The sequence below is a fragment of the Rhinatrema bivittatum genome, chromosome 19 (assembly GCF_901001135.1).
Source record: "Rhinatrema bivittatum chromosome 19, aRhiBiv1.1, whole genome shotgun sequence".
NCBI classification, from domain to species: Eukaryota; Metazoa; Chordata; class Amphibia; order Gymnophiona; family Rhinatrematidae; genus Rhinatrema; species Rhinatrema bivittatum.
Window position 1 is genome coordinate 44505932 of NC_042633.1, and position 72089 is coordinate 44578020.

The following is a 72089-nucleotide window of genomic DNA, read 5'->3' on the forward strand; positions in this document are numbered from 1 at the left end:
CAGAAACATGGGGGTAACCTGAATGGAGAGGCAGTTACTACCCTTAACAGAAACATGGGGGTAACCTGCACAGAGCGGCAGTTACTACCCTTAACAGAAACATGGGGGTAACCAGCACAGAGCAGCAGTTACTACCCTTAACAGAAACATGGGGGTAACCTGAATGGAGAGGCAGTTACCGCCCTTAACAGAAACATGGGGGTAACCTGCACAGAGCGGCAGTTACTACCCTTAACAGAAACATGGGGGTAACCAGCACAGAGCAGCAGTTACTACCCTTAACAGAAACATGGGGGTAACCTGCACAGAGCAACAGTTACTGCCCTTAACAGAAACATGGGGGTAACCTGCACAGAGCAGCAGTTACGTCCCTTAACAGAAACATGGGGGTAACCTGCACGGAGCGGCAGTTACTTCCCTTAACAGAAACATGGGGGTAACCTGCACGGAGCGGCAGTTACTGCCCTTAACAGAAACATGGGGGTAACCTGCATGGAGCAGCAGTTACTACCCTTAACAGAAACATGGGGGTAACCTGCACAGAGCAACAGTTACTACCCTTAACAGAAACATGGGGGTAACCTGCACAGAGCAACAGTTACTGCCCTTAACAGAAACATGGGGGTAACCTGCACGGAGCGGCAGTTACTTCCCTTAACAGAAACATGGGGGTAACCTGCACGGAGCAGCAGTTACTTCCCTTAACAGAAACATGGGGGTAACCTGCATGGAGCAGCAGTTACTACCCTTAACAGAAACATGGGGGTAACCTGCACAGAGCAACAGTTACTGCCCTTAACAGAAACATGGGGGTAACCTGCACAGAGCAGCAGTTACTTCCCTTAACAGAAACATGGGGGTAACCTGCACGGAGCGGCAGTTACTTCCCTTAACAGAAACATGGGGGTAACCTGCACTGAGCAGCAGTTACTACCCTTAACAGAAACATGGGGGTAACCTGAATGGAGAGGCAGTCACTACCCTTAACAGAAACATGGGGGTAACCAGCACAGAGCAGCAGTTACTGCCCTTAACAGAAACATGGGGGTAACCTGCACAGAGCGGCAGTTACTGCCCTTAACAGAAACATGGGGGTAACCTGCACGGAGCGGCAGTTACTACCCTTAACAGAAACATGGGGGTAACCTGTACGGAGCGGCAGTTACTACCCTTAACAGAAACGTGGGGGTAACATGCACGGAGCGGCAGTTATTACCCTTAACAGAAACATGGGGGTTACATGCACGGAGCGGCAGTTATTACCCTTAACAGAAACATGGGGGTTACATGCACGGAGCAGCAGTTATTACCCTTAAGAGAAACATGGGGGTAACTTGCATGGAGCAGCAGTTACTACCCTTAAGAGAAACATGGGGGTAACCTGCATGGAGCAGCAGTTACTACCCTTAAGAAAAACATGGGGGTAACCTGCACGGAGCAGTAGTTACTGCCCTTAACAGAAACATGGGGGTAACTTGCATGGAGCAGCAGTTATTACCCTTAACAGAAGGCATGGGGTAACCTGCATGGAGTGGCAGTTACTACCCTTAACAGAAACATGGGGGTAACTTGCATGGAGCAGCAGTTATTACCCTTAACAGAAGGCATGGGGTAACCTGCACGGAGCAGCAGTTACTATCCTTAACAGAAGGCATGGGGTAACCTGCATGGAGCGGCAGTTGTTACCAGCGGTGGATTGCAGGGAGATTTTTTGAAATTGGCCCATGGGGTATCTGGCTCACTTGTGCACTTTCTCTGCATCAGATGCATCAACAACCAAGTCAACTCTGAAACCTGGCAGAATTACGTCCAATATCTCCAAAATAAATGTCACATTTTTCCTAAATAACTAAGACATAGAGCATACTCTAGACCAGCAGTGCGTAAACAGAGCTGTTGACCCCCATTCCATGCATGCAAGTCTGCTTACAGAACACACAGACAGACCCTCACCAAATACAAAATGAAGAGATAACAAAGTATAAACAGAAACATGCAGACAAAACCCCCAAAAGCCAGACTCTGTATGGAATGGGAAAGCAAACATCAAACAATAACATCAAGAAATATAAAGCATCAATCCTAATAGTAAAACCAAACTCATAAAACGAATAAATATTTTAAAGCAGCTGATGAAAAGAACATGCAGTGATTACCAACATGCAACATTGTTTGTTTAATTTCCCAAACATCGATAACATATTTCAAAATAGCAGACACAGCAAACACCGCCCAATAATTAAAATTAAAGCTAAAATAAATCCTGTGCCTGGGAACTTTAGATTCAAGTCACCCTGAGAGTTTCATGGATTGGTAAGGAGTGAGAGATATGTACACATCACACATGTTCTTTCTCACACAAACCCTCTTATAATTCCTCTCTTACATATGCTTACTAGATCATACGCTGTCTCTCGTACATGCTCACATGCTGTCTCTCACCGTCATACTCACTGTGCCATACACTCACACTCTTGTTCACACGCAGGCCCACTGGCTCAGTCGCTCTCTTTTATACTCACACGCAGGCCCACTGGCTCAGTCACTCTCTTTTATAATCACACGCAGGCCCACTGGCTCAGTCGCTCTCTTTTATACTCACACGCAGGCCCACTGGCTCAGTCGCTCTCTTTTATACTCACACGCAGGCCCACTGGCTCAGTCGCTCTCTTTTATACTCACACGCAGGCCCACTGGCTCAGTCGCTCTCTTTTATACTCACACGCAGACCCACTGGCTCAGTCGCTCTCTTTTATACTCACACGCAGGCCCACTGGCTCAGTCGCTCTCTTTTATAATCACACGCAGGCCCACTGGCTCAGTCGCTCTCTTTTATACTCACACGCAGGCCCACTGGCTCAGTCGCTCTCTTTTATACTCACACGCAGGCTCACTGGCTCAGTCGCTCTCTTTTATACTCACACGCAGGCCCACTGGCTCAGTCGCTCTCTTTTATACTCACACGCAGGCCCACTGGCTTAAATAGACCTCTTCCTCAAACATATGCTCATTGGCTCACTCGTTCTCTCTCTCACTCGCAAAACACATTCTGGTAACCACAACAAGCCCGACCGAAAAACAGAAACATAATCACTCCTCACAAAACATCAAGCAATAAAATCAAGAGATGCAAGGCATTCGTAATAATAAAACCATGAAAAGAATGAATCTGTTAAAATGGCTGACAAACTGAAGCAAGATGGCCGCAAGAACTGGGAAGCCGAAAATTGCTTCCCGTACCTTTTGTTGCCTTATTTGATTGCTTCAACTTCTGTGGCAGTGAAATGCAAAGGCAAGGTCGGGATCTACCCCCTGAGTCCCAGTACCTTGAACAGCAGAATCTGACCGCCTCCTTCGCCTCTCCCACTCCCGTTCGTTCGGGTGGGTTGGGTCCCCATTGGGAGTTCCTGGTGGAGGAGCGCCGGTCTGGTTTGTCTCAGCTCCCCCATGCTCAAGACTCTCCGCCGGTGCACAGATGCAACTTTTTCCCCGTCGATCGCAGTGGCACCGAGTGATGATGTGCTTGCCATGCGGGAAGGGGGTTTCGTCTGTGGTTTCAGCTTCGGAGGGCGGCGTAGTATCTCCCCCGATGCCTGCGCCTTCTCAGCAAGTGCCTATCCAGGATTTAGGAATAGGCATGATTTCTTCGGCTTCTGGGCCGAGGTTTCCTGTTTCATCGACGTCGGGAGGTTTTCCTAAACTCCCCCACAAAACCAGCCGAGGTAACATTGGGTCCTATTTGGGAATTGGTTTCAAGTTTTGGCCAAGATTTATCTACAGTTTCTGAACATCTTGATTCTTTTTCTGCTAAATTTCACCCTCTGGTCTCTCTGCATGATTTGAAAATCACTGAGCATGATAGTAAGATTGTTTCTCTTCGGGAAAAAATGGATACTCTGGCTGTAACTCAGGCGAACTTCATTCATGAACGAGGACCGCTTTCTAGAAGGGTGGAATATCTTGAAAATTCATCTAGACACATAAGAACATAAGAAAATGCCATACTGGGGCAGACCAAGGGTCCATCAAGCCCAGCATCCTGTTTCCAACAGAGGCCAATCCAGGCCATAAGAACCTGGCAAGTACCCAAACACTGAGATGATCCCGTGCTACTGATAAATTTACATTTTCTTAATTTTCCAAAAAATGGGTGAACTTCCCATAATGACTTTGAAGAGATATTTTCGGGACATTTTACAGCTGCCTTCTGAAGAAGTACCATCTATAAATGAGGCGATATCCTCGTTCTAGTCCCCTCTTCCTTCAAGGTGCGGTCTCACCATTGAACCTGCTGAGAAAGTACGCAACCTAGGAGTGATGATTGACACTGAATATGAAACAACATATATCTTTCAGAATAAGAGAAGGTTACAAGAAACCTATGACTCTTAGGAGAGTAAAACCCATGCTAACAACCAACAACTTCCGATCGGCGCTACAAGCATTAAACTTTGCAAGCACTGACCTATTGTAACGCCCTACTCCTGGGTCTAGCATACACAACAATTAGACCACTCCGGATACTGCAAAACACAGCGGCAAGAATTCTGACTGGAAAAAGCAGAAGGGACAATATCACTGACACCCTGATTGAACTACACCGGCTACCCATTGAACAGAGAATACAATACAAATCACTATGTACCATACACAAATTAATCCATGACGAAAAGACAGAACGGCTAAACACTGCACTGAAAGTGCCCAACAGGAGCCTGAGATCCGCAAACAAGGCATTACCAGTGATTCCCTCCGTTAAAACAGCAAGACTAACTCAAGTAAGGGATAGAGCCTTATCATTAGCAGGGCCTACATTATGGAACACCATGCCGTCAGAAATCAGACTGCAAAAAGACATCAAACTATTCAAAAAGAGCCGAAAACCATGGCTATTTAAACAAGCATACCACAAAGAGAAGGGAGAGTAGAATCCAGGGAATTGCAGAAAGCGATGAGTCTGTGCCCTGACACAACACCCCTATCGTAATGAGTGTTTCTTACTTTTAAGCAGTAACAGATAACATGTAGATTATTTAATAATTTTGAAGCGACCTGATAAACCTAAACACACAACCTCACCTAGCAGCTTATAGCTATTATGAAACTCTGTACCGTACCTTGCAGGCACCTGTCTAGATGTTAAAATGACAGTCAAACAACGTTATTTTAAGTGCCTTATCGTTAACCGTTGTGACGGTTTCTAGCTTAACGACGTTATAGAAAAGAGTTTAAATTAAATAAAATGACATTTTCCGTTCTATTCACCATTCCCTTCCTAATAATTCCCAACATTCTGTTTGCTTTTTTTTTTTTCTTCTGAACGTTAAACCTGCATTAGGGTCCAAACATTACATTATTATCTAACACCTAAAGGCATTCCCCTGAAGCAGATAACTTTTAAAATGTGGTGTCACATCAGGATAAAAATCTGTGCATTTTCAGTGAGGTGGAGGCAGTCGCACTGCTGAGCAAATAATCTGAGCCTGTTTAACCTCTGAGGTTCCTGTTCTGTCTGCTTTCAACAACCATGGCCTCCTGCAAACAGGAGACGGCCGGGCGTGTGAACACGAAAACAATTCACTCTGATAAAGCAGAGAAGGCTATAAGAGACTTAGTTTTTGGGTAATTGCCAGGTTCTTATGGCCTGGATTGGCCACTGTTGGAGACAGGATGCTGGGCTTGATGGACCCATGGTCTGACCCAGTATGGCAAGTTCTTATGTTCTTATGTTTTTATGTTCTTATGTTCTATAAAAAGAAAATAAATCTGTAAACACTGCCAGCTAGCAATTTCCACTGTCAAAACACTGTCAACAAGTAGAAGTTACTACAGCATCTCCTGCGGTTGCGGCAGGGAAGCTCAATTTTTGTTTCATCATTTCCAGAGAACTTTTGTTGCCAAACGTTTCCGGCTCCTCAGGCTTTTGTTTCGCTTAATTTTGCACGAGGACTTTTGTGAGGAGCTCGTAGGAAAGGTTTCCTGCTGACAGCTCCTCCCTGCAGATTCTTGCTCTGCGATCAGCGCTGCCCCCAGGTCATTTGAAAGCGATCAGTTAGGTCCTGTCTTCCATAAACCTTCTGACCACGTTTCAGGCAACCTCTGTCCTTCACGGGCTTTCAGATCCGGCCTCGACTGCAACAGGTTTCATGCAACTCCCAGTTCTTGACATTTGCATTCTCTAATCTGAGGGTTGCAGGGTGTGGGATTCGGAAGATGCTCTCATTGTACTTTAACATGAAACGTAAATGTGTGCATGGTAGGGAGGCTTTTATGTCTGCAAAGCACGCCTTGTGTGCCCTGAACGCTCCTTGCAACGGGGCGCATAAGGAATATCTGGAAATAATCTCGCAGACGAACAGGGTCCTCCCTGGAACTGAGGCTGCACCCGTGATTCTGAGTCCTCTTAGCCAGATGCTGAGTGAGGCCATTTCACTGCTATTCCTCTTGGCATTTTATTTTTTGGTTGTTGTGTATCAAGCACCCATCCTTTGGGCTGGAAGATATTGCACAGTAGACTTTGAGCTGGGTCAGGAGGAAGAACCCGGTTCTCTGTATCTGACAGGGGGAGCTGGGAGGAGGAAGCGGAGGGGAAAAGGAACAGAAAAAAAAAGAGATATCGCCGGGGGGAGTTTTTTTTTTTTGTTCATTTTTCTCTCGGTCGCTTGCTACCTCCAGATTCACTGAACATTTGCTGTACTTTTGCCTGGGAATCTCTGTTGGGAATTTCCTGTAGCTCATCATATTTCACTCCAGTTTCCTTACACATAAGCTGAAGTTTCACTCTGGTATAAGTCCGAGAGCAGAAATGCAACTTAACAGCATCACCGGGCACTTCCCCAGAGGGAAGGAGGATCTGCCGTTCATAATTCTTACCACAGCCAGAGGAGGCCGGGAGGCGAGGCACGGGCCCGACCCAGCTCCTGGAATCTCACACGCGCATGGAGTCTGCTCGTTCTCTGATCGGCGGAGCCGCGGACGGGGGGTCACCCCGGACCGTGAGAGGGAGGTTTCCACAGGGGGGGGTCCCCAGATGCCTGGAATGAGCAGGCCCTGCCGGGTGCACATCCGTTTAAAGAATCGCATCCCTGCTCTTCTGGGAGGAAGCTGGCACAAGCCCCTTAGGATGGAAGCAAAGCCCACCATGGCTTCACTTTGCCCAGTCCAGTAACGTCAGTGGTTTGTTTCCCACCAAGGGAGACTGAGAAAGATAAGGAAAGCAGGGGCCTGATTCAGTCCACAGAAAGAATACACTTTTAGTTTTCTTCGTCCTGCCACTTAAAATCAAGGCAATTTGCTCTGCTGCTGACTGGAGGGTAGGAAGGGGCAGGGAGCTCGGTTTCAGAGGGAAGGATTAAAATATTAAAGCCCCTCACGCTTCGAGTGCCAGTTCAGCAGGATTCACTCCCTCCTCGCCTCAGTTCTGCCCCCTTCTCCTCACGTTCATGCAGCAGTCATGTGCTGCCAGGTTTCCAGCTCAGAAATACAGAAACATGGCAGGAAAAGATCAGTGCGGCCTATCAAGGCTGCACATCCACACCAGCTACTCCGCTTTCTGATCCCCTGTGCTTCTCCCATGCTTTCCTGAATTCAGATTCACAGGAAGGCTCCACATGCATTCGCTGCCCTCTCAGCAGAAAAATATCTCCTAGATTACTCCTCAGATTCACCCTCATCCCATGACCCCTCCTCGTTCTAGTGCCTCCTTTCCATTGATAGAGGCTCAGCTCCTGTGCATGGAAACCTCTGAGATATCTGAATGTCTCTCTCCTATCTCCCCTCTCCTCCAGGGTGCATCATGTTTACATCTTTAACTCTATCCCCATGTGCTTTAGGATGAAGACCACTGACCATGTTAGCAGCCTCCTTTCCATTGATAGAGGCTCAGCTCCTGTGCATGGAAGCCTCTGAGATATCTGAATGTCTCTATCCTATCTCCCCTCTCCTCCAGAGTGCATCATGTTTAGATCTTTAACTCTATCCCCATGTGCTTTAGGATGAAGACCACTGACCATGTTAGCAGCCTCCTTTCCATTGATAGAGGCTCAGCTCCTGTGCATGGAAACCTCTGAGATATCTGAATGTCTCTATCCTATCTCCCCTCTCCTCCAGGGTGCATCATGTTTAGATCTTTAACTCTCTCCCCATGTGCTTTAGGATGAAGACCACTGACCATGTTAGCAGCCTCCCTCTGGAGCGACTCCATCCTGTTTCTATCCTTCTGAAGGTGGGGTCTCCAGGATTGTGCTCAGTATTCCCAGTGAGGTCTCGCCGGGGACCTATACAGGGGCAGCATCATCTCCCTTTTTCTGCTGACCCTTCCTCTCCCTGTGCACCCAAGCAGCTTTCTGGCTTTTACCATCGCTTTATCCACCTGTTTTCCACTGTAAGGCTTCGGATATGATCACCACCAGATCCACTCTTTCATGTTAGAAGAATCTCACCCTTTAAACTGTACCTCTCGCTTTGTTTGGTTTTTTTTTGCAGGCTAAACTCTTCTATTTTTCAGCCTTAAATCTTAACTGCCAGACTGCAGACCATTCCTTGAGCTCTGCCAGATCTCTTCTCAGGTCTCCACACCTTCCTGGCTTTCTACCCTGTTGCAAGATTTTGGTATCATCGGTAAAATTACAAACCTTTCCCGACAACCCTTCCGTTATGCTGCTCGCAAAAAATGTTGAAAAGATCCGGCCCAAGGACCGATCCCCGAGGCGCAGCGCTAGTAACACATCCCGCTCCCTCCTCAGGGACCACTCCATTTACCTCTCCCCTTTGTCACCTCCCACTTGGGCAGCTCCTAACCCAGTCACTCGCTCTAGGATCCGTAGCAAGGGCGCACAATGTTCTTATAAGTCTTCTGTGTCAAAGGCCTCGCTGAAATCCAAGTGCACTACGTCTAGCGCTCTCCCCTCATTCAATAGTCAGTCCCGCTCAGTGAAAGAAATGGATCGGATTTACCTCCGGTAAAACCCGCGCTGCCTCGGATCCTGCAAATCATTGGATTCCAGTAACTGCACTCTCCTCCGTTTTTAGCAGCGGTTCCATGACTTTGCTCCCCACTGAGGTCCCGGTACCCGGCCTGCAGTTCCCAGCCTTACAGAGGAAGCCGCAGGTTACGTTTCTGGAAAGTGCAGTGGATGTCCTTCTTGTCATTAATTTCCCTGGCTCCCTGGATCTCCTCTCCTCTCTCTCTCTTCACCCCTAGAAGCAGTGGAAGGGACGCGTTGCAGCTGCCATTCACTAATGAGCAGGACAGGAGGCCACACTCCGCTGAAGCATTTTAATAAAGGTGCAAACATCATCTCGCTGCAGATTCTCAGCTCAGGCTTGTCAGAGAGCGAGGCTGAGGTCGGTGGGGCCCGGTCTCCAGGTGATGGACGGGGGGGGGGGGGGGGGGGGGGACGGACCACGACAAGAGCTCCAAGCACCTCGGACGACCTCTGCCCTTCTGCGCGACGTCTGCCTCCTCACAGGAAGTGGAGCGCTCCAGGGTACCTGAGAGGAGATTCAGAACCGGGATGTATAGATGTATAGACGACAAGCTTGGCTCAGCAGAAGGGCGAAGCCTCAGGAGCAGTGAGGTGCCAGCACTGGGACAGTGAATCAGAGGGAAGTAATGGGCCCTTAGATTGGCAAGGCCTTATAACTCACGTACGTCCAGCAGCCCTGCTCCAAAAATACTTACAGACTGAGGGGCCGATGCAATAAAAGCACGCAGTGACCGCCCATTTCCCTAACACACACATCCACGGCCCCTGGGCGCCCGATGCAGTCTGTAAAACAGCAGCTGTGCTAAAAGGGACAAATTGTGCGTCCCTAGTGCTGAAAAGCATGGGGCACCCTGGAGACGTGGCTGTGTGGGGGTTAGGAACGTGGTCAGTCGGGTACAAGCGCCCGTTTTATCCCGCCACAGAAAACTCTCACACACAGTATACTTGTTCGCCTGCAGTGTGTACACTGTGCATGTATATTGTGTACTTGCAGCGTGTATACTGTGTATGTATATTGTGTGCTGTATACTGTGCATGTATATTGTGTACTTGCAGCGTGTATACTGTGTATGTATATTGTGTGCTGTATACTGTGCATGTATATTGTATGCCTATAGCGTGTATACTGTGCATGTATATTGTGTACTTGCAGCGTGTATACTGTGTATGTATATTGTGTGCTTGCAGCGTGTACACTGTGCATGTATATTGTGTGCTGTATACTGTGCATGTATATTGTATGCCTGCAGCGTGTATACTGTGCATGTATATTGTGTACGTGCAGCGTGTATACTGTGTATGTATATTGTGTGCTTGCAGCATGTATATTGTGTATATATATTGTGTGCCTGCAGCGTGTATACTGTGCATGTATATTGTGTGCTTGCAGTGTCGTGTATACTGTGTATGTATATTGTGTACTTGCAGCGTGTATACTGTGTATGTATATTGTGTGCTTGCAGCGTGTATACTGTGCATGTATATTGTGTGTCTGCAGTGTGTACACTGTGCATGTATATTGTGTGCCTGCAGCGTGTACACTGTGCATGTATATGTTGTGCCTGCAGCGTGTATACTGTGCATGTATATTGTGTACTTGCAGTGTGTATACTGTGCATGTATATTGTGTGCCCACACATTTTTGTTGTTGTTATCGAACCCTTCCTTTTTTTCGTAAATGTCAGTCCCCGCAAGCAGTGAATCTTAGTATCGGAATGATACCAAGGAGGAGGAACCACTGGCAGCAAGAGTTTTGGGTTTTTCTTAACCTCGGCTCGCGGTATGACTTAACGCTGGTTCCGGGACTAGTGTTAAGTTTGCCGTGTTAATGAGTGTGCATTGGGTGCCAGGGGTTTGTCAGCATCGGCATTTATGATATTTATATATATATAAAATAATATATATATATATAGTAAAAGAGATACCAGACAAACTTACTGGATGGATGTACTGCTAGGCTGATATGCAGTTATCTACATCCTTAAGGGAAAGAGCACCACAAAACAGTATTCCAAAATCGTAATTTTATCTTTATTAACAAAAATGTTTAATATCGCCTAACTAAAAAGCTATAACATCATTATAAACAGTCCTACTCTGTACTATACAAAATTGAAACTAAATACATGCAATCAAAAAGCTTCCTCATAAAATGTGCACACACGGCACATTCATACTTCAGTAATATAAGAGTGAATGTGCATCCATTAAACAGACGCATTGACATCAAACGAAGTTATAGTCATCCTTCATCACATTGCAATGGTTTTTATCACAGAACCCAGTGCTGAAATTAAAAAAAGAAGAAACCACCCGACACCTGATGGCTTCTTCAGGGGAATCTACACACGGACCAACGTGAAATTTTGTGCAATTTGAAAAGGTGCTGTGTGTCTTGAGAAACTATCCTGATAGGGAGGTGACTGAAGGTGTGATTAGTAGCAATCTGTTCTCAATAATGTGCAATATAGGTGCTTGGTGCCGAAAAGCTCTTATCTGCCACCTGCAGCATCAATAAGCACCTATGCAAACTGTGCACTGGTATGTGAAGGATCGCTAGCAGTGCTTAACACAGCGTGAGCCCAGCCACGAGTTAAGCTCAGGAATGGTTATCCCCAGCACCCAGCAAATAGCTCTCAAAGTTCAGCAATAAAGGCCGATACACAACTGACAATCGCTTCAGTGTCTGTCTCCATTCTCCAGGGGTGTGTGTGTGTGTGTGTGTGTGTCTTTCTCCTCCAGATGTCGTGTGTGTGAGTGTGCAGCCTATGGCTCCCAGTTTTCATATAAATATATATATATATATATATATATATATATATATATATATATATATATTTTTTTTTTATTTATTTATTTAACTTCTTTTACTATACCGATACTCAAGACCAGGTCTTATCGTACCGGTTTACAATAGAACAGGGGGAATATATTTTATTTTATTTTTTTAATGTGTGTGTGTGTCTGTCTGTCTGTCTCCATTCTCCAGATGTGTGTATGTGTCTTTCTCCTCCAGATGTGATGTGTGTGTGTGCAGCCTATGGCTCTCAGTGTTCCTATATAGATATATATATATATATATATATATATATATATATATATATATATATCTCAATACTCTGTTTATTGTTTAATGTAACGCCTTACCGGCGACAGTTGTGTTATATGGAAACCGACTTGATTCGATATATTTATCGAGAATGTCGGTATATAAAAACCCTAAATAAATATATATATATATATATATTTATGTGTGTGTGTGTGTGTGTCTTTCTGTCTGTCTCTCTCCATTCTCCAGATGTGTGTATGTGTCTTTCTCCTCCAGATGTGATGTGTGTGTGTGTGCAGCCTATGGCTCTCAGTGTTCCTATATGTATATATATGTGTCTGTCTGTCTGTCTCCATTCTCCAGGTGTGTGTGTCTCTTTCTCCAGATGTGATGTGTGTGTGTGCATCCTATGACTCTCAGTTTTCCTATATGTAAATATATATATATATATATATGTGTGTGTGTGTGTCTGTCTGTCTCCTTCTCCAGTTGAGTGTCTGTGTGTGTCTGTCTCCATTCTCCAGATGTGTGTGTGTGTCTTTCTCCTCCAGATGTGGTGTGTGTGTGTGTGTGTGTGTTTGTGCATCCTATGACTCTCAGTTTTCCTATATGTAAATATATATATATATATGTGTGTGTGTGTGTCTGTCTGTCTCCTTCTCCAGTTGAGTGTCTGTGTGTGTCTGTCTCCATTCTCCAGATGTGTGTGTGTGTCTTTCTCCTCCAGATGTGGTGTGTGTGTGTGTGTGTGCATCCTATGACTCTCAGTTTTCCTATATGTAAATATATATATATATATATATATATATATATATATATATATATATATGTGTGTGTGTGTGTCTGTCTGTCTCCATTCTCCAGGTGTGTGTCCCTCCGTGTGTCTGTCTCCATTCTCCAGGTGTCTGCGTTTGCCTGCCATGATGTTTGTGTCTCTCTCCCTCTATTTTCCTTTCCGTGCCGCTGTCTCTCTCTTTGGAACAAGGCTGCTGGGGTAGTTGGACGGAAAGTCGCTCGGGAAGTCCCTCTGCCGCATGACAGGACTTCCTGCCACTGCTTCATAAAGCGAGAGAGCAGCAGCCCTGCGGGCACAGACCCAGCCGACGGGGCAGCTGCAGGCGCCTTCCCTCCCTGAAAGCAGATTGCTTGCCCTTTAGCCTGTATCATGACCCTGTGCAGCCCCTCTGCTGTGCGGGATCCCGAGAGCCTGACCGACCCCCGGCACAGCTGCAGCAGACTCCACCTGGCCGTCTTCCTGCCCCTGGCCTTGCTGGCCCTGGCCGTGGCCGCCCTGGGGACTTTCGTGCTCCTCAACTGGCCCTGCGAGGGCAGAGAGGTGAGTGGCACTCGGCAGCCGATGGGGGGGAGGGGAGGGGAGGGGAGGGGACGAAGGTGGGGTCTAGGCTGCTTCCGAGCCGGTGCAGGGTCAAGCATCACACAGGGCATCCGGATCTGCACTGAAACCACTTTCAAGAACATTAGCAGAAAATAAAAGGAGAACCCTTGATAACTAGGTCTGTCCCCAAGATCCAGAAAGAGAGCCCCTGGGTGTTCCTCCTTCCCTACGTCTCTCTCTCCCCCCTCCCAGGACTGCAGGAAAGCTGCTGCCCAGGTAATACCGAGGTGAATCCGGAGCATCGGCAGTAAATCTGTATTATAGACGGGGCCAGGTTTAAGGGGCTCCAGGACCTTACTCTCACCCAGCCTGGCACTCCTTATGTCCTTATTTACAGGATGAGGGCTCCATGGACCTTACTCTCACCCAGCCTGGCACTCCTCATGTCCTTATTTACAGGATGAGGGCTCCATGGACCTTACTCTCACCCAGCCTGGCACTGCTCATGTCCTTATGTACAGGATGAGGGGCCCCATGGACCTTACTCTCACCCAGCCTGGCACTGCTCATGTCCTTATGTACAGGATGAGTGCTCCATGGACCTTACTCTCACCCAGCCTGGCACTCCTTATGTCCTTATGTACAGGATGAGGGGCTCCATGGACCTTACTCTCACCCAGCCTGGCACTGCTCATGTCCTTATGTACAGGATGAGGGCTCCATGGATCTTACTCTCACCCAGCCTGGCACTGCTCATGTCCTTATGTACAGGATGAGGGCTCCATGGACCTTACTCTCACCCAGCCTGGCACTCCTCATGTCCTTATGTACAGGGTGAGGGCTCCATGGACCTTACTCTCACCCAGCCTGGCACTCCTCATGTCCTTATGTACAGGATGAGTGCTCCATGGACCTTACTCTCACCCAGCCTGGCACTCCTTATGTCCTTATGTACAGGATGAGGGCTCCAGGACCTTACTCTCACCCAGCCTGGCACTCCTTATGTCCTTATTTACAGGATGAGGGCTCCATGGATCTTACTCTCACCCAGCCTGGCACTCCTTATGTCCTTATTTACAGGATGAGTGCTCCATGGACCTTACTCTCACCCAGCCTGGCACTCCTTATGTCCTTATGTACAGGATGAGGGCTCCATGGACCTTACTCTCACCCAGCCTGGCACTGCTCATGTCCTTATTTACAGGATGACTGCTCCATGGACCTTACTCTCACCCAGCCTGGCACTCCTTATGTCCTTATGTACAGGATGAGGGCTCCATGGACCTTACTCTCACCCAGCCTGGCACTCCTTATGTCCTTATGTACAGGATGAGTGCTCCATGGACCTTACTCTCACCCAGCCTGGCACTCCTTATGTCCTTATGTACAGGATGAGGGGCTCCATGGACCTTACTCTCACCCAGCCTGGCACTGCTCATGTCCTTATTTACAGGATGAGTGCTCCATGAACCTTACTCTCACCCAGCCTGGCACTCCTCATGTCCTTATTTACAGGGTGAGGGCTCCATGGATCTTACTCTCACCCAGCCTGGCACTCCTCATGTCCTTATGTACAGGATGAGTGCTCCATGGACCTTACTCTCACCCAGCCTGGCACTCCTTATGTCCTTATTTACAGGATGAGTGCTCCATGGACCTTACTCTCACCCAGCCTGGCACTCCTTATGTCCTTATGTACAGGATGAGGGCTCCATGGACCTTACTCTCACCCAGCCTGGCACTGCTCATGTCCTTATTTACAGGATGAGTGCTCCATGGACCTTACTCTCACCCAGCCTGGCACTCCTTATGTCCTTATGTACAGGATGAGGGCTCCATGGACCTTACTCTCACCCAGCCTGGCACTCCTTATGTCCTTATGTACAGGATGAGTGCTCCATGGACCTTACTCTCACCCAGCCTGGCACTCCTTATGTCCTTATGTACAGGATGAGGGGCTCCATGGACCTTACTCTCACCCAGCCTGGCACTGCTCATGTCCTTATTTACAGGATGAGTGCTCCATGAACCTTACTCTCACCCAGCCTGGCACTGCTCATGTCCTTATTTACAGGATGAGGGCTCCATGGACCTTACTCTCACCCAGCCTGGCACTCCTTATGTCCTTATGTACAGGATGAGTGCTCCATGGACCTTACTCTCACCCAGCCTGGCACTCCTTATGTCCTTATTTACAGGATGAGTGCTCCATGGACCTTACTCTCACCCAGCCTGGCACTCCTTATGTCCTTATGTACAGGATGAGGGCTCCATGGACCTTACTCTCACCCAGCCTGGCACTCCTTATGTCCTTATGTACAGGATGAGGGCTCCATGGACCTTACTCTCACCCAGCCTGGCACTCCTTATGTCCTTATGTACAGGATGAGGGGCTCCATGGACCTTACTCTCACCCAGCCTGGCACTGCTCATGTCCTTATTTACAGGATGAGTGCTCCATGGACCTTACTCTCACCCAGCCTGGCACTGCTCATGTCCTTATTTACAGGATGAGGGCTCCATGGACCTTACTCTCACCCAGCCTGGCACTCCTTATGTCCTTATGTACAGGATGAGTGCTCCATGGACCTTACTCTCACCCAGCCTGGCACTGCTCATGTCCTTATGTACAGGATGAGGGGCCCCATGGACCTTACTCTCACCCAGCCTGGCACTGCTCATGTCCTTATGTACAGGATGAGGGGCCCCATGGACCTTACTCTCACCCAGCCTGGCACTGCTCATGTCCTTATGTACAGGATGAAGGGCTCCATGGACCTTACTCTCACCCAGCCTGGCACTCCTCATGTCCTTATGTACAGGATGAGGGGCCCCATGGACCTTACTCTCACCCAGCCTGGCACTCCTTATGTCCTTATGTACAGGATGAGGGCTCCATGGACCTTACTCTCACCCAGCCTGGCACTCCTCATGTCCTTATGTACAGGATGAGGGGCTCCATGGACCTTACTCTCACCCAGCCTGGCACTCCTCATGTCCTTATGTACAGGATGAGGAGCTCCAGGACCTTACTCTCACCCAGCCTGGCACTCCTCATGTCCTTATGTACAGGATGAGGAGCTCCATGGACCTTACTCTCACCCAGCCTGGCACTCCTCATGTCCTTATGTACAGGGTGAGGGCTCCATGGATCTTACTCTCACCCAGCCTGGCACTCCTTATGTCCTTATGTACAGGATGAGGGCTCCATGGACCTTACTCTCACCCAGCCTGGCACTCCTTATGTCCTTATGTACAGGATGAGGGCTCCATGGACCTTACTCTCACCCAGCCTGGCACTCCTCATGTCCTTATGTACAGGATGAGGGCTCCATGGACCTTACTCTCACCCAGCCTGGCACTCCTCATGTCCTTATGTACAGGATGAGGGCTCCATGGACCTTACTCTCACCCAGCCTGGCACTCCTCATGTCCTTATGTACAGGATGAGGGCTCCATGCACCTTACTCTCACCCAGCCTGGCACTCCTCATGTCCTTATGTACAGGATGAGGGCTCCATGGACCTTACTCTCACCCAGCCTGGCACTCCTCATGTCCTTATGTACAGGATGAGGGCTCCATGGACCTTACTCTCACCCAGCCTGGGACTCCTTATGTCCTTATGTACAGGATGAGGGCTCCATGGACCTTACTCTCACCCAGCCTGGCACTCCTCATGTCCTTATGTACAGGATGAGGGCTCCATGGACCTTACTCTCACCCAGCCTGGCACTCCTCATGTCCTTATGTACAGGATGAGGGCTCCATGGACCTTACTCTCACCCAGCCTGGCACTCCTTATGTCCTTATGTACAGGATGAGAGGCTCCATAGACCTTACTCTCACCCAGCCTGGCACTCCTTATGTCCTTATGTACAGGATGAGGGCTCTATGGACCTTACTCTCACCCAGCCTGGCACTCCTCATGTCCTTATGTACAGGGTGAGGGGCTCCATGGACCTTACTCTCTCCCAGCCTGGCACTCCTTATGTCCTTATGTACAGGGTGAGGGGCTCCAGGACCTTACTCTCACCCAGCCTGGTACTCCTCATGTCCTTATGTACAGGGTGAGGGCTCCATGGACCTTACTCTCACCCAGCCTGGCACTCCTTATGTCCTTATGTACAGGACGAGGGGCCCCATGGACCTTACTCTCACCCAGCCTTGCACTCCTCATGTCCTTATGTACAGGATGAGGGCTCCATGGACCTTACTCTCACCCAGCCTGGCACTCCTTATGTCCTTATGTACAGGGTGAGGGCTCCATGGACCTTACTCTCACCCAGCCTGGCAATCCTCATGTCCTTATGTACAGGATGAGGGCTCCATGGACCTTACTCTCACCCAGCCTGGCACTCCTTATGTCCTTATGTACAGGATGAGGGCTCCATGGACCTTACTCTCACCCAGCCTGGCACTCCTTATGTCCTTATGTACAGGATGAGGGCTCCATGGACCTTACTCTCACCCAGCCTGGCACTCCTTATGTCCTTATGTACAGGATGAGGGCTCCATGGACCTTACTCTCACCCAGCCTGGCACTCCTTATTTACAGAGTGAGGGCTCCATGGACCTTACTCTCACCCAGCCTGGCACTCCTCATGTCCTTATGTACAGGATGAGGGGCTCCATGGACCTTACTCTCACCCAGCCTGGCACTCCTTATGTCTTTATGTACAGGGTGAGGGCTCCATGGACCTTACTCTCACCCAGCCTGGCACTCCTCATGTCCTTATGTACAGGATGAGGGGGTCGATGGGTCCTTGTTCTCACCCAGCCTGGCACTTCTTGTGTCTTTATTAGACAGATAATAAGGAAAGACCCTTCCCCTTCCCCTCCCCCCATGATGTTTGTCTTCCCTGGGATTTTATCTTCCTCATCTTTTGACAGAAAGCTGCAGAAAGAGGAGCGGTGGTGGGAACAGCCGGGACAGAGGCAACAGCGGGGGCTGCGTCAGCGGCCGCAGAAATAGCGGCCATCATGGGAACAGAAACAGCGTCTGCAGAAATAGCGAGCAGAGTGGCGGAGGCGGCAGCAGCAGTGGACGGGGCCCATCTAATAGCAGCAGATGGTAAGCTCGAGCCTTTGCTTAAAAATGGATAAAAATGTTCTTAATAAAAGAGTTCAGTAATCAGGAGAGCCTCAGGAAACAACTTCCCAGAGGGATCTCAACTTATGAATGTTTGGCTTTTTCAGTTTTTATTTGTTAACCTTTATTTCTGGGCTGAATGACTTCTGTTATCAAAGGGGTATTTTTACTAGCGGGACAGGAAGATTGAGATGTTAGAGACGGCTTTTTCATTGCGAGAGTTACAGAGCCCTGCTCAGCTAGGACTCTGCCCCCATGCACAGTGGCTTAAACCTTTGCTCTTGTTTTCCTCCACAGTGGACCTGAAGGAGACCATGGAGATGCGCTGGAGCCACATTCCCAACGTGGGACCCAGCTTCATTGGCCCAGACTTTGACTACGATCCTGATTCTGGCCGGCTGAAGGTGCACAGGAAGGGCTTGTACTACATCTACGCCCAGCTGAGTGTGGCATGTGTGATGTCCCCTTGCACCCAGGCTGGAACAGCCACTTTAACTCTGCAGCAGGGGACCCCAGGGAGCCCTGTACTGCAAATCCCACTGAAGCTGCCTAGCACCCAACCCTCCTCCGTCTTCATGGGCACCTTATTCTGCTTATCCCCGGGTGACCAGCTCCATGCCCAACTGAGCCTGCAGGGAGCCACCAACCACCAGCAACTGCAGCTCAGTCAGGACAACCTCAACTTCTTCGGACTCTTACGCATCAACACAGGGTGCAAGGAGTGACTGGGTCCCTTCTTCTGAGAGCCCAGCCAAGGACATGCATGGAGTGACTGGGTCCCTTTTCCAGAGCTGCCCTCATTGTGGATGGAGACTCCCCAAAAACTCCTGCAGCCAAAGCACTACAAAAGATGTTCACAGTCATTTTCCATTTACGCTCCTGGTGGATCAAATGCGGGATGAACTTTCACAGACTTATTATTTATATGTATTTAATTTAATTTATTTATTCCTTTGCATTATTTATTGTAAACCTGGGAAAGGTGCGCAGGAAATATTCAATCAAGCAGAAGGCAGTGGAGGCTGGGGCAAGCTTGAGGCGGCTTCAGCGATCTGGGGCTGCTGAGCTGCCCATTCGGAAGAGTGAAGCCCATGAGATGGAGGATTTCTGGGGGATTAATGTTGTATTATTGGAGATAATGTCCAGGGTTCTACCCTTTTCCTGACCGAGCAGGCACAGTCCTGACCTGGTTGAAGCCTGATATATCTCCAATGTCCGTGAGAAGCTCCAAGTGACCCAGCTTCTGGAAAGAGGCTTTCAGCCAATCCAGCAGTTTTGAACTATTCACCCCCCCATGCATTTTTTTGCTGATTTCAAATGGAAGAAGCAGTGCAAGATGTACAACCATCTGAGGGGCTACACGGTGATTCTGAGCTTCCTTTATGGGTCTATGAACCTAACATTTACAGATGCTGATGGTCATTTAGGGAGATTTTGTGCTGCTGTTTTTATTTATTTTCAGGTTAAATATTGTTACAAATGTTCCAGGTCTGAAGACTGCGAAGCACAGGGGAAGGAGAAGCCTTCCCGGGACCTTTGTCATAGGCTGTCCTTCCTCCTGAGGCTGGCATCATCCAGTCTTCCCTGTGATCATCCTGTCTGCATGAGATGCTGTTTAGTGATGTTCTGGACCTGCCTTATGTTCACGTTCTGGACTTGCCTTATGTTCTAGGTCTTACTGCAGGCCAAGACCACCTAACTGCGGGCCATGGGAACTGAATGGGGTGCATTTTCATTTTCTGTCCTCCTGTCTCACAGCTTTCTGGGAATTGGTTTATGAATTCCGTGAGAAAAGTGTGGGACAAGAGAGAAGCTTAGATGGGATTTCTAATCTGATGAGTTTTCCTGGGACTTGTTAAGTAGATGTGAAATATTACAGTCTACCGATGTATTTATGATTGCCTGGTGGAAGCACTGGGCTTTACCAGACTTTTATCTGGCATTGAGCTTTGATTTCCGTAGAGATCCTGTGTATCTGATGTTCAGAGATGCCTTCTCCCTCATGCTGTAGGTTTATGTATCCCCTCGATGGATATTAATTCTCTCCCCTCCTGTCCACATCCCGTGGACGTTGGTGGCAGTGTTTTGGCTGCACATCTCTCTAGAATATGGCACTCCCTAATGAATCACTTTCACAAGAAGAGGCCGAATCACAATAAAGAAAGTAAAAGTTTGGACTTAAAAGTGTGTGTGAATTTCTTTCCTGAGGGTGGACAAGTCAGCCTGTGATAAAGCGCAAAGCTTTCATTATTTATTGACAAGAAATGTTCTTTGCCTTTGGCAGTGAAGGTAACCAGTCACGTTTCTGCTCACCTTTCTTTCTGATCCAGGGAAAATAAAGGTAACAAATAAAAATAAAAAATATGTATATATATATATATATATAAGGTGATACTTTACATTGGACTAATTTAATTAATACATAATACTCAATGACTTTGTTCAGGAAAACCAGAGGTTAGATCATTTTCAAGTTGGCTTCCATAAGAGACTAAATACTGAAATGTTGTTATGATTTAATGTCGATGCATTTAGCAGAGGTTTTGATGGCGGACAAGATTTTGTCCCAGAACCTCCTGAATGCCTCTGCAGCCTTTGACACTCTACATCACATCATTCTATTGTACGAGCTGGGTGGGATCTCGGGCAATATAATTACGCTGGTTTACATCGTATTTTGCAGACAGAACCCGTACGTTTTCCATGGGCTCCGCTCATCCTTAATGGCACCCAATAACAACTGGTTCCCCCAGGGCTCAGCCTTATCAGCCATGGAGCTAATTTTCAAAGGAGTTACGCTCCTAAGTGTAACATACTATCATAGCAACGTTCGAAAGCCATTGACGTGCCTACATGAGTAAATCCTATGGACAATCCAATGGCATATATTGTAGCGATTTTCAAAACTCACTTGAGTAAACTGTAAATGTTTTTTTAAATCAGGCCCTGCGCTTTTTAACATCTATCTCCCCCCTGCAAGTTATTGCCTGGACTCTGTGCAGGATGCTGCATGTATGCGGATGATATGCGGTTTTTCATCCAGTAGCCTCCTCCCGGTCATGCACCCTTCGCTCACTAACTATCTGTCTTTCTGCCATCAAATAATGGATGGGACTTTAAATTTAAACAAGACGGAGGTCATGGTGCTGCGGAGGCAGGCTAGCTCCAGACAACATGGTGTTTCTCACATTCCATCCTTCTTCAGATTTGAAAATATTAATATTCCTGTGGCTGCCCAAGTAAAAAGCCTCAGTTTTGTCCTGGACAGGGAATTATCAATGTCAACGCCAATAGCAGCATTCATCAAATCAAGATATTATAAACTTCACCTTTCAAGGTCACTGAGAACTTTAAGACAATTGTACAAACAATGATCCTTCTTGTGTTCGATTATTTATTGTATTTAGTGGATTTATATTCTGCATGATCCAAGGTACTCGGCGGGTTACATGTACTGTAATGCACGTCGTACAGGCTTATCTGTCAATGCATTGCGAGTACTCCACTTGTTACAGAATTTCTGGACTTAATAAACACGCACATTGGTTACTCATCGAGATGAGAGTGAAATACAAAATAGCCTCTTGGGTGTTTAAAATGATCAGCATTGAGAATATCCCATGACTCAACTCCTTGTTTCATGTGTACAGCTGCTCCCGAACTATGGAATTCTTTGTCAGTTGAGTTGCAGCTAACGACCTGTGAAAAACTTTGTAAGAAGCAGTTGAAAGCTTTTCTGTTTTGGATAGATTTCCTCTAACAGGCGCCATGCATCTGTCATTCGTAAGTCTTAGTATTTACTGACTTGAGCGCCTTAATATCCGGGCTTTCACCGTGATCTATCCTTTTTTGACATTTAGTCTTCTTGACGTTCTTGTTTTGTTATTATTTTATTATGAATGTTTCATTGTTCACCGCTCTGGGATTCTGTGAAAAAGTGGAATACAAATATTTTAAATAAATAAGTAAAATACTCCCTTCCTCAGTTCACAATCCCAGTGAACATAAGACGACAATCACCAGGCAATGTAAGTGAACCATGAAAGCGATTCTAATGACAGCGTGAAGGGAAAGAGGATGTGGTGGGGTGGAGAGGGGAGGCGTGGGGAGAAGCAGTATGAGAACCTAAGAATTGCCAGGCTGGGTCAGAGCAAGCTCCACTATGCCTAGCATCCTGTCTCTGAAGGTGGCCAATTTGGGTCACAGGTACCTGGCAGATCCCATAAAATAGATCTATTTCCTGTTACTCACTCCCAGACTTTCTTTAGGCTACCTGGCTGATAATGTGTTACGGGCTTTTCCTCCTGGAAGTTCTCCAAACCTATTTTAAACCCCGCTTTACTCGTCATCTTGATCACACCCTAACCACGGTCCCTTGTCATAGTTGACTCGTCTATGTAACAGCACTAGTGTAATTTATTTTATTCTTGCCTGTGTTGCTGCATTTTGCAACCAATGCAGCAGGCACAGAACAATATTAGGAAGCCCCCCCAAAAAAGTGAATTCCCGTAGTCAAAGCTCGAGTAGAGCAATGATTGTAGCGCTGTTGTAAAATCCTCTTTCTTCGGAAACGGCTGAAGATGCCTAAGCATCCTGAGTTTGCTATATATGATATTAGACTGTATGATATTGGTATATATGATATTTTCCACTTCTTTTCAGATCATTCCTATTTGCGTTTTTGACCCCTGCTGCACACTGAGCGTAGGATTTCAATGTATTATCCACAGTGACTGTAAGGATCTTTTATTGAGTGGTGACTCCCAATACAGCACTCAGCACCGCGCATCTACAGTTGGGATTATTTTTCCCTATGTGCATTACTTTGCACTTTTAGAAAAATGGCGGAAGAAAAAGACCGGATGGCCTTATCTAGTCTGCCCATCCACCCAACTAATTTAGCTTTACAATTCCCATTACTCCCCCCGAGATCTCCTGTGATTATCCCATGGGTTCTTAAATTCAGATCCTGTCCTGGTCTCCACCACCTCTACTGGGAGGCCGTTCCATGCACCCACCAACCCTCTCTATTAAGAAATATTTCCTAAGATTACTCCCATTCCCTTTCACCATCCGAATGGCTCTGGGGAAACCAGGCTCAAACTCCAGATAGCCTGCCATATGATGATCCTCAGAGCACCTGCAAGGTTTTTCCGGCATTTTGGACAGGTTGGGAGGCAAAGGTATAGTTTGGAAACCTAGGAGAAGATGCAAGAGCTTTTTTTCCCCTATGTACATTGATGGTATATTATGGGATGGGAGGTCCTGAGGTCCTATAGCAAAGTCAGCAAGTAAATGTTGTGTCAAACATTGTCTGTGTTTGTCTATGAAGAGGAATTACTATGAACTGACCTGGACTGGATATATTGGCCTGTCCTAAGCTTTTCCCTAACCATGGGTGATATGTGTTACATTTATACCTGCAGTGCATCATATGGCAGGGAATGTTTTACACCAGCATTGACACACCAGTCCCAGTGTGATTGTACTACAGGGGCTTCTAACTGGACAAGTATCTAAGATCACTCATTTAGAGCATCTAGACACCTAATCTCTCTAACATTTCCTGATGAGGTAATTGAAATCTCCCATTATTACTGTGTTGCCAAATTTACTTGCCTTTCTAATTTTTGCTAGCATTTCACAAGTTTGTTTCTTCATCTTGGCCAAGTGGATGGCAGTGTGTGCCTACTGCTATACCCATACCTGTCAGACACGGGATTTCTATTCATAAGGATTCCATGCCGCACTGTGTTTCCTGCAAGACGTTTATCCAGCTTCACTCTATGCTATACCTTACATATAGTGAAACCCAACCACCAATTTGACCCTGGTTTTGCAGTGTCACATTCATTAGCCTCCTTCCACCATGTCTTGAGATCAGGTCAGGAATCGTGCAAGCACTGCAATGCACCTTGCTGGATGTCATCTGCAACAATAACCAGCACCGTCTCTGTACTATGGTTCTCCTAAACCCTGCCTGGCGCCAATCTAAATCATCAGCTTCTTCCACATATGAGGCTACCTGTTTAGCTACAGCTTTTCCAATAATGTTTTGCCAGAAAGGGAATATTCAATACTGGACAGAAACTGTGCATTGTGTGACATCCAAAGAAGATTTATTTAAAAGTGGAAACACAGTTGAACACTAAGGACAGGTGGTAATGCTCCCTCTTGCAAGGAAGAGTTCACAGTATGAACAAGCCAAAGCAGGATATTCTGAGGGACAGGGATCAAAAACACAACTTATAATCTTACTGTTAACCAGAATTACTTTTGTATTGCTTAAAATCTCAAAATGACCCACTTCACGATATCCTGTGCCACCAAGAAAACTCCTGCAGCTTCCCAGCACTTCCTTCGAAAACAGCCAAGCTCTTAATTTTGCATCCAAAGACAACTGTAAACAGGCAGCTGTGGCTAACCTAAAGGCTATGACACTATTTCCATCCTGCACCTCTGGGATACCCCTACCAAGCTGCTCTTATTACGCAAAAGGGACTGAACAATCTTATAATGTTCCCTTGTACTATTCTTAGTTCAATCAATTAATTCAGCCAACCAAAGACCTATAATGTGAGGGCGCATCAATAATTTGTAGCTTTGCACCATTTGATCCTCTCCCTTCGTCTCTGTCCTGCTTTCACTGCTTTGCTAGCACATTATGTCCACAGACCCAGGGACCCAAATGCTGGGGGTCTCTTCTGTTTGTGCACCCGAGGGACCCTGTTGTGACTGATGGGTGCAGGCCATTTTTTGGGTGGCAGAGCAAGATGTGGCACTCTCTGCCTTGGCGACGCGTTGAGTCTGTGTAGCAAAGCACAGGCTGGAGGAGGTGCGCTGGGCTCTTCTTTACCTCCTCGCATGGAGAGGCAGCATTGAGAGATCAGTGCTGGGAGGAGCCTCTACAGCTGCCAGCTTCCTCTCAGAAAACCCACATGCTGGAGCTGTTGAAAAAAACAGGTAAATGCACTTCTCACTCACCACCAGACCGCCTCGGATGCTGGGCTGCAAAGGTCTCAGAAGAATATGACACTGCTGGACAGCAAAGGACAGCCAGAGATTGTAAAAGCAGTGTCCACCCTGAAGAGGCTCACCTTCTGCCTTCTCTTCTGGGTCATCCTGCTCTCCGTGCTCCAGCTCATCACCTTCACTCTCCTCTTCACGCTCTTCTATCCAGGGCCCTCCCTGCCCAGCACTCCGGTGAGTTTACCGGGCTCTTTGCATTCTGGTTTGTCAATTCTTTGTACATCTTGTATTGTAAGCAATGGTAAACTGGATTCTCGGAAGCTTCTGCTGCAACTTTTATTAAACTGACAGGAGAATAATACAAAGAGGACATTTAGATAAGACTGGGCAGGCTCCATTCCTTGGCGAGCTGGCGTACAAATAGTCAGACTCTGCCGACTTATACATTCCAGGTGTGTTGATCCCTTCTATCTCACTGTATTATATGATACAGATGTGACTACTATCCCTTCTATCTCACTGTATTACATAGTGCAGGTGTGTTGATCCCTTCTATCTCACTGTATCACATGGTGCTGGTGTAGCTGTCCCTTCTATCTCACTGTATTATATGATACAGATGTGACTATCCCTTCTATCTCACTGTATCACATAGTGCAGGTGTGTTGATCCCTTCTATCTCACTGTATTATATGATACAGATGTGACTACTATCCCTTCTATCTCACTGTATTACATGGTACAGATGTAACTATCCCTTCTATCTCACTGTATTACATAGTGCAGGTGTGTTGATCCCTTCTATCTCACTGTATCACATGGTGCTGGTGTAGCTATCCCTTCTATCTCACTGTATTATATGATACAGATGTGACTATCCCTTCTATCTCACTGTATTACATGGTACAGGTGTAACTATCCCTTCTATCTCATTGTATTATATGATACAGATGTGACTATCCTTTCTATCGCATTTTATCACATGTTGCAAATGTGCCTATCCCTTCTATCTCACTGTATCACATGTTGCAAATGTGCCTATCCCTTCTATCTCACTGTATCACATGGTGCAAGTGTGCCTATCCCTTCTATCTCACTGTATCACATGGAGCAGGGAATAAAGACCATACCCAAGTGTGTTGATCTCTTCTATCTCACATATCTATATGTGATATATATGTGATATATTCTATATCACATATCATGTCTCCAACTCACCCATACTCAAGTAAGAGATCTGGGAGTAATTCTAGACAACCGCCTTAATCTAAAGACTATGATCAATTCGACTACCAAAGATTGTTTCCACAGACTACAGGTGTTGAGAAGACTCAAACCTCTCCTATATCTCCACGACTTTAGAACTGTTCTGCAATCCCTAATATTTTCAAAAATAGATTATTGCAGCGCTCTTCTCACTGGCCTACCCAGCTCAACCACCAAACCTCTTCAAATGATACAGAATGCTGCTGCCAGAATTTTAACCAGTACCAACCGAAGAGATCATATTACACCAATTCTCCGAAACCTTCACTGGTTACCAGTCTACTACAGAGTCCTTCACAAATCTCTCACCCTGATACACAAGTCCATCCATAACTATTTTCATCTTGACCTTGAATTTCCCCTCAAACTCCATACATCCAACAGACCGATTAGAGAAATCCACAAAGGAGAGTTACAACCCCCTCCAACCAAAACCATTCGCCTAGTTTCGACCAGGGTCCGAGCCTTTTCACTAGCAGGTCCAAACATTTGGAATAGCCTTCCTGCAGAACTCAGGTTGGAATCATGCCTACTAACTTTTAAAAAAAAACTTAAGACTTGGCTGTTCCGACTAGCCTTCTTGGATCCTTCAGACACACAATAATCTACCATCCTACTCACGAGCCATGGAACCATGCCTTCTTTGTGAGATGCCTCTTATCCAATACCTCCGCAATTAAACTATCTTATGACTTTTGATTTTAAGTTATGGCCCTACTCGGGCCTTTTTTACTCTATTTACTTCCAAAGCTGTAAAGCCTCCAAGTTTATAGTCCTTGTTCAATGTAACTTTCTTGCTCTCTTTCTGATTATAACTTATTGTTCTGTTTTTTGTTACAAGTTTCTATCCCTCGTTCGATGTAAACCGATCTGATATGGTATTCAACCATGAAGCTCGGTATAGAAAAAATGTGAAATAAATAAATAAATAAATAAATATCAAATAGTGCAGGTGTACTTATCTCTTCCTTCTCAATATATCGCAAGGTGCAAGTGTACCTATCCCTTCTATCTCACTGTATCACATGGAGCAGGGAATACTCAGGTGTGTCAATCTCTTCTATCTCACTATATCACATGATACAGGTGTGACTATCCCTTCTATCTCATTTTATCACATGGCGCAACTGTGCCTATCCCTTCTATCTCACTGTATCACATGGAGCAGGGAATACTCAGGTGTGTCAATCTCTTCTATCTCACTATATCACATGATACAGGTGTGACTATCCCTTCTATCTCATTTTATCACATGGCGCAACTGTGCCTATCCCTTCTATCTCACTGTATCAGATGGAATAGGGAATAAAGACCATGCCCAGGTGTGTCAATCTCTTCTATCTCACTGTATCACATGGTGCAGGGAATAAAGACCATCCCCAGTCATTTCTATCCCTTCTATCTCACTGTATCACATGGTGTGGTGAATAAAGACCATCCCCAGTCATTTCTATTCCTTCTATCTCACTGTATCACATGGAGCAGGGAATAAAGACCATCCCCAGTCATTTCTATCCCTTCTATCTCACTGTATCACATGGAGCAGGGAATAAAGACCATCCCCAGTCATTTCTATCCCTTCTATCTCACTGTATCACATGGTGCAGGGAATAAAGACCATTCCCTGGCATTTCTATCCCTTCTATCTCACTGTATCACACACTGCAGGGAATAAAGACCATCCGCAATCATTTCTATCCCACTGTATCACATGGTACAGGAAATAAAGACCATCCCCAGGCATTTCTATCCCTTCTATCTCACTGTATCACATGGTGCAGGTGTGACTATCCCTTCTGTCTCACTGTATCACATGGTGCAGGGAATAAAGATCATTCCCAGGCATTTCTATCCCTTCTGTCTCACTGTATCACATGGTGCAGGGAATAAAGAACATCCTAAGGCATTTCTATCCCTTCTATCTCACTGTATCACATGGTGCAGGGAATAAAGACCATTCCTAGGCATTTCTATCCCTTCTGTCTCACTGTATCACATGATGCAGGGAATGAAGACCATTCCCAGGCATTTCTATCCCTTCTATCTCACTGTATCTCATGGTGCAGAAAATAAAGACCATCCCCAGTCATTTCTATTCCTTCTATCTGACTGTATCACATGGTGCAGGGAATAAAGACCATCCTAAAGCATTTCTATCCCTTCTATCTCACTGTATCACATGGTGTAGGGAATAAAGACCATCCTAAGGCATTTCTATCCCTGCTATCTCACTGTATCACATGGTGCAGGTTCGACTATCCCTTCTATTTCACTGTATCAGATGGAATAGGGAATAAAGACCATCCCCAGGTGTTTCCACCCCTTCAATCTCACTTTATCTCACAGTGCAGAGAGAGGGAATAAAGACCATTTCATAGGTTGATCACTGTTTTTACTGATTGCGCAGACATTGTCACCTTCTGGCATGCTTCACTGTCAGTATAGACACATACATGGCAATGTAGGATTATTTTGGCAGTTTCTTTTATCTGAAGATGTTTCAGATAGAAGACCAAAATAGAGGGGTAGGAGGATATTTGTTCAGATGAAACCATCAAGCCTTGGAATGAGACATCTGACGTGGGCTTTTCTCACTATGATGAGGAACATGTCAGTGTATCCTGTGCTCACCAAATGTTAACTTTACATCTACATCCTGCTCCCTCCCTCGCACTGCAATGACATTCACTAACAGAATTTCACAATAATTCTGAGGCTTCTCTGTACTGTATTAATCAAACACATGCACACTCACTGCCACCAACACACACACACATGCATGAATGCACAAACACGCACATGTGCATTATACACTCGCATGCACAGATATGCACACACACATACACCCTTGCAGACACATACACTCACACATGTATGTGTACACACATATACATATACACACGTACACATGCACACACATGCATACAGTCACAGCTCTAAGGAACATATCAATATATCTTCAGTACTCACCAAACAATGCAAATATTAACTTTTTCTCTATATTCTGCTCCCTTCCCCAAGCTGCACTGGCATACACTAACAGAATTGCACATTAATCCTGAAACTTCTCTGTACTGTATTAATCACACACATTCACACTCACTGCCACCAACACACACATACACATGCATGCATGTACACACACACACATATATACTCACAGGCAACTAAACACATATAAACAAGCATGAATGCACACACACACACACATGCACATTACACACTCGCATGCATAGATACACATGTGCACACACACATACATACACACACACACACACACATACATACACACTTGCATGCACATACACATGCACTCACTGTTCTGAGGAACATGTCAGTGTATCTTCATTGTATACCAAATATTACATTTTTCTCTGTTTTCTGCTCCCTTCCTGCTCTGCAGTGATGTACACTGATGGAATTACACATTTATCCTAAGACTCTTTAACTCTTACTGTATTAATCACATACACTCATATTCACTGCCACCAACACACACACATACACTCACTCAGACCCATGCTCTTATTCACTACCTCCACACACTCACTGCCACCAACACTGCCACACATATGCACACATACACACACACACACGGATTTTCATACTCACTCAAAATGAAAAAACTAAGGTTATAATAGTTGACAAACCATCAAACTATCAACTACCGAGACCTTCATATGTTCGAGCAGCTCTTAGGTCTGTTGCTATACATTCTGGTCAGCACACGTTTTGCATTGCAGGAACTACCAGCACTTAAAGTTGCTCAAAATTATAATCATTGGTCTCACTTTAAATTTTCTAAGCATATTTTCAATTGCATATAAAAATAATTTAATTAAAATCAAAGCAAGACACTTCTTAGTTTAGAGTGAACCATCCCATTAATCTTTTGATTTTGGTTTTTTCCATCACCACTGTAAGAAGAGAACATAAAGAACATAAAATATGTCATACTGGATCAGACCAAGGGTCCATAAAGCCCAGTATCCTATTTCCAACAGTGATCAATCCAAGTCACAAGCACCTCACAAATACCAAACATTAAATAGATCTCATGCTACTATTCCTTACTTATGAATAGCAGTTTATGGATTTTTCCTCTAGGAACTTATCCAAATCTTTTTAAACCCAGTTACACTAACTGCTGTAACCACATCCCCTGGCAATGAATTCCAGAGCTTAACTATGTGCTGAGTGAAAAAGAATTTTCTTCAATATGTTTTAAATGAGCTACTTGCTAACTTCATGGAGTGCACCCTGGTCCTTCTATTATCTGAGAGAGTAAATAACTGATTTACATTAACTTGTTCAAGTCCTTGCATGATTTTTTAGATTTCTATCGTATCTCCCCTCAGCCGTCTCTCCTCCAAGCTGAACAGCCCTAACCTCTTTAGTCTTTCCTCATAGGGGAGCTGTTCTATTCCCTTTATCATTTTGGTAGCCCTTCTCTGTACCTTCTCCATTGCAATTATATCTTTTTTGAGATGCGGCGACCAGAATTGTACACAGTATTCAAGGTGCGGTCTCACCATGGAGCGATACAGAGGCATTATGACATTTTCCGTTTTATTCACCATTCCCTTTCTAATAATTCCCAACATTCTGTTTGCTTTTTTGACTGCCGCAGCACACTGAACCGACGATTTCAATGTGTTATCCACTATGACACCTAGATCTTTTTCCTGGGTGGTAGCTCCTAATATGGAACCTAACATTGTGTAACTACAGCAAGGGTTATTTTTCCCTATATGCATCACCTTGCACTTGTCCACATTAAATTTCATCTGCCATTTGGATGCCCAATCTTCCAGTCTTGCAAGGTCCTCCTGTAATGTATCACAATCCGCTTGTGATTTAAATACTGTGAATAATTTTGTATCGTCTGAAAATTTGATAACCTCACTCATCATATTCCTTTCCAGATCATTTATAAATATATTGAAAAGCACCGGTCCAAGTACAGATCCCTGAGGCACTCCACTGTTTACCCTTTTCCACTGAGAAAATTGACCATTTAATCCTACTCTCTGTTTCCTGTCTTTTAACCAGTTTGCAATCCACGAAAGGACATCGCCTCCTATCCCATGACTTTTTAGTTTTCTTAGAAGCCTCTCATGAGGAACTTTGTCAAACGCCTTCTGAAAATCCAAGTATACTACATCTACCGGTTCACCTTTATCCACATGTTTATTAACCCCTTCATAAAAGTGAAGCAGATTTGTGAGGCAAGACTTCCCTTGGGTAAATCCGTGCCCTTTCATACTCACTGCCACAATACTCACTCACAGCCACTTCCACAACACACACTCACTGCCACCAACCTACACACATATTCATACTCACTGCCACTAATACTCACAGCCACTTCCACAACACACACTCACTGCCACCAACTTACACACATATTCATACTCACTGCCACTACATGAACGATCCTACATAATTTCCACTCCCTCACGATCTATGTAACATTTTACTGTTACTGTTACATACTTCTGTTACTGATAACCCTATATCAAATGTTATTTATTGTTTATTACTATCATTATTACAGTTTTTATTCATGTTACTGTTATTCTTTCACGTTACTGTTTCTAATCATTCCCTGTACCTAACAAAAGGAAATGCTTGACTTCCTGCACCATTAAGTTATATGTAAACCGATGTGATATGTAAATCGAACACCGGTACATAAAAATAAATAAATAGAATAAATAGTGAATTTTTCCCAAATCCCTCCTCTCCCCCCAGAGTAACTGAGTGGATTCTTGCACTCGTGAGTTTCCTTGCTTTACGCATGGTGCACACTGCTGCTAGTGGATGGGTCACTGAGGTGAAGGCAAGACAGAAAGGGGACGAATGTGTGAGCACCTGCTCCGAGACAGGGAATTGCACTGTCTTCTCATCACTAATATTTCCACTTCTTTCTGATGTGCAGGAACGTTCTGGACCCTTGGCACATCTCATTTCCAAGAGCTCAGGTAAGTATCTGACTTATAGTCCCGGGAAGGGCAACGCCTCCCAGCAGGGATACAATACATCACAGCATGGTGTCAGCAGGTAAAGAGCTCCAATACTGTAGTGGGAAAGGCCACTGTGCCAGGTGACACAGACTTTGAAATGGCTTCCAAAAACCAAATGAAATCAGGAAATCCACTTCCCATTGATCTTAACCTGGACATGTTGGTCTTGACCTGCCCGTGTACTGAAGTTTCTTGGCAGACTCTGACATGTCCCCTTACCTAAAAACCAGTGTAGCATGTTAGAGGTTGCCCAGCTGAGTAGAAAGCACAACAGCCTAATATCATGGTCAATCGAATACAAATCAAAGTGCTTCTTTTCCATGTGTGGCTGTCCTCCTGGCTTTGTAGCAGGAGCCATGCTCTTCCTGTTCAGCACAGCTAGCTCTTAGGATTCTCAGTGACCGGGGACTTTTCTGAGCTCAGGGATGATGGAGACATTCCCACCAGCGGCACTGACATTTTTCCTGTGTTTCAGAGAACAATAAAGCAGAGACTGTGAGCTGGCAGGTGAAAGGCCGGGCGTTCTCCCTGCAGCCCGACCTGCTGAGATCAGACCACCTGGAGATTCCCTGGGATGGGATTTATTACATTTACGCTCAAGTGAGTCTGCACGAGAACTGCACCTTGGTCAGACAAGCCACCGTGACGCTATTGGTTAAACATGAAGGAAGAGGCAGTGACCTCACTGCCTTACTAAGGAAGGACATCTCCTGCTGCAGAGCAGGGAATCCCAGCTCCCACTACACTGCTGGACAGTTTCGCCTCTCCAAAGGTGACAGCGTCTTCGTCAGGTGTCAGCCACCTCTGCTACTCAATCCAGATCCACAAGAAACCTACTTCGGGGCCTTCCTAATGCTGAAAGCCTGAACATTAAGAAGAACGTTTCAGGGCCAAAAGCTATTCAATTTCTGTGCCTCCGAGTTGCAAAAGAAAATAAACTACGTAATTTATCTTTTTGTAAAGAGAAACCCTTAAGATATTGGTAACTACACTTGTTAATGTCTTCCCCCGCCCTACCTCCGTAGGGGGCACAAGGCTATGGATTAGGGAGAGCGAGGAGGCGACAAACATATGGATGAGAATAGGATGTGCAGGTAGAGCGAAGGGGATTCTGGATAATGTCTGTGCAAGGGCAATAATCAAAGCCATTTCCACCATGTTCTACTCGTGGACCTTGGCTATTTGATTATTGTCCACTCTCAATGTGGGTAAAGTTATGTGCGATGTTCAATAATGCATGCAATTTTATGTGCATTCTTTATAGCAGCTCCTGAGGGTGGGGCAGATATTCAAAGTTGGCCATGTAAGTAACTTAGCCAGTTAGAACTTATCTGGCTAAGTTACGATGTATGTTGATCAGTGGCCAGCAAAGCCACTAAATACGTGTATATATATATATGCACACTTAGCCAGATAAGTCTTCACAGCTACATTTAGACCTGCTCTATGGGGTGTCTAAACTTACACGGATACTTATAAGTTATATGGGTAACTAGCTCCACCCTTATATGGCTAAAGATTACATGCACAGAAGTAGGTGTGCACTGGCCAGATCAGGGGAGGAGCACGTAAGCCATATAAGGGACTTATATAGTTAAGCGGCAGCCGCTGAATGTAGGTGCATGTTCAGTGCCCGCTTAAATAGCACTGAACGCACTTTGAATATCGGGCCCCACTTGTTGTTTTTGCTGGAAAAAGTGCCTGTACATTTTTCATGGCCATTAATCAAAGCAAAACCAGCCATATAGTGTGCACCAACGCAGGCGGTTTTGAGTATTGCCTCCTACATATGCATGTCACACTCATGCCCTCAGTCAGTGCTGCCTTAAAATATGTCTCTGTGTTCTCGCTCAGTTTTGGAGCATATTTATTTGTACATTAATAAACTTATTTAGATATTAACTCTCAGCAAATGTGAGTTTATAAATCTCTTGGGGTTATCCCTCCAGAGAAAGTTGGCATTGACTTCTTTCTGATTATTAATTAGCTCATCACATCTGATGGAACTGGAAAACTGTGTAACAGACCCAATCATTCAGCAAGCCAGTCACTACAGAGTGAGGTTACTGTAACCTTGTGAGGTTTAAAAGAATGAGACCCATATGGTCTGCTGAAATAATGCCTAGATAAGGATTCTTAGGATTGGGTCATTCTTACATAGGGGTGAAAGATGAGAGACAGTAAGAACAGAGCCAGGGAAGGTAACATTATCTGGAGTAAGAGAAAGTTGGGATGTCTGAAGAGCAGATCTTGTTTCCTGGAACAGTGCTGGTGCTGGCAGAATTTCCTGCCTGGAACTTAAATGGTAGTGGTAAAGTCTGGTTCTTGGCATGGAGCTATCATTGACTTTGTTTGGTCCATGGCATGGTTCTATCAATGGCTGAGTCTGGACCTTGGCATGGTACTATCATTGTTCTTTGTTTGGTCCTTGTCATGGTGCTATCATTGGCTGAGTCTAGTCCTTGGCTCAGTGTGATCATTGGCTGAGTCCAGTCCTAGGGTTGCTATCATTGGTTGAGCATGGTCATTGGCATGATAAATGAAACGCCTATTATCACTGCTTAGATGCTCTATATTTATATGCTCTATCTATATTTATATTTGCTACCTGTTCTCATTCACATCCACCATTGGTTTGTTTTTGTTTTTAAAGACTTGTTCTATTTATAATGTTATTTGTTATCTGACAACCTGCTTTATTGTAACATCACTGACATGATTGTTTCTACTTATAAGATTTGTTTTACTTTTAATATTATTTGTTATCTGACGATTTGTTTCAATGTAACGCCACAGATGCGATTGTTCAGTTTCAATGGAAACCGATATGATTTGATATCTTCTTTCAAGAATGTCGGTATATAAAAATTCTAAATAAATAAATAAATAAATGATGTTATCATTGACTTTATTTGGTCCTTGATTCGGGGCTATGTATGGTCCCTGGCAGAGTGCTATCATTGGCTTTGTCTGATCTCTAGCATGGTGCTATCATTGGCTAAGTCTGATCTCTAGCATGATGTTATCATTGACTGAATCTGATCCCTGGTTTGGTGCTATCATTGGCTGTGTTTGGTCCTTAGCATGATGCTAACATTAATTGAGTCTGGTCCTTGGCATAGTGCAATCATTGGCTGAGTCCAGTCCTAGGGATGCTATAATTGACTGAATCTGATCCCTGGCATGGTGTTATCATTGGCTGGCATGGTGCTATCATTAGTTTTGTCTGGTCCTTGGCATGGTGATATCATTGGCTGGATATGATCTCTAGCATGATGTTATCATTGGCTGAGCCTGGTCCTTGGCATGGTGCTATTATTGGCTGAGTCTAGTCCTTGGCATAGTGCTACCATTGACTTTGTTTAATCCTTGACATGGTGCTATCATTGTCTGGTCCTATCATTGGTTGAGTCTGACCTTTATAATAATGTTAACATTGGCTGAATATGATCCCTGGCATGGTGCTATCATTGGCTTTGTCTGCTCTTTTGCATGGTGCTATCATTGGCTGAATCTGATCCCTGGCATGGTGCTATCATTGGCTTTGTCTGGTCCTTTGCAAGGTGCTATCATTGGTTAAAACTGATCCCTGCTGTGGTGCTATCATTGGCTGAGTCTGGTCTTTGGCATGGTGCTGTCATTGGCTGGATCTGATCTCTAGCTTGATGTTATCATTGGCTGAGCCTGGTCCTTGGCATGGTGCTATCATTGGCTGAGTCTGATCCTTGGCATGGTGCTATTATTGGCTTTGTCTGATCTCTAGCATGATGTTATCATTGACTTTATTTGGTCCTTGATTTGGGGCTTTGTCTGATCCTTGGCATGGTGCTATCATTGGTTGAGTCTGATCCCTGGTGTGGTGCTATCATTGGCTTTGTCTGGTTCTCAGCATGGTGCTGTCATTGACTGGATCTGATCTCTAGCATGATGTTATCATTGGCTGACTCTGCCAGTATTACAAATGTTGCATTTCATCTGAATGATGTCCAAATGAGTTATTTAATTAACTCCCAGAAACATATATTTTGTTTTCTGGCAGAGAGTGTCTTTTTCCTGGCATGGTCATAAGAACATAAGAAAATGCCATACTGGGTCAGACCAAGGGTCCATCAAGCCCAGCATCCTGTTTCCAACAGTGGCCAATCCAGGCCATAAGAACCTGGCAAGTACCCAAAAACTAAGTCTATTCCATGTAACCATTGCTAATGGCAGTGGCTATTCTCTAAGTGAACTTAATAGCAGGTAATGGACTTCTCCTCCAAGAACTTATCCAATCCTTTTTTAAACACAGCTATACTTACTGCACGAACCACATTCTCTGGCAACAAATTCCAGAGTTTAATTGTGCGTTGAGTAAAAAAGAACTTTCTCCGATTAGTTTTAAATGTGCCCCATGCTAACTTCATGGAGTGTCTCCTAGTCCTTCTACTATCCGAAAGAGTAAATAACCGATTCACATCTACCCGTTCTAGACCTCTCATGATTTTAAACACCTCTATCATATCCCCCCTCAGTCGTCTCTTCTCCAAGCTGGCACTGGCACTGGCAGAGTTTGCTTCTTAAAGATGCTGCTGGAATTGTTTTTTAAAAAAGGAGAAATTGAGTCATGGAGTTGCATGTATTTTGAGATTGTTAAAAAAGAGCAGTGTCACTTCCCTGTTCTTTTATCAGATTGCATGATCAGATGGGCAATTTACATTGTCTTGTCAGGCAGGAAATGCAGATGAAACGAATACAGAAATGGCAGATTGTGTGAGCTTGCAGGCTCTGTGGGAGTGCAGTAATGGAACAGGAAACGTCTTCTTTCTAGATCAGTTGGTAATTAAACATCATTGCAGAAATGAATAGAATATTAATATTAATAATAAAGTATATATATATCTCTAGGATGTAATAAATCCTAGAGTACCTGAATGCAACTCCCCTTGAGCAAGCAATGGAAAGGTGTGTGCTAAATAAATACATAAATAAATAAAGTAAATCTATGGATGACATAGAAGAATAATTACACTGCTAACTATTGCATTCGGCAGTCCAGGGGCAGGCCTGTGGACCACTGCTCTTACTTCCAGCCCCGAGTCCATTGTGATGCAGCCAGACGCTGGGACAAGGCCCCCGAAGAGAGATGCGGCTGACCGATGTGTTCCGCTGGCCTCTGCCGCTCCCATCACCACCGATGCTGGTCCCGCTGTGCTCCGCCTTGCCTCCGACGCTGCAGCTGTCCCAGGCCCTTGGCTTGTGGTGAGAATAGACCAGCGGCGCCCATTGATGACATCACCAGCTGGGGACCATAAAGGCCACTGCTCAGTAGCTCCCTGCCTTGGCAACAGGTTGACTACTCCAGTAGGGGTACTTTACCTCTGCGAGTTCCTGGTTGTTGTTTCTGAGTTCCTGATCTATTTCCCTGAGTTCCTGGTGTCCTGTTCTCTTCTCCATGGTTCCTGGTGAGGCAGCCTTGGTGTGTGTTCCTGAGTTCCTTGTCTTCTCTTCTTTATGGTCGGTCTTCAGCTCCTTGTCTTCAGTCTTCCATGTCTTCTCTGCTCGCTTCTGCTGTTCCTTGCCTCCCTGGCTGCTGTCTGTCCCTTGACTCCTTTGGACAGATCTCTGGTTTGACTTCAACTTGGAACTTTGAGTCTGACTGATCTCCACCTGACACTGACCACTACCTGGACCTTGATCCTGACTGAACTCCACCTGCCACTGACCACTGCCTGGCCTTGATCCTGATCAAACTCCACTTGCCACTGACCACTACCTGGACCTTGATCCTGACTGAACTCCGCCTGCCACAGACAACTGCCTGGACACAGGGTCGGTGACTTTAAAATGAACGCACGTGCGCACGAGTGCATATACGCTGCAATCTTAAGACAAATCTTTGCAAGTACGCACAAATGATTTAAAATACACCTAATGCACATACTGTACGTATGCTCCTGATTCTAAGTGGTTTATGCGAGGAAACGTTCTTCGCGTATGTCCCTTAGAAATGTGTTGGATTTAACACGCGCATGTGAAGAAAAAGCCAGTTTGATCCATTGGTCCACCAGTTCGCCCAGTCTAGGTCATCCAGACCCCTCTGGTCCTTCAGCCTGCTCACCCCCCAGTTTACCCAGACCCCTCACCCTGTCATAATCTGCAGACTTCCACCTCATCAATAAGTGCGGGTAACAGCCCAATGCGCTCAAGGCTGTGGGATTTAAAATCCGAATTTATGCCCCCGCCTCAGAATATCCCTGACATGCCTTAAAAACCTCTCCTTTCCATGCATTGGGTTGCTCGCACACGTGCATAAACGCGTGTATTTGGGCCAATTTAAAATACGAGTTGTATTTGGGGCCTTTCAACATGAGCAACCTTTTAAAATTTACCTCTTACATGTGTAAAATTTGTAATTAAACACTTTTGCTGCTAATTAAAGATAAATACCCACAGAATATAATAAAACACTTATAGCCAGTCTAATATCTATGAAAACATTTATTTCTAATTAATATGTAATAAAACACTTATAGCAGTATATGAAAACATTTATTTTTGTACAATATGTAATACAACACTTAAAGGGTAATTTTCAAAAGGATTTACATGCTTAAAACTGGGTTTTACACATGTCCGTGCACTTTACCCATGTACATGTGCTTTTGAAAATAGCTACAATATATGCCATTTAATTGTCACTAGGTTTTACGTGCATACGTGCACTATATGTGCAAAAATGGCTTTTAAAAATTGCTACAATAGTATATTATATTTACAGGTGTAACTCCTTTGAAAATTACCTCCAAAGATATAAACATATTTAGTGGGCAGACCAGTGGTGATCATCCTAACAAGGTGCAAGAAAAATCCTTCTCGACTTATATAAAACAACTGGAGCTCAAAATGAGGGCTGATAAAACTCTGAAAGGAATAGAAACAGAGAACCTATATACTGAAAGAAACAAAGAAACAACCCCCACTCCCCTGGCAGACATGCATCAGCAAACAGATTTCCCCCAACCACACAGCAAAACTCAGCACCGTATGGAGCACTGAAGGCGCGATAGGCTGTGGATGCTCTCAAGGAGTGTCCACCGCAGCTCCGGAGACCTGCTCCATTTCCTGAGCTTTAACGTCAATCACAAGGGTTCCTGTGATGTACATTAACCCATTTTAATATGAATGAGCTGCTTTGCATACATTTGCATGTGACGCAGCTCACTAATAGCTGCTGTGTGTGGGAGGGAAAACGTCAGTGTCATTGGTAAGGCTGAAGTGAACATTACTGGTAATGCGTGTCGGCGCGAGCTTTTATTCTTTGCAGAACAGGACCACGTCAGGCACTCCAAGTCTGGCTTATTGCACACATGAAGACATTTTTACTGTAGCTTAGTAAACAGACAACTCAATGGTATGAGCAGACCCAAATAGTGAGAAAGTGATAAGTTATGAAAGTAAGTGACCACGAACAGCTTCCATCAACAAAAAGATAAGTCTTCTGAAGATGAAAAGATAAGGCTTTGATAGCTACTCCTGCTCTCTACAACCTGCCCAGCAGCGTCCATTCCCTCCTCCTACGGGCTCCAGCCCAGGCTGCACTCCCTAACCATGGTGAGGGAGTGCATAACGCAGGATAATAATTTGTGTATTTATAACTATTGGCAAGAAAGTAATTTGTTTACTATAGAATCACTGGTAAGGTTTTTGTTGGTGAATGCATGGAACAGCCTTCCAGTGTTGATGGTTGAGGCAAAATCAGTAACAGACTTCAAGGGAGACTGGGATAAGCACAGAGGATCCTTAGCTGTGGGGGAGTGAGGGGTAAAGCCTGGGATAAGCACAGAGGATCCTTAGCTGTGAGGGAGTGAGGGGTAAAGCCTGGGATAAGCACAGAGGATCCTTAGCTGTGGGGAGTGAGGGGTAAAGCCTGGGATAAGCACAGAGGATCCTTAGCTGTGAGGGAGTGAGGGGTGAAGCCTGGGATAAGCACAGAGGATCCTTAGCTGTGAGGGAGTGAGAGGTAAAGCCTGGGATAAGCACAGAGGATCCTTAGCTGTGAGGGAATGAGAGGTAAAGCCTGGGATAAGCACAGAGAATCCTTAGCTGTGAGGGAGTGAGGGGTAAAGCCTGGGATAAGCACAGAGGATCCTTAGCTGTGAGGGAGTGAGGGGTAAAGCCTGGGATAAGCACAGAGGATCCTTAGCTGTGAGGGAGTGAGGGGTGAAGCCTGGGATAAGCACAGAGGATCCTTAGCTGTGAGGGAGTGAGAGGTAAAGCCTGGGATAAGCACAGAGGATCCTTAGCTGTGAGGGAGTGAGGGATAAAGCCTGGGATAAGCACAGAGGATCCTTAGCTGTGAGGGAGTGAGGGGTAAAGCCTGGGATAAGCACAGAGGATCCTTAGCTGTGAGGGAGTGAGGGGGTAAAGCCTGGGATAAGCACAGAGGATCCTTAGCTGTGGGGGGAGTGAGAGGTAAAGCCTGGGATAAGCACAGAGGATCCTTAGCTGTGAGGGAGTGAGAGGTAAAGGCTGGGATAAGCACAGAGGATCCTTAGCTGTGAGAGGGAGTGAGGGGTAAAGCCTGGGATAAGCACAGAGGATCCTTAGCTGTGAGGGGTAAAGCCTGGGATAAGCACAGAGGATCCTTAGCTGTGAGGGAGTGAGGGGTAAAGCCTGGGATAAGCACAGAGGATCCTTAGCTGTGGGGGGAGTGAGAGGTAAAGCCTGGGATAAGCACAGAGGATCCTTAGCTGTGAGGGAGTGAGGGGTAAAGCCTGGGATAAGCACAGAGGATCCTTAGCTGTGAGGGAGTGAGGGGTAAAGCCTGGGATAAGCACAGAGGATCCTTAGCTGTGAGAGGGAGTGAGGGGTAAAGCCTGGGATAAGCACAGAGGATCCTTAGCTGTGAGGGGTAAAGCCTGGGATAAGCACAGAGGATCCTTAGCTGTGGGGGGAGTGAGGGGTAAAGCCTGGGATAAGCACAGAGGATCCTTAGCTGTGAGGGAGTGAGAGGTAAAGCCTGGGATAAGCACAGAGGATCCTTAGCTGTGAGGGAGTGAGGGGTAAAGCCTGGGATAAGCACAGAGGATCCTTAGCTGTGGGGGGAGTGAGAGGTAAAGCCTGGGATAAGCACAGAGGATCCTTAGCTGTGAGGGGAGTGAGGGGTAAAGCCTGGGATAAGCACAGAGGATCCTTAGCTGTGAGGGAGTGAGGGGTAAAGCCTGGGATAAGCACAGAGGATCCTTAGCTGTGAGGGAGTGAGAGGTAAAGCCTGGGATAAGCACAGAGGATCCTTAGCTGTGAGGGAGTGAGAGGTAAAGCCTGGGATAAGCACAGAGGATCCTTAGCTGTGAGGGAGTGAGGGGTAAAGCCTGGGATAAGCACAGAGGATCCTTAGCTGTGAGGGAGTGAGGGGTGAAGCCTGGGATAAGCACAGAGGATCCTTAGCTGTGGGGGGAGTGAGAGGTAAAGCCTGGGATAAGCACAGAGGATCCTTAGCTGTGAGGGAGTGAGGGGTAAAGCCTGGGATAAGCACAGAGGATCCTTAGCTGTGAGGGAGTGAGGGGTAAAGCCTGGGATAAGCACAGAGGATCCTTAGCTGTGAGGGGAGTGAGAGGTAAAGCCTGGGATAAGCACAGAGGATTCTTAGCTGTGAGGGAGTGAGGGGTAAAGCCTGGGATAAGCACAGAGGATCCTTAGCTGTGGGGGGAGTGAGAGGTAAAGCCTGGGATAAGCACAGAGGATCCTTAGCTGTGAGGGAGTGAGGGGTAAAGCCTGGGATAAGCACAGAGGATCCTTAGCTGTGAGGGAGTGAGGGGTAAAGCCTGGGATAAGCACAGAGGATCCTTAGCTGTGAGGGAGTGAGAGGTAAAGCCTGGGATAAGCACAGAGGATCCTTAGCTGTGGGGGGAGTGAGGGGTAAAGCCTGGGATAAGCACAGAGGATCCTTAGCTGTGGGGGAGTGAGGGGTAAAGCCTGGGATAAGCACAGAGGATCCTTAGCTGTGGGGGAGTGAGGGGTAAAGCCTGGGATAAGCACAGAGGATCCTTAGCTGTGAGGGAGTGAGAGGTAAAGCCTGGGATAAGCACAGAGGATCCTTAGCTGTGGGGGGAGTGAGAGGTAAAGCCTGGGATAAGCACAGAGGATCCTTAGCTGTGAGGGAGTGAGGGGTAAAGCCTGGGATAAGCACAGAGGATCCTTAGCTGTGAGGGAGTGAGGGGTAAAGCCTGGGATAAGCACAGAGGATCCTTAGCTGTGAGGGAGTGAGAGGTAAAGCCTGGGATAAGCACAGAGGATCCTTAGCTGTGGGGGAGTGAGGGGTAAAGCCTGGGATAAGCACAGAGGATCCTTAGCTGTGGGGGAGTGAGGGGTAAAGCCTGGGATAAGCACAGAGGATCCTTAGCTGTGGGGGGGAGTGAGGGGTAAAGCCTGGGATAAGCACAGAGGATCCTTAGCTGTGAGGGAGTGAGAGGTAAAGCCTGGGATAAGCACAGAGGATCCTTAGCTGTGAGGGAGTGAGAGGTAAAGCCTGGGATAAGCACAGAGGATCCTTAGCTGTGGGGGGAGTGAGAGGTAAAGCCTGGGATAAGTACAGAGGATCCTTAGCTGTGGGAGAGTGAGGGGTAAAGCCTGGGATAAGCACAGAGGATCCTTAGATATGAAGAAGAGAGGTGAAAGCCAGACCTCAGTTAGATTCCTGGTTTATAACAGGTAGAAATCTGAGCAGATTAGATGGTCCTTATCTTTGTCTATGTGATGCATTTTGGTCTGTAAAGTCCGTGGCATGCCCTATGACTGTATTGGCTTCTAGCCATGGTCACCTGGAGGGTTTCAATGAACAAACCTTAGCCTTGGTTTCTGTCCTTAAAGGTGGCTCCTACCCTAGCCCCTCCTGTCAGTTCCTTCTCTGATTTCTTTAGTGATAACTCTGAAGGAGGGAGCGTAGGTTGAGAAGGAAGAATTTGGGAGACCACAAGACACAGGATATGCTGATCTCACAAGTTTGCTGTTTACCAGTAATTCTTGTTTCCTATGCAAATATTATTTCCGAGTGTGAAAGAGAGAGAGATAGATGGGGAGACAGGAAACTCTCCCACAACTTTCCTCTGTGTCAGCACAGGCTCTTACTCTTATTTCCCCTCCATAGCGTCCCCCTACATGGAGGCAGGAGTGGCACCGAGGACTTGAGAAAATAGATGCCACAGTGAAAGATTTTCCTTCTGCACATGTGCTCATATTACTACGGCACATACCTATCCCACTCAGCTTCCATCTGTCACTACCCAATCACTAGGAATGAAAAACCATCAAAACCGCTGGTTACACATCAGTCAATATTTCCATAAGCAAGACCTTCATATAATGGAGCGTCTAACAACAGCCATAGCAGAGCTTTACGGTCCCATATTTCCTTTCTAACTCCTAGATATTACCCTCTTTAATAAGAACATAAGACATAAGAAATTGCCATGCTAGGTCATCATAGACAGATTCTCCAAGATGGTTCATTTTGTGCCTCTGCCTGCTTTGCCCTCGGCACCAGAGCTCGCATGTCTCTTTTTACAACACGCGTTTCATCTCCATGGCCTGCCCACCGATATTGCCTCAGACAGGGGTCTCAGTTTGTTGCCCGCTACTGGCACTCCTTATGCAGGAAGTTTGGTATCAACATCAGCCTGATGACCGCATACCATCCGCAAGCCAACAGTCAGGCCGAGCATACCAATCAATCCCTGAAGAACTTTCTGCGGTCTTATTCCAATGATCAGCAAGATAATTGGGCGGAGCTCTTACCGTGGGCAGAATTTTCGCACAATTCCCATTCTCCATTTACTGTAGTCTACGGCAGACAACCTCAGCTCCCTTTACCAGTCCCACTGCCAATGCTCTACAAGCTCTCTGGATTCAGATGAATAAACGTCTTCGCCAAGCCGCTGCACGAGCAAAGAAGTCCACTGACTTACATCGTCACCCGGCTCCAGAATCTCAGCCAGGCCAAAAGGTCTGGTTGAGCACCCATTACATCTGGCTGAAGCTACCTTCTCAAAGGTTTGCACCTAGGTACATTGGTCCTTTTCCTGTGACCCGGCGTATTGGACCAGTTGCGTACCAATTCCGGTTACCGCCCACCTTGGGTATACACAACTCTTTCCACGTATCTCTGCTCAAACCAGTAATAATCTCTTGGCCTTCTCGTAGAGCTCCTGTGCCATGTCCATTTTCTACCGAAACCAATACCACCTATCGAGTCCAAGAAGTACTTGATGTCCGGAGAAGAGGTCGCCGTTGGGAGTACCTTCTCTCATGGGAAGGCTACGGTCCAGAAGAAAATTCCTGGGAACCGGCTTGTAACATCCTGGACAAAGGACTCCTCCTCCAGTTCCACTGTGCCCATCCAGGCAAGCCCATGCCTCCAAGAGGGGGGGCGCATACTGTTACATGTCCTGGCTGCTGGCTCCTGTTCCTGTCAGTGTTCCTGCTTCCTGTTCCTGCTTGTTCCTTCGAGTCCTCCTTGCACGCTTGGACTAATCCTCTGTTACTGACCCCTCCTTTGTTTGGACTATGATTGGACTGATCTCCTGGTATTGACTCCTCCTTCGATTGGACTATGCTTGAACTGATCTCCTGGCTCTGACCCTTGCTCTGCTTCCCGGTACCTTGCTTTCTTGCCGCCTGCCCTGACTCCAGCTTGCCTTGATCTCTCCTTCAGTATCTTACAGACTTGGCCTCTCAGGCTTCGGCCTATCTTTACCTGGACGCCTCCTGCTCTACTTCATTCCTGTCGGCATCCAGGTCTCTGGAACCCTGCCTCGTCCGGACCATCCTCGGCCCTCTGATACCATTGCTGGTCCCTGGTGTACTCTTGTCAACATCAACTGAGAGTCATCACACGGAGGCCCGCCTAAGACCAGCCGGCCCCGGCACCCAAGGGCTCAATCTGCGGGGAACGTGGGCTGGTATTGGCGAAGCCCCAGTCGGCCTCCGTTTCCTAGCCTGCTCCGCCTCCCGACGGTGGGGTCCCGTAGGGCTTGCCCTGCGGGTAGCGTCAACCCCATCTCGGGCCAAGGATCCACCATGAGCGCAACACAAGGTGCACGTAGGAGTTATTGTTAATCAGGCCAGTGATTCCCAATACATTTGGGACTATTTGAGAACCTTTCTGCCACATGTTCTTGGTCTCAGATTGCATCTTTTGGTTCATGATACAGGACTCTTGTTACTGACACTTCTCAGGGCCGGATATAAGAGTTGGCATGGTTGGTGGGTGGGAGGCCTTGGAGATTGAAAAACAGGGAAGTCCTGTCCCCAATAGTATTAGAAAAGGAGGTAAAATGGGGGTATATTCGGTTTTATAAAGACTTTTAAGTGTGTTTTTATTAGGGATATTTTAGGCAAGTGGCTAGCTTCCAGTAATGCCTTAGGACAAGGCAGTCACAGGAAAAGCAATAATTGTGTGTGCTTTGACATGTAGTGTAATGTCTTATTTATGTTAGATTTGTAAGCAGTGTTTGCTAACTCTCTGGCCCAGCTTCTTAGCCAGGAGGGCTTGGGCAAAGCATCCACTCTTTGGGATCTTCCGGGTTCGGTCTCATGACTGACTAGACCCTGCTGGAGACAGGATGCTGGGCTTGATGGACCTTTGGTCTGATACAGTCTGCCACGTCTTACGTTCTTAGGTTAGGCTGGAAAAAAAATCATTTCCTACAACAGAAGCCTGTGTACAATCAACAAACATAGAATGTTATTGAGCTGGGCATGTGGATGCAGAGACAAGGAAGTACTGGAGGAACAGAGGAGCTATGGGTGCCTCTCACACTCCTCTTGCTGTGTTACACTTAACCGAGGTCAAGCATTACTGGGAGCTCTCCAGCAGAAGCAGGGCGAGTGTGTGCCCTTTATGGTGAAACCGTCCAAGTCTGAGAGAATTGGACAAACAAGGAAGTCCTTGGAACTTGGAATAGGTGTGATGACTTGGAGGTAGACATGACGACTTGAGACAGGGTCAGACAAGACGAGGACTGGGAACTCTAGGAGCAAGGAAGAGTCCAAGCCAGTGCTCAGCGAAGAACCACCGGCAGGCGACTCCAGCCACCATGGAACTGGATGTGGCCGACTGGAGACAAGGTCCGGGGCAAGCGGCTGAACCCAGGAAAGGACTCAAGACACAGTTGAGGAAGGCGGCCTTCGCAATCTGTATTGTAAACGGGAGGCCTTGGAAGGCCTTCGCAATGAGCCAGTCGTCTGAGGAGCTTCTCCTTCCCTTTGGACTCCATGTTCCTGCTCTTGCTTGGTGTTCCAGTATTCCAAGGGATCCCGCTTCGTTTCGTCTCTGCTGTTCCTGATCCCGGTCTCTGATGTCCTGATGTTCCTGACGTCCTCCGTCTCTGCCCTCTTGATGTTCCAGACATCCTCCATCTCTGCCCTCCTGATGTTCCTGACATCCTCCGTTTCTGCCCTCCTGATGTTCCAGAAGGCCTGACGTCCTCGATGGCTAGAGGTCCTTACGTACCGGACCTTCCTGATGTCTGCTCCCGCAATGTTCCAGCTCTCTGAGTACTCCAGGTGGCCACCCCGAGGGTAAATCCGTTCCGTCGGTTCCTGTTTCCAGTCACTGGAGTCTCTGCCAGTTGGATTCCTTTCCTGAGCCTGCCCCGCTCTCGCATGGTCCATGACCAGCCTTCTTAGGCTGTGTAGGGCGCGTAGAGGACAGGGTGGTTCGTGACCAGCCCATTGGGTCCACCCTGAGTAGTGGGCTGTGTAGGGCACCCTGAGGAACAGTGCCTCCTTTCCGTCTCGTCTGGATTTCCCAAGGTCCGTAAGAGTCATCCTTGCCTTGGACACCTACTCTAGTCTCAGATGCCTTCTATGACTGGAGCTTCCATCTGCTCGCCTTTCTGGATGTTGGTGCCTTGTGTTCTCCTGAGTCCTGAAGCCTTCGTCTCAGCCTTCAAGCTTCAGCCCTTGTCCGTCCTCATCTCTTGTCCGGCCTGCCGCCTGTGCTGCTCCCTGCAGAAGGTCCAAAAGGGCTGGGAGTAGTCGGAGGACCACTCAGAGACCAACCTTGCATGGTTGGCCTCATCCAGGCATGCAGGTCGGCAGGGGCCTGGTCAGCTCCAACTCTAGACGAGGTTGGAGCTGACCAGGGGCACACATCTCACCCCTAGCGCTCCCAGCCAGCGGAGTGCAACAGATTGCGAAGGCCTTCCAAGGCCTCCTGTTTACATAACATGCTATTTAACATAGCACCTGGGGGGCCTTCTCCCTAATAATGTAAATCCCTGGTTGGTCCCTTTTTGAGTCGAGTGCAGATACACATATAAAACCAGACATCATCACCGAGAAAACTAAATCCTGGTGAAAGAGCATCGTCAGTTTTCATAGAAAGGGGGTGCCCTCTGCTGGTAGAAAGGGGGAACAGCTCCTCACCTGAAACGGGGACATTCATTAATCCATCCCTGTCCCCCATTCCTTCTCACTGTGCCTCCACCCTCCTCACTCCATTCTTGCCTTTTCACTCGGCCCTCCTCACTCCATCCGCACACCTCGAGCCTTTCTCAATCTCCACTCTGCCCCTCCTCCTCTGTGTCCTCCTCATGCTATCCTCACAATCAAATCATCGGTACAGTGTGCTGCAGCAGTCAAAAAAGCAAACAGAATGTTGGGAATTATTAGAAAGGGAATGGTGAATAAAACGGAAAATGTCATAATGCCTCTGTATCGCTCCATGGTGAGACCGCACCTTGAATACTGTGTACAATTCTGGTCGCCGCATCTCAAAAAAGATATAATTGTGATGGAGAAGGTACAGAGAAGGGCAACCAAAATGATAAAGGGGATGGAACAGCTCCCCTATGAGGAAAGACTGAAGAGGTTAGGACTTTTCAGCTTGGAGAAGAGACGGCTGAGGGGGGATATGATAGAGGTCTTTAAGATCATGAGAGGTCTAGAACGGGTAGATGTGAATCAGTTATTTACTCTTTCAGATAATAGAAGGACTAGGGGGCACTCCATGAAGTTAGCAAGTAGCACATTTAAAACTAATCGGAGAAAGTTCTTTTTCACTCAGCGCACAATTAAACTCTGGAATTTGTTGCCAGAGGATGTGGTTAGTGCAGTTAGTGTAGCTGGGTTCAAAAAAGGTTTGGATAAGTTCTTGGAGGAGAAGTCCATTAATGGCTATTAATCAAGTTTACTTAGGGAATGGCCACTGCTATTAATTGCATCAGTAGCATGGGATCTTCTTAGTGTTTGGGTAATTGCCAGGTTCTTGTGGCCTGGATTGGCCTCTGTTGGACACAGGATGCTGGGCTTGATGGACCCAGGTTACTATGTGCTCATACTCTACTCCTATCCTTCTTACTACAGCCATCTCCACGCCAAGCCCCGCCTTTGTCCCCTCCCTCCTCAATCCGCTCTCCCCCTTCTGCCTCATCCCCACCCTCCTCACTCCATCCCGCCCCGCTCTCGATCCCCGCCCCTCCTCATTCGTCGCCCACGCCCACGCCCCACCCCCAGCTGGCGGCGCTGGGACAGTAGCCGCGCGGATTCCTCTTAAATCTCGCGAGACTGGGTCGGCGCGCGCAGGAAGTCGACGTGAAATTATTGCGTCGCCACACTTCCGGTTTCTGGCGGGCGGGAAAGAGGGGGAGGCTGTGGGTGCGCGGGGTGGGAGAGGGAGAAGCAATGGCTGCGCTGGGGGTGGAGGGGAGAGAAAAGCTCTGTTAACTTTAAAGAAAGAGGAAGCCAAAGAGCAAAGCGAAAGGAGCAAATTCCAAAAGAAATGAAACTTGCAAGCTCTGCCTGCGCCCAGTCCCGTTACTGAGCGCCGCTCTAAGGCGGGAGAGTAAGAAATCCGCCCTTCTGGGTCCCCGGACAGAAATGCGGGAAAGCCCTGCCCCGAGCTTATTCCAGAGGCTTTTGCAGGCCCCGTGTGAGGGGCAGCTGTGCATGCACAAGGCTCCCCACCTTTTCTATTTAATGTAATTTATATTGCACCGTTCAGGGCGGATCACATAGGAATGTCCGTAACCAAAATGCCTGCATAAAATACTGCAGCCGAAGTTTAGTCACAGGGCTAAACTTAAAAAAAATAAGTAAAACATAAGAAAATGTAAAAAGTCAGTAAAATATATGAACCTTCACACCTGTGCCTCAGACATTATTTATCCCCTATTATCTGCTGCTTTATACTTGTCACTGACTCAACACTCAAAAGCTTCCTGGGAAAAAAAGTGCATTTTAAAGGCTTTTCTAAGCTGCTTAGATTCTACCAAATATTGTACCTACTCTGGCAAAAAGAGTCCCAGAGAGATGGGCCTGGCATGGGGAAAGTGCGCTACTGTGAAAAAAATATACCAGACTTTAGAACATCAGTATATTATTGGGAGAACAGAACAAGGCCAGGTAGCACGAGATCTGTATATAGGAATTACATAGTAGAATCCCTCATCTTGGTCACATACATGGACAGAGCCTCACCAAATACAGAATAAGGGACTGCAACTTAGAAATAAAAAGTGCAAACAAAAACTGAACTGTACACCCCCTGCAGGAGCGATTTCCTTCCTGAGCGTTGGGCCTGTGGAGGGGACATAACATTTTCTATAAGGCATTTCTGCACGCAGCTTCAGGAGTCATGTTTAATAATTTCTAGATTATCATTGCTACTTTACAATTTTATTCTCCACTCCACTGGTAGCCAATGAAGATCTTTGAGCACTGGTGTTACGTGGTCATCTTTTCTAGAGCCTGGCAGTATCCTTGCTGCTGCAGTTTGTACTGTCTGTAGAGCTTTTATTGTTATAAAGTTAAGCCCAGCAGCAAGGCATTGCAATAGTCAATCCCTGTTAAAATCGTTGCCCCCATGCAATGAACAAACACTCTCTTCAGCCTTTGCAACATTTGTAGTTTGACGATGCCCCATGAGGTTTCTATGGTCAGTGATATTTCCCTCTCTCAAAAGTCAGCCTCCGTAGACCAAAAACCTGATGCTAGCTGATGCTACGTGTCAAAAATTGAGGCTGTGCAAATGCTAGAGGATGGGACTTTTCATTATTCAGCTAAATCTGAGGCATCTTTCTTTTCCACAGTTAGGATGAAGTAAAAGAATTGTGCCACCCGAGCATTACTCATCATCACCACTTCCTTCCCATACAATACCAGAGCTGGGCATTTCTGGGCTAGAAAAGAAGCAAATACTTTACACAGCTAGAAAGGGGGGGAACCCTCGGGACAGAGAGAGAACAGTACGAATGATCCCGAATAGGAATAGAGAAAGCGAGCAACAGACTTTCCCTATGCAACTGGAGACAACCTCAGCCCCAGGACTGAAACTAAGCAACTTAAGAGATGAAATCAAACCATCTTAGTTTACTTACCTACCCCAGAAGTTCCAGTAGAGAGCTAGTCCAAGTCACAGACCCTACAGGTAAACCTAGAAAAGGCAAAAATCATCGTTTTCCAGAAAAAGACAAAAAATTCTCCAGCACAAATTCAGTTTTTCCTTAATAACCAAGAAGCTGAACCTACCCTAGATTATGCATTCATGAGTTACAAACCAGTATAAGCTTTTAGGGCCCAATATGTAATAGACATCACCAGTCAGTTACAGTCTCTCATTATATATCCTGTTACAATTATTTACGGTGATCATTCAGCCACTTTTTATATGGGAGTGCGGTCCGGGATCAATTATTAACCCAGGGGAGAGCCTCGATAGAAATCCTGCACCTGCAGTTCCTTTTTTTTAACTTTATTTGTAAGAAAGCGTACAAAAGAGAGTATATGAGCATGTGAACAAATAATCTTTGGCAATCTGCCACGATGTTAGTGCTATTTCTTTTCAGGTTGTGCAGAATATAAATTTGTGTAAACAAGCAAAACAAGTGTGTATGTGTTTATACATACGTGTATATTCCTGATAAAGGTCAGACCTTGTCAGTTTTATTTCTGCCATCGTTGGAGTCACTGTTACTTGATAACACTTTGACTTTGTGACCAGTAGGACCAAAACCTTCACCAAATGGAGCGGTAGACGTTGAGAGTACAAAAGAACATAATTACCATACTGGGTACCTTTTAGGGAGTGTCTCAATACAGGCCAGTCGAAGAGCTGCAGGTGCCAACTACTCAGTGCTGGAGTTTGCTTCCAGAATTTAGCAGTTGTGACCCTGGCAGCCAGCGATTTTAATAACAATTTACTCTTACTGGAAACGGACATAGGAGAGGAAGCAAACTGACCACCCGGTAAAGCCAATTCAGGAGAGGCTATGAAATTTTGCTCTCCCGGCTTTAAAATAACCCCAAAAAGCTTGACCCAGAAATCCTATACTTTTGGACAAGTCCACCATATAAATGTGTACCTATGTATCCACATTGCTGCCAGCACCTGTTGGGGTATGAATGATTATGATGTAGTGCAGGAAATTCGTATGTGCAATATAGAAGCTTAAATATCAGGTCTGTCCTTCTGCACCTCCATGTTCACAGCAACTCCCTTAATAATGGGCAGAGAACAGAATCGGGACATTTTCCCGTACTACTCACCATGCAAAAAAAGTATATTCAGATTGTGGTGTCACCTCTATAACAAGATCCAATCTTCCTCCATTACTAGGCATTCTGTGACACAACACAAAACCCTGGGAAAAAAAAAGCCTCAACTTCCAGCAAACCTATATTATAACATCATTACCAGTATTCACAGCAACAATCTTATCTATGAAAAGGCAGCACTGCAAACATTACACCAGACTTTAGAACATCAATATATTGGGAGAACAGAACAAGCCCAGATAGCAACAGATCTGTATATAGAAATTACATAGTAGAATCCCTCAGCTTGGTCACGTACATGGACAGAGCCTCACCAAATAGAGAATAAGGGACTACAACTTAGAAATAAAAATGTACTAACAAAGACTGAACTGGAAACCCCAAGAAGTCAGACTATATGTGATGCAACACTGGAGAAACAGAAATGTATTTACTCTGCAAAATCTAAAGAGAGAAGAGATGAACATTTTTCAAAGCTGAAAGAAAATCAAGGAATTCTCAGCAAAGAACAAGCAGAAATACATTCTTACAATTTGGGGATGGGGGAACAGCAGCAAAACAGGAATGTATCCTGCCACCAGGCCAGAACTGAAATCTTAAACTACTACTGCGTGGAATGCTTAAGATGTGTTCTAATGTGCGGTAGCACTTGTAAGTACAATAACCACAATATGGTTATACCATTTCAACTAGTGCATACCATCTTTAATTTGAAAACTTTCAAAAAGATTCTTTGGTTATTTTTTCAGCTTTTTTAAAATTCTGCAAATTTTTAAATCTCTTCTTTTACTTCGGTGCTGGCTTACATAATACTTCACGATACACGCTCTCCTTGTGGGTCCACCCGACTCACTTCTATCACTCTTGCTAAGCAACACTGCACTTATCTTGTCGGGTATAGTGGACCAATGTCCATCCCGTTAGTGTAAACCTTCCATGTGTGCCGGGCCGTCTGCCCAGCATCGGCCCTGTTGTGACATACGTTGTCTGCTTCAGGGACTTACGAGAGCCCTGTAAAAAAAAACCAAGCCATTGACGTCATCGTCTACCTCTTCCAAGAACACATCAATCTATGCTTATTATACTCACTTAGATGAATAAAGGTTTCTCTAAATGCGACGCCTTTGATAACGTTGAACGGCGTCTGTGCCTCCCATATTTTTTTTATAAACTCCAACGGTCCAATCCTCATGTCTGCTTCAACACGAGGCTTTAGCATTAACCTGATCGTATCAGTAAACAGGAGCTGCCTGGGACATCCACGTAAGCTCTGGAGGTTATACTATTGTGAAGCCTACTCATGTGCATGAAGGCAAAATTTATTTATTTATTTATTTTTAATTTTTCTATGCCGAAATTCCTGTATGAGATACAAATCAATCCGGTTTACAGAGAATGGGAACTCACCCGGGGCTTGTCTGGCCGGGGCTTTTTACATTAAAACAGATAAACAAGGCTTATTTACAGTAAACAGATAAACATGCTTTTTTATATTGAACAGTAACAGTTAAGGCAATCAACGTGAGTAGATCCGATCAACATGAGCAGGAAACAGGCCATGAGAAAATTGAAATCTGACTAGAGACAATGTGCACCGGTGCCAGAATCCAGGACCCCTCTGCATGTTGTTCCCCTTTCTGTGTTTTGTAGATTTATTTACTAGTACTTATTATATTTTGATCAGTTTATGTATGACTTTGGCAGTGCAGTTCCTGAAGCTTGAGAGGGAGGGAAGGAGAAAGAGAGAGGAATTGAAGCAAACCGAAATGCAGTACTCATGTACCGTTCCCACTACCACAAAACTGTAATGATTCATTGCCATGTAACCACACAGAAATGAGAGAAGCAGTCAGCAGCAGGCAGAGGTTGATGGAGCTCCTGGCTCTCATGATGAAAGAGACAGTAGTCATAGTAGGTGTAATAATGGTGCTCCAGGACCAGGAGGAAGGTGAGGGAGCTTCCTATTATAATGGTGATTAAGGGGGGACAGTGCTGATGGTAGGTGTAATAATGGTGCTCCAGGACCAGGAGGAGGGTGATGATGATGATGAAGCTTTCAGTTATAATAGTGAAGCGGCTTCACGATGAGAGTGGTGATGGAGCTCCCAGTGAGGATGAGGACAGGGCTCATGGTAGGCGTGATAATGATGCTCCAGTTCCATGACAATGGGGCTCCCAGTTAGAACAGGAAAGGGACAATGCTCATGGTAGGTGTGTTAATGGTGCTCCAGTATGAGGGTGATGATGGAGCTCCTGTTTTTGTGTGTGGCTTGATATTGCTGTATTCTGCTGTTGCTTTTATATCTGGTGTGGGACTGAGTAACTCCCACCCCCATTACACGGTGCTTACTTTGTCTCCTGTGTCGCTGGATTCTTGCATTTGTTGTCCTGCTGGTTTTATCTTTGCAAGTTATTAATTTAATTCCCTGTGTGACTTGTGGGTGTGGTGCGTAATCAGCTGCACTGCAAGGGGTATTGAACCAGGGAAATAAAATCTAGGAGGACCCACAAATCAAAAGAGAGGCTGTTTATTCCCTCCCAGTCCTAGGGTATTTCCTTCTTAAACAGTTCCTCCAAAGACTTAGATTAAGTGAATAATATAGGACCAGAGTGTATAATAATCTCTAATAACAAAAATGCCCTTCATTCATTGCAACAATTGTGATGCTTCTGTCCCAAGGCCCATCATTTGGACAATTAAGAATTGTCCAGTTTGCCTTCAGCCGCCTGCCATGAAATCAGAATTAATTCACCTGAAAGAGAAATTATCCAGGTTTCAACCCTCCACCCCTTCCTCACAGCATCCAGAATCTCCCTCTCAACTCCCACAGAGGAGTCAAAACCCAGGCAAAAATGGTTTACAGTGCGCGCTGGTAGAACAAGACCTGTGACTCTGGGACACCCAATTTCCCCATCTCTGAAACATCCTGTGTGTCCGCCCCCACTCTCGCATGCAGGATTCAGAGACCCTGGGATAATTGGGTAAGGGAGGGCTCTGGCGGAATAAGGCCCTGCGATGAAGACGCCCTCTCTCCCCGCTGATTAATACCTTTACATTGGAAGTTGAAGAATAGGAAGTGATGTCTGAAAGGGAAGTACCCAGAAACCCTCCAGAAGTATCAAATGTCAGAAAAGAAAGCTGCTTATGCTGGCAGATTCGGTCATTAGAGGCACCAGGTTGGGAGCTCACGGTAATGGGGACTCAACAGTTAAATGCCCTCCAGGGTCCTCAGCCAGTAGAGGATCAATGCAATTACGGAAGAAAGTTAGGGGTTTCTGATATCAATGTTATCATCCATCTGGGGCGCAGAAACGGTGTCCATGAAGTACAGGAAGATTTCCAAAATCTAGGGAAGCAGATTAGGCACATGGCAAAGACCTTTGCCTTTTCAGAAATATTTACCCTGTTCATGGAAAAGGAAAGCCCACGACACACACAGATTATGTCAACTCCTGGCTCCACACCTGGTGTAAGGAACGTGGTTTTGGAGGATGGGGCTGTGTAAGGAGCAGTAAGAGGCCTACGTTTGTCTGTGTCAGGAAAGAGGATGCTAAGTGAGAAATTTAGGTCATACATTATCAGGCATTTAAACTAGAGAGCGGGGGTGGCAGACGATTGGCCAGTGAAATTGGCAAGGGGGGGTGTGTGGGGTGGGAGAGGAATCGGATACAGACAACCAACACGGGCCCTGACATTTACGGTCCCAGGGTACTGACACGCGGACAGAAGGGGAAAAGCACAGGGTGGCTTCTACGTCAAGCAGCAGGGTCCGAATTATCAAGAAGACTCCTCGCCCAGTAAAAACGCTGCTAGCAGTAATTTATGGGTTTGACGGTTGCTCGGTTTCTCCCTGCTCTTGGGGGTAAGTGCACGGAATGGCAGTTACTACCCTTGAGAGCAACGTGGGGGTATCTTGCATGGTGCGGCAGACTGAATGGGTCATCTGGTCCTCTTCTGCCGTCTTTTCTATGTTACTATGGATATATAATGGTGATGAAGGGGGACGCTGGTAGAGGTTCTCAGAAAGGGCTAATACTGATGTAAGGGCATGGAGGAGGTAATGGAGGTGAACAGGATATCAGTTTTAGTACTTCTGTCAGCTGTTGGAGATTCGCTTTTGTCATGGAGCGAAAGGTCCGTGAATAGAATCAATTCTTTGCAGTGTCTTAGGTTACTGAAGCTTATTCTGAGCCCACATGCTGGAAATTTCCACACATTGACCAGAAGGAACAAAAAGCATCTTCGCAGCAAATCAGTCACCTGACGTGAATCTGCACTGCCCACATAGAGCCGGCATCAGCTCTCATTACTTTGTGTAGGCGTCTAAACACAGAGAGCACCTTCCACTCAGAGAAAAAATTAAAACCCAACTTCCTGTTTCAAAACTAATTCTGAGAAGGTTTCTCTCTCTTACACAGCATAGAAGAGCTATTCTCAGTCCCAGTCCCTTTTATAGAGTGGCTATTAGAGGTCCCACTTTCTTTTACAGCAGCTGCATAATGTTGTATAGCAGTAAATGATGGGATTGACATAATTGGCATCCCAGAGACTTGGTGGAAGGAGGATAACCAATGGGACAGTGCTATATCAGGGTACAAATTATATCGCAATGATAGGGAGGATCAACTTGGTGGGGGTGTGGCACTTTATGTCCGGGAGGGTATAGAGTCCAACAGGCTAAAGATCATACAAGAGACTAAATGCTCAGTAGAATCTATATGGGTAGAAATCCCATGTGTGTTGGGTAAGAGTATAGTGATAGGAGTATAACTACCGTCCACCTGGACAAAATGGTCAGACAGATGATGAAATGCTAAGAGAAATCAGGGAAGCAAACCAATTTGGCAGTGCAATAATAATGAGAGATTTCAATTAACCCAATATTGACTGGGTAAATGTAACATCAGGACATGCTAGAGACATAAAGTTCCTGGATGTAGTAAATGACTGCTTCATGGAGCAATTGGTTCAGGAACCAACAAGAGAGGGAGCTATTTTAGATTTAATTCTTAGTGGAACGCAAGATTTGGTGAAAGAAGTAACAGTGGTGGGGCCACTTGGCAACAGTGATCATAACATGATAAAATTTAAACTAATAACTGGAAGGGGGACAATAAGTAAATCTACAGCTCTAACACTAATCTTTCAAAAGGGAAACTTTGATAAAATGAGGAAAATAGTTAGAAAAAAACTGAAAGGTGCAGCTGCAAAGGTTAAAAGTGTTCAACAGGCATGGACATTGTTTAAAAATACAATCCTAGAGGCACAGTCCATATGTATTCCGCGCATTAAGAAAGGTGGAAGGAAGGCAAAATGATTACCGTCATGGTTAAAAGGTGAGGTGAAAGAGGCTATTTTAGCCAAAAAAACATCCTTAAAAAATTGGAAGAAGGATCTATCTGACGAAAATAGGATAAAACATAAACATTGATAAGACAGGCAAGGAGAAAATTTGAAATGAAGCTGGCCATAGAGGCAACAACTCATAATAAAAACATTTTTAAATATATCCAAAGCAAGAAACCTGTGAGGGAGTTGGTTGGACCATTAGATGACCGAGGGGTTAAAGGGGCTCTTAGGGAAGATAAGGCCATTGCAAAAAGACTAAATGAATTCTTTGCTTCCATGTTTACTAATGAGGATGTTGAGGAGATACCAGTTCCGGAGATGGTTTTCAGGGGTGATGAGTCAGACGAACTGAACGAAATCACTGTGAACCTGGAAGATGTAGTAGGCCAGATTGACAAACTAAAGAGTAGCAAATCACCTGGACTGGATGGTATGCATCCTAGGGTACTGAAGGAACTCAAAAATGAAATTTCTGATCTATTAGTTAAAATTTGTAACCTATCATTAAAATCATCCATTGTACCTGAAGACTGGAGGGTGGCCAATGTAACCCCAATATTTAAAAAAGGCTCCAGGGGCAATCTGGGTAACTATAGACCAGTGAGCCTGACTTCAGTGCCGGGAAAAATAGTGGAAACTATTCTAAAGATCAAAATCATAGAGCATATAGAAAGACATGATTTAATGGAACACAGTCAACATGGATTTACCCAAGGGAAGTCTTGCCTAACAAATCTGCTTCATTTTTTGAAGGGGTTAATAAACATGTGGATAAAGGTGAACCAGTAGATGTAGTGTATTTGGATTTTCAGAAGGCGTTTGACAAAGTCCCTCATGAGAGACTTCTAAGGAAACTAAAAAGTCATGGGATAGGAGGCGATGTCCTTTCACGGATTACAAACTGGTTAAAAGACAGGAAACAGAGTAGGATTAAATGGTCAATTTTCTCAGTGGAAAAGGGTAAACAGTGGAGTGCCTCAGGGATCTGTACTTGGACCAGTGCTTTTCAATATATTTATAAATGATCTGGAAAGGAATACGATGAGTGAGGTTATCAAATTTGCAGATATAAAATTATTCAGAGTAGTTAAATCACAAGCAGACTGTGATACATTACAGGAGGACCTTGCAAAACTGGAAGATTGGGCAACCAAATGGCAGATGAAATTTAATGTGGATAAGTGCAAGATGATGCATATAGGGAAAAATAACCCATGCTATAGTTACACAATGTTGGGTTCCATATTTGGTGCTACAACCCAAGAAAGAGATCTAGGCGTCATAGTGGATAACACATTGAAATCATCGGCTTAGTGTGCTGCGGCAGTCAAAAAAGCAAACAGAATGTTAGGAATTATTAGGAAGGGAATGGTTAATAAAATGGAAAATGTCATAATGCCTCTGTATCGCTCCATGGTGAGACCGCACCTTGAATACTGTGTACAATTCTGGTCGCCGTATCTCAAAAAAGATATAATTGCGATGGAGAAGGTACAGAGAAGGGCGACCAAAATGATAAGGGGAATGGAACAGCTCCCCTATGAGGAAAGACTAAAGAGGTTAGGGCTGTTTAGCTTGGAGAAGAGACGGCTGAGGGGGGATATGATAGAGGTGTTTAAAATCATGAGAGTTCTTGAATGAGTAGATGTGAATCGGTTATTTACACTTTTGGATAATAGAAGGACTAGGGGGCATTCCATGAATTTAGCAAGTAGCACATTTAAGACTAATTGTAGAAAGTTCTTTTTCACCCAACGCACAATTAAACTCTGGAATTTGTTGCCAGAGGATGTGGTTAGTGCAGTTAGTGTAGCTGGGTTCAAAAAAGGTTTGGATAAGTTCTTGGAGGAGAAGTCCATTAATGGCTATTAATCAAATTTACTTAGAGAATAGCCACTGCTATTAATTGCATCAGTAACATGGGATCTTCTTAGTGTTTGGGTACTTGCCAGGTTCTTGTGGCCTGGTTTTGGCCTCTGTTGGAAACAGGATGCTGGGCTTGTTGGACCCTTGGTCTGACCCAGCATGGCAATTTCTTATGTTCTTTTGTTGAACATGTATCCCCGTAGATCCTTGTAACACAATTTTTTGTTCCAGAGCTTCCTTTCTGTTAAGAAATATTTTCTTCTTTTGCATTATTTATACTTTCAAGACATTTGGATGCCTCTGCAATATTCCCCTCTCCTCTCTATGGGATGTAAACCGGTATGATGTACCCACTAATGCCGATATAAAGCAGCCTCACCTTCAGTGCTTACCGATCGGCACGTCTCACCTATTCAAAGACCTCACTTTGGGGCCGATGCAATAAAGTATGCCCAGTCTAGTGCATGGGTTTACATACGGTTGGGCACACATTTTTTGAAGTACTAAACTAGTACCCAATGCAGTAAGGAGATTAACAAGCCAAAACACGCGCCCTAGCAAATGCATACCTGATAGTGCCCAATGAAAGCAAATTCCATTTAGATGAGAACATTAGCGATTACCACCCAACGCAGGAAAGCGCTGAGCACCCAACGCACATTTTTCAACAGGGGAATGTAACTCAACTCTGGAGGTGGAGTAAAGTTAACTCTCAGTCAAGAGCTCATAAGAAAGATTGCAAAATATGGTCCTCTGTGTTGCGATAAATGTCCTCCTCCTCCTCAGTATCATCCCAGCTCTTGAATAAATGCTTGCAGTGGCAAAAAATAAACGTAAATCGATTTGCTCAAAAAGAAGGGCATATTGCTTATGACAGCACATTTTTAGATGCCTGTAGCAATGGGCACCTGATATAATAAACTGCAGCATGCAAGCTCAGTCAAAACCGGACCCTCATATTGAGCGCCTGTTGCAATTGTGGGAACCTCTTCTGAGCACCAGAGATGCACTGTCTCCAGTTGAGCACCCTTTTTTTAACGCTGCCTCTCATTTTCATGTTGTATTGGGGCGCACAGAGATGTGGCTTGCACGCATGTTAGCAAAACAGGTGCTCAATACGAGCGTCCATTTTCAGCACGCGTCTTATTGCATCGACTCCTTTATGTCCCCATTCACATCGAGGCCATTTTCTTTTCACTGTAAAGAGAAATAAAGGCCAGCGTATACACTGAAGTAACTTCATAATTGCACAACAAGCTTTTCAGAGCTCTGCTCCCTTCACGCCCAAATATACAACATCACCTCGTGCTCATTCTGCACTGAGCTGATGAAGGGAGCAGAGAGCTCTTGAAAGTTCATCACAGATTGATTGTTAGTGCATGAGGATTCAGGGAAGGATCAAGGATCCAAATGTAATAACAGCATGGATATGTCAGCTGTGGCACAGATTGCGTTGAACTGCTTCAGAATTTGTGATGTTTAACAGCGAATGATATTAACAGACAATGTCCCATACAGATTATAAAATGCTGAGGACTGAGTAACGTACAGATAAAAATTCCCCACATTTTGGTGTTGGTCCTGGTGCTTCACGCAGAATAGTCCCAGTAATGGCATTTCTATGCCTTTCTACCCCAGTGTTTTTTAGATTTAATATCTTATCTGGCAGTCTCCTGATCACGGAGCTTGCCAAGTCAAAGCACATTTCTGTGCTGCAGCTCTTGCACCAGACACCTGGGTCCAGGGCAGTAGGGAGGGAATCCTCCGAGCAGCACCAGCATGAGCTCTGCAACTTGCGGCTGTTAGAGGCTCAGTGCCAAGAAGTGACAAAAATTAATTCTCTGAATGCTGGAAACCCAAGACCATCACTTAAAGTAGGTCAGAAGCAGAAAACAGGACTCGGGTAAGTGATATGTCAGCAGCTCTGTGCTTCATTACACTAAGGGGTGGGCTAAGCTGGACTTTGAAAACTCAAGCCCAGCACCATCCTTTGCACAGATTTCGTAGACTTGCTTCCGAGTTTGGCTGATGTATATGGCAGGATAATCCCACTGCTCCTGATCAAGACCGTCCTACCTCCTCTTCTATCTCAGTGATTGTTTTCCACCTTATCTCTTCCCCAGTCCAGGAATTACCTACACAAAGATGTGCCTTTCACAAACAGTACACAGCATAGAGATGTGGCACATACACTGACATACTGTGTGTGTGTATATATATATAGTGAAAGTGGAAAAAGAGGCAATCAAATAATAAATTGTTCCAAAAAATAACACATATGTGATACAGAACACTAATGAAAATATTAAAGGCAAAAATGAATGAAAACAAATTTATTTTATAATACAATCATTGAAAAAATGTTGATCCTTAAAAAGCAACCACAAAAAAAGAATAAAATTTACATCAGCAATGAATATTATACAGAAAATTCACAAATGTGACATACAAGGAAACATGAAATTATACCCAAATTGTCATTAATGAATGAAAACATATTGTAAAAATGTCTTTTATAATTCCTTATAAACCAATGGAATTACATGCAGATGAGCAGGCTTCTGTATAATCCAATCAGCTTGTATGCATATGTTCGGGACTTTAATCTTCTAGGATTGTTTCTTGATTCCATTTTGTTTGAAGCTGCGTGCAAATCTAGCGTCTATATCAGAGCAAAGCCACCTGCTCCCTGAGGCAGTGAAAAGGGGCAGTCACAAGAAATTGGTGCAATTTCCTGACTTTTATTTATTTCAAGCATTCGTTAGCCATCTAATATTCAGGTCCCTGAGTAGCATACAGATGAAGCATCCAGAATAAAATGCGCAAACTTATCGTCAACATATGAACAAAAACCGACTCTTCATAAATCAAAGCTGAATCAGTACCTGAAGTCCGCCTGTCTTCAGCTTCACCTTGCATGTCTTCAAGTCAGGGCTCAGAGGTTTCCAGGTAAAAGTTCCAAATGGTGAGGAGTGGCAACCACGAAGGCTTTCTCTCTCTCTCTGGTCTCTGCAAGTCGAGCCATCATCCACGCTGAGACAACATCTAACATCGGACCCCTGCGATGAGCAGAGTAACTGTGCTGGATTCCAGACCTGTAGCATGGCGTTGCCCAGGGAAAGGGAATCCAGACTGAGCGGTTTATGAACTAATAACGCGCCATGCCACAGGCAACCAATGCAGGCCACAAGGCACAGGCACAATGCGTTCTCTGATTCTGCGCCCTGAGATAATTCGTGCTGCAGCGTTCTGAAGTATCTGGAGTGCTTTCAAGGCAACTTGCAGGTAAACCCAGATACATCGAATTCCCGTGATCCAAGAGTGGTGGTAATAACACCTGCACTGCAAGGCGAAAGTCAGGAGAAGTCAACTGCAATTTGAAAAAATCTGCCCAAAGAACTGATTTAATCTGTTGACGAAAAGTCAGGTTTGAGTGAATGATGACTCCTAAACTTTTCATATGGGAGACAATTGGAATTGGAATATTTTCAATCTGATATGGGTGTGTGTGTGTGTGTGATGTTATCCAAACTTGAACAATGCAGCACAGTTATCTCAGTGTTTGAGAGATTATAACTGAGCCATTAAACAGATAAATAACTGGCAAGCAATGTTACTATGTAAAAGAGTTAGTATATGTTTCAGCAGTCACATCAGAAAAGAGGTTAGTTACTATGTAAAAGAGTTAGTATATGTTTCAGCAGGTACATCAGAAAAGAGGTTAGTTACTATGTAAAAGAGGTTAGTTACTATGTAAAAGAGTTAGTATATGTTTCAGCAGTCACATCAGAAAAGAGGTTAGTTACTATGTAAAAGAGTTAGTATATGTTTCAGCAGGTACATCAGAAAAGAGGTTAGTTACTATGTAAAAGAGTTAGTATATGTTTCAGCAGGTACATCAGAAAAGAGGTTAGTTACTATGTAAAAGAGTTAGTATATGTTTCAGCAGGTACATCAGAAAAGAGGTTAGTTACTATGTAAAAGAGGTTAGTTACTATGTAAAAGAGTTAGTATATGTTTCAGCAGTCACATCAGAAAAGAGGTTAGTTACTATGTAAAAGAGTTAGTATATGTTTCAGCAGTCACATCAGAAAAGAGGTTAGTTACTATGTAAAAGAGTTAGTATATGTTTCAGCAGTCACATCAGAAAAGAGGTTAGTTACTATGTAAAAGAGGTTAGTTACTATGTAAAAGGGTTAGTTACTATGTAAAAGAGGTTAGTTGCTATGTAAAAGAGTTAGTTACTATGTAAAAGAGGTTAGTTACTATGTAAAAGAGTTAGTATATGTTTCAGCAGTCACATCAGAAAAGAGGTTAGTTACTATGTAAAAGAGGTTAGTTACTATGTAAAAGAGTTAGTATATGTTTCAGCAGTCACATCAGAAAAGAGGGAGGGAGGGGAAACTGGGATTGGAGAGAAAATACATGGTATGGGAAGAGAAGACGAGGAAAATGAAGGAACAAGATTCACCATAGAGAGAGGGAAGGTGTGGAGAGAAGTTACCAGCCCAGGACTTGTGTATTTCATGTACAAAGGGAACTGCAGGTTGCCTCTTTCATAGTGAGGTAGCAGGACATTGGCCCTTCTGGGCAGTATTGCACTTACCTGGCATTGCACGCAGTATCTAACCACTGGATTGGATCAGATTTACTTAGGGGCTGACCTACTCTGAGACCTGTGCAATAAAACTTGAAAAGTTTTTAGTGTGCACAAGGAACAGAGCTAAAGAGAGAGCAGCACCGCAGCAATCACAGGAGGGGGGAAAATAAGTGATCATAAAGTTGTGCGAAATCTATCACAGTCAAGCAAAGGCTTAAGTCTGCATAGTGAATGTAGCTTAAAAACGGCTGATTTGACACTATTTTTGAAATGATCATGCATAGAAAGAGTAGTATCAAGAGTAATGCCCAAAATACAAAACGTATTACTACTTATTGGTATGGAAAGACCATCAAATGTGAAAGATAGTGGACAGTTCACAGGGATATAAGGAGGCAAAATGAGCAGTTCTGCTTTATGTATATTATTTAAGGCTGTATTTGTCACACTGTTTCACTACCTAGAGATCATCTGACACTTACCACGCCAAGGTCCCTGTCCCTGGCCGGTGCCACCTTAATTCTTCACCACCGACCTTACCCAGTTCCTGTTGATTTCTGTGCTTTTTGGCACTGAACCTTAATTGTCAGGTATTAGACCCTTCCTCAAGCTTTTTCAGATCGCTCTGCATTCTTTCTGCTCCTCTAGGGATGCCCCGCTCTATTGCAGATCTCAGTGTCCCCTGCTAAAAGGCAAAGCTTTCCTCGGCAGTATCGTTAACAAAGATATTGAAAAGAACCGGCCCTAGGACCGATCCATGAGGCGCTCCACTTACCATTTTTCCCTTCTTAGGGTGAATTCTATTTATCATTGCCTTCTGCATTCCATCACTCAGATTTGCAATCTCCGATTTTGCTTTAGCCACTGGTATGAGAGGTGTGGCCCCGTGGGTGTGTGGAACTGGTTCTAGGATGCTTTAAGCTATGAGATGCTCACCTCCCATCCCGATCTACACTGCTGGTGCCTTGTGAGTGCCCAGCTCTTCAGCCAGCAGCAGAGGGAATTCGTGCATGATGACTTTGACATTCCTACTAGTGGTGACACGGACCCCTTTGCTATGCCTTCCCAAAGCTTCATTCTGCTTTTGAAGGTAAATTCTTTGTACAGGGGACAGATGGGCCATTAGCAATTCTGTGATTTCCTTATGTATCTTGGTCTTTGGCGAGGTGGGTGAGACCAGTGAATAAATGATGGTGCAGGGTTTTTCCCCCACACACTTTCAAGAGAATAATTTCTGTTCAGGGATCTTCCAGATATAATAACAGTCTCTCTGCATAAGAGTCCCAAGCATTGAGCTGTCTTGAATACAATTCTCGAATGCGGCCAAGAGTGGCTATATTTGCAGATGAATGTTTCCTTTGATTTCTAACTATGGCCCCGCTCGCTGAGTGCTGGCTGATCATTCTGGGCTCACTGATCAAAAACAGTACCCTCCTGCTGCCCATGCACATCAACAGGACAAAATCCCATCCTCCTCACTAGAAAATGGGTGTAGAATATTAGGTGGAGCCAGCACAGTAACCAACTTTTATGTACACCAGCTGCGGAGCCTCAGAGCCAGAAACGATAAAAGACAGGAACAAAAACCAAGCGAGAGTCTAGCACAGACCATGAACATTTCTTACAACTAGAGTGTCCTCTGCTGCATCGATAACAATATATATTGGTGAACAGTACTATACACAGCCAGGAAAACTGGGAAACCACCTTGCCAAATGTGGGTGGGGTAGCCTGTTGGACATTTAGAGGGTGGGTGGGGGGAATGGAAAGGGGAAGAGGAAATTCAGTGCTGGTACTATTACTCTGCATGAAAAACACTATGCACTTTGTTGAGACATTCTTGTAAGCTTTATTTTGTTAATAAAGAGATTAATTTGGTGCTGGTACTATTACCCTGTATGTAACACACAATGCACTTTGCTGAGACAGTTCTTGTAAGCTTTATTTTATTAATAAAGAGATTAATTCAGTGCTGGTACTATTACCCTGTATGTAACACACAATGCACTTTGCTGAGACAGTTCTTGTAAGCTTTATTTTATTAATAAAGAGATTAATTTGGTGCTGGTACTATTACCCTGTATGTAACACACAATGCACTTTGCTGAGACAGTTCTTGTAAGCTTTATTTTATTAATAAAGAGATTAATTCAGTGCTGGTACTATTACCCTGTATGTAACACACAATGCACTTGCTGAGACAGTTCTTGTAAGCTCCATTTTGCTAATGTAGAGATTAATTTGGTGCTGGTACTATTAACCCTGTATGTAAAACACAATGCACTTTGCTGAGGCAGTTCTTGTAAGCTCCCTTTTGCTAATGTAGAGATTAATTTGGTGCTGGTACTATTACCCTGTATGTAAAACACAATGCACTTTGCTGAGGCAGTTCTTGTAAGCTCCCTTTTGCTAATGTAGAGATTAATTTGGTGCTGGTACTATTAACCCTGTATGTAAAACACAATGCACTTTGCTGAGACAGTTCTTGTAAACTCTGTTTTGCTAATGTAGAGATTAATTTGGTGCAGGTACTATTACCCTGTATGTAACACACAATGCACTTTGCAGAGACAGTTCTTATAAGCTTTATTTTATTAATAAAGAGATTAATTTAGTGCTGGTACTATTACCCTTTATGTAACACACAATGCACTTTGCTGAGACATTTCTTGTAAGCTCTATTTTACTAATATAGAGATTAATCTGGTGCAGGTACTATTACCCTGTATGTAACACACAATGCACTTTGCTGAGACATTTCTTGTAAGCTCTATTTTGCTAATGTGCAGATTAAACATGAAACTGGAAGCCACTTTTGCTCCGTCGAAAGAGCAAGTAAAGAGATCTTTCCTGGTTTGTGTTTCTTGGGATTTCCATCATTAAAGTGGAGCTTTATTTCCTGGTTCACGACTTCAATCTTGAAAGTGCTTTGCTCATCTTCAGACCTGGTAGTGAATTGGGGGCCCTGCTGCTCCGTCTCCTCAGACCTCGCTGAGCAGATCAAGCTATCTCAGCCAAACCACATCACAGCCACAAGCTCCACTCAGAAGTAGAGCACAATAATTTCAGCCCTGACCCAGAAAACAGCAGTGCAAGTGAAGGGAGAGCCCACAACCTGCCACTTTCCAGCTCAGTATCAAGACTGGGGGGATTGGGGGTGATGGGACGCCCCAGGACTCCCATTGATGGGCCCTGTGCTATAGAGGTAGAGGAGGAGTGAGGAGACTGAGTTCTAATCTCCTGCTCTGTCACTGACTCTGTGACCTTGATATGAGTCACTCTAGCTCCCTATGTCTCAGTTCTAATCCCCGGCTCTGCCTGTGATCTAGGAATGAGTCACTGCAGCTCCCTGTAACTCTGTTGAAAAGAAAGCATGTGCCTTAATCTGGTTTTTCTGGTTAAGAGATGTCATTTTACTCACATTTTGTGCTCTGCTTTCATTGTGTGTGGTTTCTGCACTCTGACTTCCATGGTTGCTTTATGTTTAAAAGTGATGTGCACTGTGAGGCGAGGGAATGTAAATAAAGTACGTTTGTTCCTATTGCTGGGAAGCCGGGATGTGAGGCTTTCAGGAGATCTGAGACGCAGGTGCGGGAGCGAGCCTGATGGACTGGTACTGAAGGGAGGATGTGATATCACGAAGTCCCTGCCAGGCGCTCTGGAAGCACAGACCCACGCCATCTGCTCTTTGTGACGTTCTCCGTCCCCGGGAGCTGCTCTTTTCTGATCCTAGCACAAAAGGTGTAAAACTTCTTTTGGCATTACCCTGGTAAAACGCTCTGACCGGAAACCGTTCTCTGCCGACCGCGGCTGTAAAACGACGTGCGCACGCTTAGGGGTAATTTTCATGTGTTCAGATTGGGTTTTGCATGTGTAAACGCACTTGACCTGTGTAAGTGGGCTTTGGAAAATTGCTGCCATAGTATGATACATTTACACGCCTAACTCCTGTGAAAACTACCTCCCCTATTTTGACACATAGACGTGCGCCTTTCCTCCCACAAACGGCAGGGTACAGGACGCTTTCACCCTGCAGACTCTGCCCTTGCTCACTTTGAAAGAGAGCTCGGGAAATCTCGCTCCAGGGATCTGAGCACGGGACGCTCGTTAACAGCACCCGCGCTGCGCGTGACCATGGGAGCGATTTGAAAAACGACATAAAAACATTCGTTTCGTGTTCACGCATTTTGTTGCGTTTCCGCTGAATTCTAGGGGAAGCAGAATTGGGGCTAAGCGAGCACGAATTTAAAACTTGTGAGAGCCATTGCGCCAAGCCTCACCAAGGCTTTAACGTGCTCCGTTCCCATTTGGATTTTTCCACCAGATTCTATCAATTATTTTTGCATTTACCATTTCTGCTCCTCACAAACAACTGAGTGAATTGTTCTTGACCAAAAGAAGATAGAAAATCTTTAATTTTAATGTAAGTGCAACACCCCCAGGTGCACGCATAAGCAGACGTGTGCACTTCCTGGGTGCGAGGGACACGGGTTAGCCCGGTGCCACACCGAGCGCCAACGGTGCACACAGCGCTGTACCAACCATGGCGTGTCGCGTGTGATTCCCCCGTGTAATACACAAGGTTAGAAGATCCCAAGGAGGATAAACAGTAAATACATTTCTGGGTCAATTATCTGCCGCATTTCAGAGCTGATGCAGGAAAAAGAAACCAGGTTATCTCTCCGCACATTTTCTTCAAGGCAACCTGAAGTTTCCAGCCTGCGTTTGACTTTCATGAAGTTCAGTGATGCTTCTCAGTACTGCGCTTCACAAAAATAGCATAGCAGTAACCACAAAAAGAGATGGCCCGTTCGCTTTATTTCAAGGTACTACAGCAGATAAGACAGAGAAATAACACATCCTGCTCGCTGGCGCCTTGCACAAAAATGTTCTTATCTCTAAAAATTTCCAAGCCAGCTGCCAGAAAGCAATCCCTCTCCCAGGACTGATACTTGAGCAGAGATTAAGTTCTCCTAAATTATCTCCCACAGTCTGCCAGGACAAAATCAAACTTCTGGGCAAGGGGGGATCCCGCTTTCCAAGCTGGCGGGGCGCTGGCTGTCCTGATCCCGGTGCGGGCATCGCCAGCCTGCCAGGTTGGCGCTGTGCGCTGGAGCTGAGCTGGATTTAAGGCGCCCGCGGTGGATGCAGAGCTCAAATGCATAAAGAGAAGATCTGCCCACGCGGTGCGCAGACAAGTGGAACACCCCCCGGACTTAGACGGGAACCCGTGTTTTAAAAAAAAAAAAGGTTTTCAGGTGCAAATGAGAACAACATTCCTTAGCTAAAGACTCCTGCCTATAATGTTATAACAATAATTCCTATTCTAAGACTGCCTTTCCAATTTGTAGCTCAAGGCAGGATGCAACGTTTTTTCAGGTACAATAAGTCCCTTCCCCAAAGAGCTTACAAATCTAGCTGAGGCAACGGGGGATAAAACGACCTGCCCAGGGTCAGAAGGGCTTGTCAGCGGGATTTACCCACATCCTCGGGCCATGTCCAGGGCTCGACCTCCTCTGCTGTCATTCAGGGAAAGAGAGAGAGAGACTGAGAGGGAGGAGGGCGCACACCCAGTGCCTAAGAGCTGAATTGCAGAGCTGTCTCCTCTCCTCTCCTCTCTCTCGCACCCTATCCAGAGTCCTCTCTCCACCCTCGTTTTCTCATTTCACCTTTTCTTTCCTGTTTTTAATCGCTTAGGGTGGGAAGGGGCTGTCTTCCTGCTGCTCTGGAGAACACGGGGCTTTCCCTCTACCTCTCCTCTCTTATCTCTCTCTGCACCCCTCCTATTGCACTCCCCTCCTCAGGCAAGTCCCTCCTCTCCTGTGCCCTTCTCCTCTACTGCCAGTTCCCCACTCCCTGCTTCTCCACCTGCCTGCGCCTTCCCCGAGCTGCTGCGTCAGGCTCTCTCTCTTTGCCTTATTTAAATCTCATCCAAAAAACCCACCTTTCTCAGGCTGCTTTTAAATCCCAGTTCTGTTTTGCCCTGAATGTTTGTCTTGATTAGACTGTAAGCTCTGCCGAGCAAGGACTGCCTCTTATATGTTTTGTACAGTGCTGTGTACATGGAGCAGCGCTATAGAAATGATTAGTAGTAGCAGCAGCAGCAGTTTCTGGGATGTGCCTGGGGGAGTGACTGGCAAAGAAGAACTAATCCTGTGATTATCTATAAAGAGCTGGAAGGCATCTCTCCCTCCCTTCCCAGGAATGACAGGATATAAATATTTAACTTTAAGCAGTGGTCACACCTGAATATCAGGTAAAGCCCTCGTCTGTCCAGCAACTCCTGAAGATGGAGAAATGCAGGTTAATGTGATATTAAATTCTAATAAAGAAGATTGTTTTTTTTTTACAAAAGAGAAACACAAGCTCTCAGAGCCTCCCCCATTTTCTTCTGTACCTCACACAATATTAAAAGTTCTCCTTCCTCGGGTGCCATTCAGAAGTTGAAAACCCAGGAATGCAATAAAGCTTTTGCTTTCTGTCCAGAGCCAGGTAACCCGTGGAGAAGGTTATCTCTGTCGCCAAGCTCCCCCTAACACTGCACTGATACTGTGACAGGAAGATGCTCCATCCCCAGACAGGTCGAGAGCGAGATCCAGCTGTGCCTGCAGCTGGACCCATTGCAGAATTAGTCAAGGCACACCGGCGACGTTTTCTGCATGTCAGTCTTCCAAACATGTCTCTTATTTCTATTTATAATTCGTTTTTATTACATTTTTTAATAGCTACAATGAAGGCTTGGCATTGGGGATGAATATTATAGCTATTTATTTTCTTTTAAATAAATAATAGAAAAAATAAATTATAAATAGAAGTAAAGGTCTTTGGACGAGTGATACACAGGAAATTTCACCAGTGGGGTTAGGGTTTCCTCACAGAAGGGAGGAGACGTTCCCAAAACTTAGCTCGTGGTGTTTTGAGCTTTGCATCGGTGACAGTAACTGGGAAGCAACTTAAATCATAAACATCCCGAAGTAGGACCTGGTGCCGTCCTTGACCCGCACCAGCTGCTTGTTCGGCACTCTGACGTAAACCTCATCCAGCTCCTCCAGGAAGAAAACTCCGGCCAGGAAGCTGCTGTCCAGCCACTGGTCCACGTCCCTCCTGCCGCAGTAAGGCTTGTTGCTCACCATCAGCGCCATCTCTTCCGGGTACTTGGGTGTCTTCTTGTAGATCCCGTGAGTGAACATGGAAGCCTCCCTGTAATTAGGAGACTCGCATCTCAGCTCTCCCAGCTGGATCTTCGAGTACACAAAGTAGTGGCCCGGCTTGGTGCACTGCAAATGGCCGTCTCTGTAATCCACCTGGTGGAGAAATGCCAGTCCCAGGGCGTGTTCCCACTGCAGCACCGCTTCCCCCGAGGCGCTCTGTGTGCCAATCGCACCTGTAAGAGAGGATCCAGAAGACGTCATTTCTGGATGGTTCTCGCACCTTCCTACTAACACAGGAAACGCCACACTGAGTCAGACCGTGGGTCCACCAAGCCCAGTGTCCTGCGTCCAGCAGCGGCCAAGCCGGGTCACTGGAACCCCCCCCCTCTCTATGGCTCATAGTGGTCTGGAGGTGAATTTTAAAAGCCACCCAGATGCCACAGGTATCTCCCGCTGCATGCACATCTCACTTGATTTCACAAGAGGGCAGCCCTAGCACTGTGCACAGCTGGGCAGACTGAACAGGCTGGGTGGGCTTTCTCTGCTGTCATTGACATTTACTATGTTACTGTATAATTCCTTTTGACTTTATATTAGATATTGAATATCTTGGTGTTACCTGTAACGTGTGCGGCAGGCTTTTCTACTTTCAGCGTCTGTTCTGAAAATAAAAGTTCACACAGCTCTTATTACATAAAAGTGAAATAGATTTGTGAACCATGAGTCTATTTAGAATAAACCTGAGAGTATCTTTAATTCATCCTAACACCCTGACATTATTTACAATAAACCTGAGTCTATCACTAATACATCCTAACACCCTGACACTATTATTTAGAATAAACCTGAGTCTATCACTAATA

General features: G+C 45.5%; 3 protein-coding genes across 3 annotated transcripts in view; 2 read left to right on the plus strand and 1 right to left on the minus strand.

The window, feature by feature from the left end:
• Positions 1-13105: 13105 nt before the first annotated feature.
• LOC115081007 lies at positions 13106-20640 on the plus strand. Its single transcript, XM_029585513.1, has 3 exons — positions 13106-13372; positions 18264-18444; positions 18760-20640. Exons 1-3 carry the CDS (start codon positions 13202-13204, stop codon positions 19185-19187), a joined length of 780 nt encoding a protein of 259 aa, XP_029441373.1. The 5' UTR covers positions 13106-13201; the 3' UTR covers positions 19188-20640.
• Positions 20641-25452: 4812 nt separating this feature from the next.
• Positions 25453-35475, plus strand: LOC115081220 (tumor necrosis factor ligand superfamily member 11-like). The gene is made up of 3 exons (XM_029585755.1): positions 25453-25665; positions 32639-32681; positions 33199-35475. Exons 1-3 carry the CDS (start codon positions 25492-25494, stop codon positions 33588-33590), a joined length of 609 nt encoding a protein of 202 aa, XP_029441615.1. The 5' UTR covers positions 25453-25491; the 3' UTR covers positions 33591-35475.
• A 33841-nt stretch (positions 35476-69316) lies between these two features.
• TNFSF14 (TNF superfamily member 14) overlaps positions 69317-72089 on the minus strand; it is an 8063-nt gene continuing 5290 nt past the window's right edge. The window contains exons 3-4 of the mRNA XM_029585718.1: positions 71846-71887; positions 69317-71459 (exon numbers count right to left, since the gene is read on the minus strand). Of these exons, the coding sequence (XP_029441578.1) occupies positions 71029-71459; positions 71846-71887 (473 nt within the window). The 3' untranslated portion in view covers positions 69317-71028. The remainder of the gene's footprint in view (positions 71460-71845; positions 71888-72089) is intronic.

What these genes read in the sequence shown, in the direction of transcription:
- LOC115081220 (XM_029585755.1), top strand. Translation starts at nt 25,492, where the DNA reads ATGACACTGCTGGACAGCAAAGGACAGCCAGAGATTGTAAAAGCAGTG. An exon ending in CCTCCCTGCCCAGCACTCCG is followed by an intron (nt 25,666 to 32,638) that starts GTGAGTTTACCG and finishes TCTGATGTGCAG; the next exon opens with GAACGTTCTGGACCCTTGGC. An exon ending in TCTCATTTCCAAGAGCTCAG is followed by an intron (nt 32,682 to 33,198) that starts GTAAGTATCTGA and finishes CCTGTGTTTCAG; the next exon opens with AGAACAATAAAGCAGAGACT.
- LOC115081007 (XM_029585513.1), top strand. Translation starts at nt 13,202, where the DNA reads ATGACCCTGTGCAGCCCCTCTGCTGTGCGGGATCCCGAGAGCCTGACC. An exon ending in GGCCCTGCGAGGGCAGAGAG is followed by an intron (nt 13,373 to 18,263) that starts GTGAGTGGCACT and finishes ATCTTTTGACAG; the next exon opens with AAAGCTGCAGAAAGAGGAGC. An exon ending in CCATCTAATAGCAGCAGATG is followed by an intron (nt 18,445 to 18,759) that starts GTAAGCTCGAGC and finishes TTTCCTCCACAG; the next exon opens with TGGACCTGAAGGAGACCATG.